This window comes from Rattus norvegicus, chromosome 3, assembly GCF_021556685.1.
Source record: "Rattus norvegicus strain SHRSP/BbbUtx chromosome 3, alternate assembly SHRSP_T2T, whole genome shotgun sequence".
NCBI classification, from domain to species: Eukaryota; Metazoa; Chordata; class Mammalia; order Rodentia; family Muridae; genus Rattus; species Rattus norvegicus.
The window spans coordinates 1,257,578-1,329,666 of record NC_141536.1 but is presented as its reverse complement, the minus strand read 5'-3'; the positions used below and the strand labels follow the sequence as shown (position 1 = coordinate 1,329,666).

Sequence of the window (72,089 nt, the reverse complement as noted above, 5' to 3'; positions counted from 1 at the left end):
ATAGAATTCACATCCAACAAACTGGCGAGACTGGGCTCAGAGCTGGAGAGGGGAGACTCAGTTGGAACTTGAGAACTGTCCAAAGCTACATCCCATTTCCCTTTGCAACTGCAAGAGTGGGAGAGACCGATTTCTGAGTTGCGCTGATTTGTGCTATAATAGGCTTGGTAATGAGAAAGCACAGTGCCTCCCTTTGTAGCCTCAAACTCCAGGCTCTCCTGTCTCAGTTCCCCAAGCATCAGGAGGGTAGGTGTGCACTGCCACAGCGCTAACAGGAACAGCAAGATTTCTGTGTTCTGTTATCTTCTTCATGGGCTGAGGCTGAGCCTGGAGTCTCCATGTCAGTAGCATCTTTCAAGGCTGTTCCTCTGCAGCTCTGAAACCTTTTTTTTAAAATATAAACCAAGTTTATTTTGCCTTTTAAGTAGTGTTCATATAGCACTACAGGTAGGTAAACAATGTGAATTAGTATACGTCTTCTCAAAAGCCAGAGTTTTGTTATCGTTGTTGTCATTTTTAAGGAGTTGTGAAAATGATGTAGCCTATTCTAACAGGATAAATATTTTTAACCATTTCACTTTGAGTTAATGAAGGCTCACAAATGAGCAACACTCCTCATGGAGGAAAACAGAAAGCTGTTCTCGACAAGGGACAACTCACACACACAAGCAAAAAGAACTGTGTAAAAATAACTAACTGTTCCCATATTAAACTTTGACCACTGGTGAGATGCCTGGGGAGGTTCACTGTCAGATTATTGAAGCACTTGGGCACCCTCTAGAGGAATAACTTGAAAACCTTCAAAACTTCATTTGGAGAGGTTCACTGTCAGAATATTCAAGCACTTGGGCACCCTCTAGAGGAACAACTTGAAAACCTTCAAAACTTCATTTGGAAATAAGAAAAATCTGATTTTATGTAAGCTATGAAATTTTAAGCTCAGAGGTACCACTTGGACATTTTTATTTGGAAACCTCTTCAGAAGATGTCTTGCTCTAAAGCACCCATGAAATGGGCGCAGCCACTGTCTTTGCTACTGTTCCAGTCCTTTCTGTACAGCAACACAGGGACAATCATCTCCAGTTTCTGAACTGCTGTAAACTGTAAGCACTGCTACAGTGTGGGACAGCTAGCTTTCCTCCTGTTCTTAGGGATAGCATTCTTAACATTTGAATGCCTGTAGTATCGCTCATCTTTGGCCCTTCTCCCTCCCTCCTTCCTGTCCTTCTATTTGTCTGTGCTGGACAAAGTTCTGCCATTAGACTGTCACCCCATATCTGAGTTTCTTTTCATAGGATTAAATCACCAAATCATATAAAGTGACATCCCCTGAGATGACAGCTTGTTTCCATGTCACTTCCTTATGGCTCTTCTTTTGAGAAAGGCTCTCAATGTACAGCCCAGACTTAACACAACCTAGAGATCCTCCTGCCTCTGACTCCCAGTCCACATTGCTTTCATCTGAAATGAGATTAAAAGCTCAAGTTTCAACTTTTGTCCCCAGTACTGGGAGCTTTCTCTCTTGAAGATGCTCTGATAATTTAGTGGGCCAGCGTTGATTTGAATCAGTTTGACTTTGGGTTGATAAAAATATTCACTGAGTTCACGGACTTCATTTCTTCTCTTCGAGAGTCTCTGAGAACCTGGTTCTTATTTTATTCTTCAGGGCCCAAGAGTCCAGAGAGTAGAAATATACCAAAGGTGAAGATTCTAGCAAGAAACCTTGTCCCATAAACTCAGGCCTTAAAGAGAAAACTAAGGATGACTTAGAAGTAAAGGCAATGTATTTTTACACTCTGTTCATGGGGAGAATAAAAATCAGTAAGATAGACGGAAAGAGGACAGTAAAGAAAACAGAGACCTCCCCATGAGACCTTACAGGTATCTGTTGGTTGGGGTTCTCTGTGACCTTGTAGCCCCAACATCATCTCACCTGGATGTTCTAGTAACATCATGCCTGGTTGAGTTTACAGTTGTTTAAGATCAAACATATTACCAGTGTCGTAGTCAATGTTCTATTGTTATGAACAGACATCATGACCATGACAACTCTTACAGAGGAAAATTTTTAATTGGGACTGGCTTAACATTTTCAGGGGTGTAGTCTATTATTGTCATGGGGGGGGGTGGGAACACAGGAAGCCATGGTACTAGAGAGATAGCTGAGACTTCTACATTCCAATCAGCAGGTAGCAGGAAGGGAGTAAAGACATTGGGCCTAGCTTGACCATTGTTAGATTCTCTTTTTGATCACCAAGAAACAAATAGATTTAGGTCTGTGGAGATTTCCAGGCAAATGTGGTGGTTAGGCCCTGTAATTCTAACAACCTGGAGACAGAGAATAAGTAATGGTGAAGACCAACTTCAGCCCAGAGTGAGACCCTGTGTCAAAAAAAATAAATAAAAAAAACAAACCCACAAAGAAAAACAAACAAACAAAAAAAAAAGAGCCTAAAGAAATGTACCACATCTTGATTACATAACCTTCTGGATACCCTGAGAGATTACTGGGGTCAGGCTAGTTGGACAATAAATCTTAAGAGTGAACAGCACTGATCAATCAATAGGCCTTGACTGTATATAAAGAGAAAGGGAGTGGAACATAAGTATTCATTGCTCTCTGCGTTCTCAGAGAGGATAATATATAGACAGCTGCTCAACCTGCCATGGTGGACTGTGGCCTCCAATTGTTGGCCAACATACACCCATTCATTAAGTTGATTCTTGGGCATGTGATTTAGTAATGGGGAAGGGACTCATGTGGTAGGACATGTACAAATCCGTGTGAACAGGCAGGCATGTTAAAAATAGGGAAAGGGTCCAGAGGAAGCTTCATAAACAAGAGAATATCCAAATTGCAGTCTTTAAGTATACTGTATGTATAACACCAACATTAACATGTAAAACATATCCAGATTTCAAGGAGAGACATTCTAGTCATGGTGGCACATGTTTGTAATCCTGGCACTGGGAAGATGAAGCAGGAGGATCTCTGTGAGTTTGGGTCAGCCAGGACTACAGAGTCAGTTCAAAACCACCTCATAGTTTGTCTAAAAAGAATTCTTTTTTTCAGTGAGATAACAAGTCCAGAATAGAGAAACAGAAAAGTCCAACAATAGAAGTGTTACTGAGGATGCAGACTGATAGGGGGCACTCAAAATCCTGGGATGTAGTGTAAGTTGGAAAACATTTTTATGCAAATAAAACTAGGTGTGCACACACCCTGTGATCGTGAAAGCACTTACCTGTGTACACTGTATTAGAGGATCTGCCTTCTCAGATCCAAATCCTCCATTTCAAGATGCAAGAAGCAGAGTCACACTGACTGCTGGGTGAGTCTACAGGGTGAGTCCGAAGTCATAAGTGCTGTGGACCCCCCTCAGTCCTGCAATTCTTGAGGGAACCAGCTACTACTGGTCCAGATTTGGCTCCTCAACACTTGGGTAAATTGTTAGTGAGAGCAGGGTATGTAGTCTCTGGGGCCTGAAAAACATTTGACTGTCATTCTTGGAATTAATCTACTGTGCATTTCTAAAGGAATCTGCACCCAGGAACTACTAGCCGGTAGCTTGGTGACATGTACTCTTTCCCTGGAGATGCCCCGGAGTGACCTTAGATTGGTCCCATTTCTAGCTGATAGAATTGGAGGTAGCACTTAGATTGGCTATGAGCTCCCTGCTTCTGTTCTTTTGGATTATCAGGGTTTAATGTCTTTCCTACAAAAAAAGACAACATAAGAAAAGTACAATTTATTGAGGTTGGAAGCCCACTGTCTGTGGCTGGCATCATTACCATGACATCATTCTGTGAATAGCATATGAAACTGGGCTCTAGCATTCATGTGGTAATTTGTGCCAAAACATGTTTGCTACGTGACCAAGACAAGAGAGATGAAGTAATAGAAAATATTTGGTAACTTAAGAACATAAGATTTTAAAGTTTTAAGCTTGGAAAGTTGTTATAATCATACAAATATTATTTTAAAATGTTTTATGTGTTCAAACATGTATGGCTTAATTAAACGATTAATGAAACATATAAATCTAAAGAAAATGAGAAAACTATCATTATAAGAATTGTGTCTGTTTTATCTTTAGTGCGTTAGAGACTCTGGTGATGACCTATATTCTGTATCCCTGTTTAGCAGGGTGTGGTGACACTGGGTGCTGAGGACCACAATGTATGGGTTTTCACCATTGGTTCCAAGCTCTGTGGCAGGATCCTCTCTGTCCACATAAGATTTCCAGTCTGGAACTTTTGGTCAAGCTCAGACATGAGCAAGGACTCAGCCTTGTGAATATTCCTCTGGGTCTGTTGCAGGGTCTTTAAGAATGTGACAGGGGAATGGCTAGTAACTTTTGCCTAGTGAACATCTCAATATGGGTGGCATCTGACCCTTAGGGCAAAAAGTAGGAGGTTAGTCCAATTTTCATAGCTTTAATTGACACATTTATTTTACCCTTCCTGATTTTTGCAGCCTCTATGCACAATGTAATTTTAGATGAACATTTAGGGCCTTTGCCAGATTTAGGGGAAAGTTTGATCATGAAGGTGAGGGCATTGTCAAATCTCAGAGGTAGAGGCAACCCATATACAGAATTTTTTGTCTTCTGATAACAGCAGAGAGTATGGGTCTCTTGTTCAACAAGAACTGCCATCCATTTGCCTCCTGTTTCTTTTTGTCACTTGGTTTCTTCCTGTGTTCTTTCTGTCAAGGTGAGGAGTCCCCTCTCTCTAAAGAGGCCCTATGGACACTGGCATTGGCAAATTGCAGTATGCATGTCTTTGCCCTTCTCCCAGAAAAATGAATGGGATAAAGCCAGAAGGTCAGCCCTTTGTGTTGAAGTCCATTGGCTGAGGGACTGGGCCTATAACATCCTGGGTAGGTGACCACTGCAACCTAGTATACCTGATTTCATGTTGAGCAAAGCTGCTCCATATAAAACCTCTTCATGCCTGTAGGAAGTGCAGAGTGCAGCAGCAGTGGAGCCCAGAGTGGAAGCCAGAGGCTTCCAGCCAGCCCCAGAGCAGAGCAGGATGCAGCAGCCACAACTCCAGAGGTAGCAGCAATCAGGCCTGGGTTCCTGCTTAAGACGGGAGATGAAGCTGATCACATCCACCTTCTACCACAGCTATGGTTGTTTCTGTATTGTCAGACCCTGCCTGCAGGATCTGAGCTTTGAGCTCCTGTTGATCAGAACTGGAGGAGCCAGAGCCTGGGAAGTTCCTGGAGTACATTTCCCCTTATGAGGGTTGTTATGGGACCTCTCCACATCCACGGCTATGTCCCTCCTCTGTTCGGGGGAGTCTGATGACCTGAACTTGGCTGCTGTCTTGGAGTGGCTCCTTTGGGTTATCATCTGGTAGTGGGCTGGGTGGGCTGACGGCTATTGTTTTATTAAGTCAGATATGGGTCTGGCCCAGAAGACGTGCCTCATAATGGGTTATTTCAGTCTTATGCATCCACTTACTGCAGTTCCCCTCAGGAGGTCCATTACAATGTTGGAGATGTAAGTTAATAACAGTTGCTGGCACAAAGTCAATGTATTTATTAGTATGGTTGTAGCACCAACTGATCACAAAAAAGCAGGCCAAACAAGATCAACTCTTTTGGATAGATAGGCGACTAGCCTCCTCCAGGGTCACAGTACCTGAGACATCCATCATAGCTATCCTACTCCACAAAATTCCTTCTGGGCCTGTGTCCACCACCCACAATACTACTCAGGAGCCCCTACTGCTAGCATCACCATAGCAACAGTAGCACCGACTTGGAGCCACAGTTGCTGCCAGAAGAGGGGTGCAGCATGGATGGGCCAGCATGACCTATGAGCCTATTGGAAGTTGTGTATCATCCCAGGGGCAGCAGTAGCTGTTGTCCCAGGCGGGCTCACTTCCCTTCTCTTTTAGATCTTTGACTCCAATCAATAGAAGTGACAGAAATATACAGAGAGATAAATACATAGAGAAAATTATCAGGGTCCCAACCATACATTCATGCACCTGAAGAGACCATATGGACCCCAGTCATAGATCCTCACCACCTGCAACTCATTGACATCCTAAACAGAAGGTGCCTTAACCAAACTTAACTCTAGAGGTGACAAACCAGGCAACTTTCAATTTTGATCCAATTTTGGGCTGGAGGTATCAGATTCTTTAAAAGCATTGGCCATCAAAGAGATTTCATGAGGAACATCTCAGGTTGTACAACTCTCAGAGTTCTTGACCATTACATTCTTTCCATCTCCAGGAAACTCCAAGACCACCAGTGTTTCAAGGTCTGGACCCGAGATGGAGGTATGTTACTGGGAGTGGATTTTGAGGTTGCAAAGGCCCCCACCATTCCCAGTTAGCATTTGTTTTCTTCTACTTCTTCATCAACATCGGAGCTCTCAGCTGTCCATGCCACATGTTCTTGCTCTAAAACTCTGAAATTGCAAGTCCCCAGTTAAATATGCTGTTCTATATGTCGCCTGGGTCACCTGTTTAGTCCTTCTTAGTTCTAGCATTCTGTAAATAGAAATAACAACAAAAATCAAGCTTTCTGATTTTGTAGATTCTTTGCCAGGGCATGGTAAGATCTACCTACCTTCATTGTGATGATTTTCAAGACTATACTGATTTCTAAATCTTGCTTTTCTCAAAGACTGGAATGGTCCCCTTGTCAATAACAGATGGGGCCTGCTGATTCTGTTTACTAAGTCAGGTAATAGTGAAGGGCAGGAAAAGGAAGCTCCAAACACCCAACTGCAATTCGCTGTGAACTTAGCTTTGCTGCACATGGAGGCCATTATGGGAAGAGAAAGCCATCCATTCCAGGCAGTCCAATGAGAGGAAGTGATTGGCTTCATCCAGAGAATAGGTTGAGTAGAGTTAAAATTTGCATTTCTGATAATTCCCAAGGAAGTGAAGTTACTGGTGCTTGTCCAGGTTACAGTTTCAGAAGTGTTGGTCTAGTATGCCTGACTGGTAAGTGAGGAGGTTGTTCAGGTTTTGATATTTATGGGACTTCTTCTTTTCAGAACTTCTAGGAATACATGGCAAGTAGGCTTCAGTCTAAATGAATAACTTGTCTTCACAGTTTGCATGGTGGGTAATGTTTGTTGATCATCAACTTGACAGCACCTGGAATCTCACTGGAGACACACCTCTAGGCACCCAAGTGGAAGATCATTTGATTATTAGCTCTACTATATAAGGCATTGCTAGATTTAGGTTAGCCTCTGGACATGCCTGTGCAGAACTATTTTGATTAGACTAATTGAAGTGGGAAGACCCACCCTCTATGGTTGACTGGGATAGTGGACTGGATATGGTCGATGAAGTGATTTGAATACCAGCATCTCCCTCTGATCTCTGCTTGCAGTCAGTACAAGAGCTCTCAAGCGCCTGCTGTCTTGACTTTCTACTATGGTGCATCTTGCAACTATAAAACAAAGTAAACTTCTCTCCCTTAACTGTTGCTTTTGTACACATGTTTAATCAGAGTAACAGAGAAGTGACAAAGCCAATCAACTTTCACTTAAGCTCGTGAAAATCCACAGGAATCTCAGCCAGGAGTCATATCCTATTCTCCAGGAAAACTGGAAATTCAGGAGGAAGAGACACTCTTTCACAGTGCTTCTCCATTCACAAGCATTTTATGGGAACACAGACACTCAAGAGACAGAAAGTGGTCAACTGCAATGGAACTGAAAGGACACAGACCCCAGTCACATGGTGGATCCATGAGTCAGAGGGTAGATTCCATTAGCTCTGCTTCCTAAGCCACCGTGTACTTATCTCCTTTTTCCCTGCTACCTGACTCCAGCTCCATCTTGCCTGCATCTTTCTGCCATGTGTCATGGTATTGCTAGTTTGATTTCCCATGATTCTGTGCTTTTCCTTTTGTATTCTGATGGCCATGGTGCCTGTTCAAAAAACACCATGCTGTGATGGATTTACTCCTGGTAATATCCTATAGCCACAAAGTTGAATTCAATCATTAACCTTAGTTGTTTGAATTCTGCTGTGCCTAACACTAGTTTTTGTTCACATTTAGAGGACAGAACCTTTGACTCCTTTTTATCTTTGAGGGGAGTCTTTCGACTAGGCTTCTCTGCCCCTGCACATAGAGTCTCTGTGTCCCCTTTCAAGTACATAAATCATAAAATACCCCTCCCTCTGATTTGGTTGGTTTCATAGCATGAAAAACCAGGGCCAGGATCTTTACAGATTCATTGCTTCCTTACCTTGTCCAGTACAAAGACTGCAGCACTGTATTAGGTGTGACACATACCCTCATGCTCCTGGTGCCCCTGCTCTCCCTGGTCAGAGTCCACTTCCAAGGGTGAGCCCCCAACTCCATCCTGTCCCTAGCCTGAGCCCAAGTCGTAGCCTGAGACCAAGCCCATGCCTTAGCCTGAGCCTGAGACCGAGCCCATGCCTTAGCCTGAGCCCAAGCCCTAGCTGTGACCCAAGCAAGAACCCAAGCCCCAGCTTGAGTCCTAGCCCAAGACCTAGCCCTAGACTTGGCCCTAGAACTAACCCTAGTCTGAGCACGAGCCCGAGCTCCGGAACTGATCCGAGTAGGAGACCAAGCCCTATCCTGAGCCAGAGCACAAACCCTAGCCCTATCCCTGGCCCAAGACCTCGCCCAAGCCTGAACCCTAGCCCTAGCCTGAGCCTGAGCCCGAGTCTGAGCCTGAGCCCGAGTTCGAGCCCGAGCCCATGCCCTAGCTGTAGAGTCAACTAAAATACAATTTTATTAGTCTGGGCTCTTAGTCTGCAGCACATCTATCTAGGCTCTTATGGCTCTTAGAGTCTCTAGGGAGAAGTAGTGTGTAATTCTTATAGGAGGACTGCATTTATATGTTACTAGTCCTTTTCCCCTTGCAGCTTTTATTACCCTTTATTTGTTCTCCAGGCTTACTGGCTTAGGTAATATATGCCCAGGGGTATTCTTTTTCAACTCCAGGCAATTTCATACTCTGTTTGCTCCTTTCACTTTGATAAGTCTCTTATTTAAGTTAAGGACATTTTCTTCTGTATTTTTGTTGAGAATGTATTTTTCTTTGTTTTGTTTTTTGGGTTTTTTGCTTTTGACCCGAGTTTCTTTTCCTCCTTCTTATATACTTTATTGTCTTTATCATTTTATTATTATCTTTGTTATTTTGTAGAAAAGCCCTATCTATTTCTTGGATGTTTTCTTACAGGATTGACTTTCTTTATTTATTTTTTCTTCCTTCCTTCCTTCCTTCCTTCCTTCTTTCTTTCTTTTTTTTTCTTTTTTTCGGAGCGGGGGACTGAACCCAGGGCCTTGCATTTGCTAGGCAAAGGCTCTACCACTGAGCTAAATCCCCAACCCCTCTTTCTTTCTTTCTTTCTTTCTTTCTTTCTTTCTTTCTTTCTTCCTTTCTTTCTTTCTTCCTTCCCTCCTACCTTCCTTCCTTCCTTCCTTCCTTTCTTTCTTTCTTTCTTTCTTCTTTCTTTCCATTTCCTTTCTTCCTTTTCCCCCTCCACTCTTTTCCTCCTTTTGGATTTAACATATTCCTCTATATATGCATCTATTCCTCCTAACATCTCTTCAGTGCCTGAGATTCTCTATTCTATCTGTTGTAGTCTGTTATTAAAATCTGCCTCTGAGAGACTATTTGAGTTCCTACATTTTTCTCATCGACATCTCCCTGTTTAGGTTTTCTTTATTCATTTCCTTCCACAGTTAGGGTTTTCACAGGTTTCTTTATTTTTCTCTTTAAAGACCTCTATCATATGTGCAAATGCTGTTTTACACTCTTTTTTATTCTCGTTCTTCAGTCATGTTGACATATTCAGGGCCTTCTGTGATAGTGTTGATGGTCTCTAATAGACATTTGAATGCCCTGGCTGTTACTGGTTGTGTTTTTATACTAGACTGTAGGTATCTGGTATTGGGAAGATTGTAATTCTAGGTGCTGGAGTCTGGTTTTGTGTGATAGAAAGTATTTAATCTCAACCATGAATTTCTACCCATCCTTTGTCCAATTAGTTTCTGGATAAAAGATGCATACAAGCTTTGTATTTATGATAATCCTTAATTAGCACATGAACTGTGCAGATAGCTCTCCTGTACACTATTATGTATATTTCTCAGCCAATAATTTCATTACATAATTTGCCATGGTTTTGTCTGGACTGCTTTTAACCCCAATTAGCCAATTCACATGGCCATTATCTAAAGATTCTTACCTCATGGTGGGTTCTCCTCTGCTCTGTTTACCTTCTTCTATCTGCCCCAATCATGGTCTCCTCCCACCCCCAAGCTGGGAACACCTGGGAACACCGATTTCAATTCTGCACAGCTTTTGAGTGTAGGCATTTTTATTTACAATTCAGAAATAACTTGGGGGTGAGTTCACTTAAGAGTATGGATTAGTGTTTTCTTTCTTTTGTTTTGTTGTTGTTGTTTTTCATTTGTCTTTGTCTGTCTGTTTGGTTGGTTAGTTGGTTTTTGAGACAGTGTTTCTCTATTAGTATTTTCAAAAGCCGATTGTTTGATTAAGATATCTGGGGTCAGAGAAAGGACCACCCATTTCCTTAAATCTTGTGTATGGTAATCAAGAAATTCTACTAAAACTTCTGAAGGGCCCTGTTACCCTTCAGCCCCAGGGTATATAGGTACCTCTGGATATTCTCTAATTTACTTTATTGATCAGGATGATCTTAAACTCAGAGATCTGCCTGCCTTTGTCTCCCAAATGGTGGAATTAGAGGCGTGTGCGAGCATGCCAGGCTAGTGCCCTGAATAATTGCAAGAACTGAGTAGTCTCTCCCTGCTAAGAAAGATTTTGATATGCATGCTGTGCAGACATTTTCAGGGAGTCATGAAATCAGTATGTCTTGCTGACTCATGCCTGCTGAGGCCTGCCTGGCTCTGCCAGGTAGTCCCAAAGCTGTTTACTATCCAGAGTCTACCCAACTGGATCGCTGATTTGTCTGTGAAGGGTTTGTGAGTAGATCAAGCTGCTGCTGCTGACCTGTGAACTGAACTGCCGATTTTCCATCTGAAAAAACAGATGGGAGTTGCTCTAAAGAACCATTTCTAAACAAGTCCACTCCCCCATATCCTTTCTTTCCCACTACCTCTGGTAAAAATGGCTAAAAGGAAAGTTAAAATACGTAAGAACCATCATTAAAAATAGGTTTTAAAAAGTTGCAGTTATACTCCTGCGTTTTAGTCCCTGAGAAACATCCCTGGCTCTTCTGCAACTTGGTGTGTAGACCAGGGCGGCTTAAAACTTACAGAAATATGTCTGTCTTTGCCTCCTGAGTGCTGGGATTAAAGGCATGTACCACCACCCCATCCAGTCAACAGCTCTTGGAAAGTTTCACTCACACATGTCATGGTGCTGTTTCTACCACATGAGTCACTAAGAGATAAGGACACTCTTACCTTCCCACTCCAGTGGTTCTGTTCAGTACCTCTATTCCAACGCACATGATCCAAATTATTCTTCTGCTCCTAATGTTGTTTTACTTTTCTTCTGTTGCCATTTGGAAGTTAATGTTGAAATTAAAAGCTTTAAAAGTCAATAAATAAATCGCAAAAGTTAAAACATGCACATGAACGATAATCAATACTTTACATGGCACAATGGTCAAGATATTTCTAAATTTAGAAAAATATGAGGGACATCTATCATGTTAAAGAAACATAAGAGTTATCTCTGATACCTCTTCAGTTACCTACTCTAATAGGAACTAAGGTTGAAAGAACCATTAGGAAATCTGTACTTTCCTGACAAAGACCAGCTTTGGCATCCATCTGGTGTGCAAACTGAGGCAGCCATTGGGGGTCAGTGCTTAGAGCTTCTGATGGTTGGATCCAGATACCTAAAGATGCTGCTGCCAAAGGAAACCAGAAATCAGAGAAGTTACTCAGCAGACCTTTTTTTTTTTTTTTTATTTTATTTTTTTATTATCTTGAGTATTTCTTATATACATTTCAAGTGTTATTCCCTTTCCCGGTTTCCGGACAGACATCACCCTCCCCCCTCCCCTTCCTTGTGGGTGTTCCCCTCCCAAACCTCCCCCCATTGCCACCCTCCCCGCATAGTCTAGTTCACTGGGGGTTCAGTCTTAGCAGGACCCAGGGCTTCCCCTTCCACTGGTGCTCTTACTAGGATATTCATTGCTACCTATGGGGACAGAGTCCAGGGTCAGTCCATGTATAGTCTTTAGGTAGTGGCTTAGTCCCTGGAAGCTCTGGTTGCTTGACATTGTTGTACTTTTGGGGTCTCGAGCACCTTCAAGCTCTTCCAGTTCTTTCTCTGATTCCTTCAACGGGGGACCTATTCTCAGTTCAGTGGTTTGCTGCTGGCATTCGCCTCTGTATTTGCTGTATTCTGGCTGTGTCTCTCAGGAGCGATCTACATCCGGCTCCTGTCGGTCTGCACTTCTTTGCTTCATCCATCTTGTCTAATTGGGTGGCTGTATATGTATGGGCCACCTGTGGGGCAGGCTCTGAATGGGTGTTCCTTCAGTCTCTGTTTTAATCTTTGCCTCTCCCTTCCCTGCCAAGGGTATTCTTTTTCCTCATTTAAAGAAGGAGTGAAGCATTCACATTTTGATCATCCGTCTTGAGTTTCCTTTGTTCTAGGGATCTAGGGTAATTCAAGCATTTGGGCTAATAGCCACTTATCAATGAGTTCAGCAGACCTTTTTATGAGGGAACAACGCTTAAATTACTGGGGCTGGAACTTCCTGAGGGTACTGGAAAAAGTACGAACTTTTTCTAACTCCTTGGGGCCAGCAAGAAAGAAAAGGAAAGAGAGACACTTCTCTCTCTCTCTCTCTCTCTCTCTCTCTCTCTCTCTCTCTCCACACACACACACAAACACACACACACACATACAAACACAAATACACACATGAACACACAGAGGCAGGAACACACGCACTGAGTGGATGAAACAAAAGACAAAGTCCAATAATTTCATATACACAAATATATGCGTACAAACACACAGACGTATATGCATAGAGACCTATAGACAGACATATGTACATTCACACATAGATTAGTTAATGCAGACCTCCAGCAAGCAGGCTTCAAATATTTCATACCTGGATGCATAAGTACACGCAATAGGTGGCCTGAGAAAGCAACACACACCCAGAAAGGCAACAACCTTTACACATATACCTACATACATACACATTGTTGATGGGTGAAAGGAACAATATTCCAAACTACCATAGACACAAACATTGCACATACACATATGTGGTGAATGAGGGTGGAAGCTCCAACCCTCATTCATGCAAACTCTGCACATATACATACATACATACATACATACATGCATACATGCATACATGCAAGCATACAAGCATACACAATTGATAGATAAAAGAACAATGCTCTAACCATCACACACACAACCCTTACACATATTCACACATACCCATAGTTTATGCTAGAAGAAATAATGCTGCAGCCCACCACACATAAACCTCAACAGAGACACATAGTTGGTGGATGCTCCAATCCCCACAATTTATTCTTCATTTCATCCAATATATATCCCAGCAAAATCTTTCATGCAGTATTAAATTACAACGTGTTTCTGTTTTAGTTTTATTGTACTGAATGGTTAGTGAATGATGTGTTTTTCAATACCTTATAAGAAATAACATTACAAGTACAAGTAAAGGACAAATATTAGTACCAAAAACTCATGAACCTTCATAACAAAGCAACTTATCATAGATTAACAAAATGCAAGCAAGCAAGATAGTTTTCTCAGCCAGTTTCTCTTACTGGCAGGCAGCAATTAGCAATTACAAAGAAATGAGTAATTAATTTCTTATTTTTCTTAAAAGTAATCTTTTAAGAATCTTAAAAGAATTACACTAAAGTTTTATATAAAAATCAGTCATATCTTCCTTAAGTCCTCAGAATGCATATTGACTTATCAGAAATTCGTAGTAAGTCTTATCAGGATGCTGAGGGGAAAATGGGTGTAAGAAATCAATTATCACCAGTCCAGCCTGAGTGACAGTTATGTCAGCTACTTGTGCCATTGTACTTATTTCCTGATCATAAAGATCCTAGCTTAACCCATACGAGTGTGCCTTTCTGAACTTCAAATTATTTCCTAAGATTTTCTACATCATAGCCAATAGTAGAAAACATCTCAGCCTAGCTTCACTAACAACTTTTATTCCCAATATTTTGTAAAGGTGGAGGTCATTGCTGACAATCTAAGTATCTAAGTTCTTCACAGGTCCAAAGGCTTTTCCTCCTATTGATGATGGACACTGCCATCCTATGCCACATATGTGACTAGAGTCATGGGTCTCTCCTTATGTACTCATTGGTTGGGGGTTTAGTGCCTGGGAGGTCTAGTGGGGTTCAATTGGTTTATATTGTTGTTCTACCTATGGTGTTGCAAACCTTTTCTGCTCTTTCAGTCTTTTCTCTATCCTCTCCATTGGGGTCCCCATGTTCAGTCCAATGGTTATCTGCAACCATCCTAATCTGTATAGTAGGGCTCTGGCAGAGCTTCTCAGGAGACACCCTTTATCTGGCTCCTGTCAGAAAGCACTTCTTTTTTTTTCTATTCTTTTTTTTTTTTTCGGAGCTAGGGACCAAACCCAGGGCCTTGCGCTTGCTAGGCAAGCGCTCTACCACTGAGCCAAATCCCCAACCCCCAGCAAGCACTTCTTGGCATCAGCAATAGTGACTGGTTTAGTTGCTGTTTATGGAATAGATCCCGAGGTGGGCCAGTCTCTGGATGACTTTTTCTTCAGTCTATGCTCCATTCTTTGTCCCTGTATTTCCTCCCATGAGTATTTTGTTCTACCTTCTAAGAAGAAATGGCACATCCACATTTTGGTCATCCTTCTTCTTGGGCTTTTGGTCTGAATGCTCTCTGAGTCCAGGGAAACCAAGGATGGGGATTGGGGCTAACTTCAGAGAGTTCTCTATTGTAGGTTTAGAGTGGCTCTTGCACCTTACCACCACCCTAGACCCTTAGCTCATCCCCTGACTCACATGATAATGACTGCGAAACCAAGTGGACAGGTGCTTGAGAACAGCTATCTCAATTCCTGAAAGATCACCCTGTGGCATCTCTCCTTGGGTGCTGATAACAGGGTCCAGGGACTTTGGCCTCAGCCCAAAAGTAATGGGAAACTAAAAAAGAACAACCAGGGAACTTTCCTACCTCAGGAAGGGTAGGAAGGAAGCCTGGTGCACGTGCAGAGGCCTGCAAGGACCTGTCCTACCCAGTCTTTGTGCCCTTCCCCTTTTCAGCTTGTCAGCGGGGTTGCCAATGTCCAAGTGACCTAGCCAGGTACCTCTTTTTTTTCTTAAATTTCTTTTTTTTACTTTACATTTCAAATGCTAGCCCCTTTCCTGCTTTCCCCTCCATACACCCCCTATCTCATCTCCCCTCTCCCTGCTTCTTTGAGGGTGTCCCCCAACCATCCACTCAACACTTTCTCCCTCCCCGCCCTGATATTCCCCAGCACTGCAGGGGCCCATCCTTGGCAGGACCTAGGGCTTCTCCCATTGGTGCTCAAAAGGCTATCCTCTCCTAATATGCAGCTGAAGCCATGGGTCTGTCCATGGATACTTTTTGGATGGTGGTTTAGTCCCTGGGAGATCTGGTTGGTTGGTATTGTTGTTCTTATGGGGTTGCAAACCCCTAGAGCTCCTTGAGTCCTTTTTCTAAATCCTCCAATGGGGACCCTATTCTCTGTTCAAGTTGGCAGCCTCTGTTATTTGTCATGCTGCGCAAGAGCCTTTCAGGAGACAGCTATATCAGGCTCCTATCAGCTTGCCCTTCTTGGCACAGCAGTATTGTCTGGCCTTGGTAGCTGTATATGGGCTGAATCCCCAGGTGGGGCAGTCTCTGGATGGTCTTTCCTTCAGTCTTTGCTCTAAACTTTGCCTCTGTATTTCCTCCTGTGAGTATTTTTGTTCCTCCTTCTAAGAAGGACTGAGGCATCCACACTTTAGTCGTTCTTCTTCTCGAGCTTTATGTGTTCTGTGGATTCAATTTTGGGTAATCCAAGCTTTTGGACTAAACTCTTAAGGGCTCTCTCTCTCTCTCCTCAGATTTACCCTCAGTCTGTGTCATCGCTGGGATGTCCCACTTCAATTGTAGCTGCTCTTCTGCACATATTGGAAACTAGTGCTTATTCCTTGTGAAGATGAATTTCTTTCTTTTTGTGTGTGGAGGGGTCTGTGCTTATGTGTAAGGAACTGCTGACTGGCTATGCACATGAATGGATAGCTAGTGCCCATAGACTGCAGCCTGCTCCATCTTCCCCACCCTTGCCTGAGGGAGCTTGCTAGGGATCCTGGCTTCTGAGGGAACACGTCTTTCCCGTCCATTCACTCTACACTATTTCCTGTTCTTTCAAATTTTTTTAGTGAAGCTGAAAGTGCAGTTCAGTAATAGATTCCTACCTATGTAATAGATTCCTAATGCTGTAGGAGTCTGCAGAGTTAGAACCTGTTTATTCTTGGCAGGAAGGCTGCTCCTGTGGCCTGGGAAAGAGCAAGGCCTTTCTAAAAGAATACAATGTAACATTCTTTTGGAAGTTACTCAGAACCTGCTTAGCTACTGCAAAAACACCCTAGAAAAACTGATAGGTGTAAATGTAAAGTGGATCTAAAACTTCATAATGAAAATTTCCTTAATTTTACCAGAGTTTGGGGTTAAAGGACAAAATTAAACATAGGGAAAATACACTTGAGTGCTGGGAGCTCTGCAGCAGCCTGGGAGGGAAATAGGAGGGAGGGGCCACAGTGGGTGGGGTTCGGGTATAGGTGTGAGGCCATGTGCTTTCCCATTGCTTACCCGCCATTGTTCACCCCACCGCTCACTTTGGACAGACTTCCAAAGAGGTGACACAGGTCAGAAAGAGTCATATTAACCAAGACAAGTAAGTGTCACTACAACAATACAGAAAAAATAATTCAAAGAAGGCATTCTTAACTCTCATTCTTAACTCTTGATCTGGAATAAAATAAGAAGCAAATTGAAATGTTTATTGGAGACAAATATTTGACACTTTTGCAAATAATTAATAGGTGATGCCTAAATGTTGGGTATGGAATTTAGTGAAAATGCTTCTGTTGATATCATATATAATAGCAGAAATCAATTGGCAATAGTATGAGATTAACAGGCAGGCGAATTTTAGCAGGGTTGTTGAGGATGCTTCTAAAACATGTCATATTTGCCAGTGACACAATCCTGGTGGAAACCACTTAGGCAGGACATGTGTGAGCATCAAGTCTCAAGGCCCTCTGAATACTCAGATGGATTTTATACTGGTGTTCCTTCAACTCTACATGTTCTGCAGAAGACAAAGGCAACATATTACTAAAAAATATTTAATGGCCTCCTCTCCTCTCTTTTTCAGGCCCTTCTTGTTAGTTTGCACCTCTGAGTGCAAACATTAAATTAGCTATAAGGCATATCGTCTGGAGACATTATTGAAGATTTGTGCCTCTGTAAAAAGTTGATTTTCAAACGGGGGTTTCCCAAACAGCACAAACTAGGACAGAGACATTAAATCATCACCGCAATACTTAGTTTAAAAAATAGAATGATGGCAACGCAAACCTGATGGATTCTGTTGTAATGTGGGAGATGTAAACATAGAGTGAGCAGTCAGAGAGCAAGAGAAGCCCATGGTGTTTGAGATGTCTGAAGGAATACACCACGGAAGGTCTACAGAGTTCTTAGTTCTTGGAGTATTCATTCTGTATGATACTAAAAAATAGACAAGTATTGTGCTGGGTATTTTGGCACCTAATCCTTCTAAATTCCTTACAGACTAATAATATTCTGGCACAGGAGTACATTTAATGACATTACTCAATTGGTACAAATAATGAGCACATTTTAAATACTGTCCAGCAAATCTTTTGCTAAGTATCCAAACATGTTGATCATAGCCCAAATATAGAGGTTGGAATTCTGTCAAGCTTGTGGCCTGGTAAAACTTTTTCAATATTCCCGTGAAGCTTCAGTAGACTTACTCAGTAAGCCGACACATTGGGTAAATACATATGACAAATCAGCTCCTATTTGAAGTTCCACTTCCTTGGCAATGGCAACAGGTACCCCAGATTTATTGATTACAACCATTGTTTCTATGACTGTTGGAATCCTTAAAGGGGAGCCACATTTTTAGGACGGAACTTCTCCAGAATGCCTTCTTTGTCCACAAGAGCAGTGTTGTAGGTTGCTTCACATACTCTTCCTATTAGGGTAACGCCATAACTGTTAACTTCCTCTATACAGTTGTTTAAGGTTGCATTGGTTGTATTGTGCGTAATAAGACATCTCATGTTCTTGTATGTGACTTCTACAAGAGCAAGGCGTTTCATTCAAGCCATATGAATTTAGTTTTTTAAAGAAACATGGAATAGGGTTATGAAAGAATTAAAAAATTGAATACAGAAATGATTCCAAGCAAAAATCAAAACCAGCAGCAGGGGGGGGGGAATGAAATCTGCTTCAATATTTATATACTCCACTTAAAAGTTTAAATGGTTGAGGACAGGAAATCAATGTATTTGTCCATTGGCACAAAAGATGTGGTATAGTGAGGGGTGAACAGAATGCATTCTATGACTAACTATTGGGTTACAATGACTTTGGGAACTGCGTTGTAACGTGTGTATTTTTCCGTCTCACAAATAATGTTTTGTCATTTGTCTTAGTGAAAATAACTGCTGTGGAAATAGATTTAAAAAAAAAACATTTCCCCAAACTTCAGTTCCTTTTCCCCCCCACTGTGGCATTTCAGGACAGGGCCTGCTGGGGATGCAGCTAGCAAGAAGCTCTGTCTGTAGCTCCTGAAATAAAGCTGTATCTATCTTTTCATCTTTTCAGATGTGTGTCCAGAGAAACATGCAACTTTCTAGGGGTAGGAATGGAATGATGAAGTTGAATTCATAAAGGAGAGTGAGAAAGAGGGAGAGAGAGGGCGATTTTTATTTGAATATCTGTCTTTCTGGGGGGAAAGAACAGGTTTGCAAAGTCAGTTTTGAAGAGTACTGATTGATTCTTGTGTTTGCAAACTCTTTTCAAATGTGTAAGGTGGGGGAACGAAAGTGTTGAACTTCAGGAGAGGAGTTGTTTGGCTTCATGTTTGAGTATTTTGACAATAAGGACTATTGTAATAGTTTGTAATATTCATTCAGTTTGCCAGGTCACAGGTAGGCTGAAGGGTGGGGAATGGTGCTAAGCTGAGCTGATTGGTGCATCCACTCTTCCACCTTTTGCAGATCATGGCAGGGGCACCCATGGCCCACACCAAGGTTCTCCAGTTTCCTCTCTCTGCTCATCCCCCATGTACCCGCTTCTCCCTCCATCTTGCTCTTAAGCATCCTGGAGTCAGTTTCTGGAGACAATGTTTAACAAACTCCCTTTTCCTTCTTACTATCTGTCCTGTTTCCTATGCAGGTCACCTGTCCCCTGTGATGCTACACATGCTCCATTCACACTTGTGTGTACTGTTAAAATAGCAGTCAGTCTGGGGAGACTGAGAGCAGAAGTTGTAGCTGTCTGGAAGCACATTCTTTTGTGTGTCTGGTTTGGAAAGCCGACCATCCTGTAGGAAGTTCCTTAATTGTTTACAAAACTGTACAGTTGATGCACGTCTAGGACTTTGCTGTTTTTCCTGGGCGAGTTGTAACCTAGAATTACCATTCTATGAGTCTGCTTTCTCACACCGACTGAGCTTTGCCCTGGGAAATCCTGCTACAATACCCTTTGTGCCCTTCCAGTGCTGCAGTTCAGACACTTGGAAACTTACCTGAAGCTCTCCATCCAGAAATTCAATTTACCTGAGTGAACTCAGCTTACTAATTAGCCTAGTTATTGGCCATTTTTCCTGAATTACTCTGTTTTCTTGTTTGTGTCACTATGTACAACATTGTGTTTCATTATGTGAAACTTTACTTCTTTTTATGATGAGTATCTGTTCATCTTTTAAAAGTTGGGATTCACTTTGAATTAATTGCTATGTTGTCTCAGGTAGAAAAATACTAATTTTCAAAGATAATGTATTTAAATATATACCTCCATTCCCTTATCCCCAATTGACAACTAATAAACTACATAGGAAAACAACCTCTTCTCGACAACCAATCACTGTTTTGTGTTTGTTTGTATGTTTGTTTGTTTTTTGACGTCTGACAGGGATCCTTTAATGACTGACAGTGGTGAGGAAGAACCACACTTGACAAAAGCTCACATGGATGGGACCATGCAAATGAACCTCATGAGTATTCATGACACACTAATGAGGGGAGAAACAGGGCTGTGATGAGGGCAAGGCTTGAGGTGGAAGTAATGAGTTCACTAGGCACATAGACAGTAACTATGATGTCTGAGGCCAGCCTGGGCAGCGAGTGATTGATAGGGGAGCCATGGTGGCACTGATCCACCTTCAATGACTGACAGTGGGGGCTGTGATACACTTGATGGACGGTTCCCATGGGCAGAGTCTCTGGGTGTGTGGAGGGTAATGATGACACCTGTAGCCATCCCTCAGCAGGGCTGGGACCTCACATAGTCAAGAAGTGTGTATGTGTGTGTGTGTGGGGGGGTGCGTATAACATCACCAGCAGCGGAGGCCGAGCCCCAGTGTGCGTTTGACGTCAGGATTGCCCCACAGTCATGCACGCACACCCGCCCAATGCTTTCACCATTTAGTGTGATGTTTTCTACCATTTTGTACAAGGAGTTTTCCTACATGTTGTATTCTGTTCTCAAGTTGGAGGGTGTTTTTACTTAGCATTTGTCCTTGGCAAATGGCGTTTTGTAATTCCTTCTATATATCAGTCTCAACCTTAAGTCATAGGATTTTAAGTCTTGTGCCTGATACTTAAAAATGAACATGAAACACTACTTGTTTTTTAACATTTGTTCCAAAATTTAATAATAATTGGTAAATTCCTGTGTATGGCCTATGCTATAAGACTCTTTGCTAAGTGGTTTCCCATTTAATATTCCAAAGGTCTATTTGAATTCAGCGTACTGAGAAAGGAACAGGTTTACAGAGATAACAATACTTGGTTGGCTCACGTGGTATTAAAGGAACCAAGATTTTTACTTTCTTTTGATTCATGACCCAGGTGCTAACTCTTTTGTGAGCTACATTTTAAAAGGACAAAATTTTGCATTTTTCCATATATTTGTAAGTGTGTTTTACTCCAAATTACTGGCAGTATTTTGTTATTTCTGCCCAAGAGGATGTTGTCTGATTCCTGGCAGCTGTAGTGACTGGTGTTTGCAGGATGCTGGGACTCGGATTGTAGGCCTCATGGTCGCACCGCAAGTTCTTTTAACGTGGGAACCATCTGTCTAGTAACCAGAGCTGTAGTTTATAAGAAGGTGAATGCAGATTTAAGTATGGACACTAAGGGAGGATAAACACACATGCAAGCATGACAGGCATGAGAGAAAGAAAGGCAGATGTGGGGAAGCGAGCTGTGTAATCCAAAGACAGAAGTAAGCCGAGGCCAAGAACAGATTATTTGAAACACCTATAATTAATTAATTAATTAATACATTAGTGTATTCTGTGTGAAAATGTCTATAAGTGTCAGTGCGAATATATGGAGGTCGGAGGACAATGAGTGGGGAGGTCATCCTCCTACCACATGGGATAGAACTTGGATCCTCATGATTGATGACAAGTTGCTTAACCCCCTTTTGAAAATTACATTTTTTAATATTTTTTTATTAGATACATTTCTTTGTTTCTCCATCTTTATTAAATTGGGTATTTCTTATTTACATTTCAATTGTTATTTCCTTTCCCAGTTTCCAGCCAACATCCCCCTAACCCCTCACACTCCCCTTCTATCTGGGCTTCCCCTCCCCATCCTCCCCCCATTAAAACCCTCCCCCCCAAAATCACATTCACTGGGGGTTCAGTCTTGGCAGGGCCAAGGGCTTCCCCTTCCACTGGTGCACTTAATAGGCTATTGATTGCTACCTATGAGGTTGGAGCCCAGGGTCAGTCCATGTATAGCCTTTGGGTAATGGCTAAGTCCCTGAAAGCTCTGGTTGGTTGGCATTGTTGTTCATATGGGGTCTCAAGCCCCTTCAAGTTCTTCCAGTCCTTTTTCTGATTCCTTCAACGGGGGTCCGTTTCTCAGTTTAGTGGTTTGCTGCTGGCATTCGCCTATGTATTTGCTGTATTCTGGGTGTGTCTCTCAGGAGAGATCTACATCCGGTTCCTGTCAGCCAGAACTTCTTTGCTTCATCCATCTTATCTAGTTTGCTGGCTATATATGTATGGGCCACATGTGGGGCAGGGTCTAAATGGGTGTTCCTTCTGCATCTGTTCTAAACATTGCCTCCCTATTCCCTCCCAAGTATATTCTTGTTCCCCTTTTAAAGGAGTGAAGAATTTGCATTTTAGTCATCCTTCTTGAGTTTCATATGTTCTGTGCATCTAGGGCAATTCGAGCATTTGGGCTAATATCCACTTATCAGTGAGTGCATAACATGTATGTTTTTCTGTGATTGGCTTACCTCACTCAGGATGATATTTTCCAGTTCCATCCATTTGCCTATGAATTTCATGAAGTCATTGTTTTTGATAGCTGAGTAGTATTCCATTGTTTAGATGTACCACATTTTCTCTATCCATTCCTCTGTTGAAGGGCATCTGGGTTCTTTCCAGCTTCTGGCTATTATAAACAAGGCTGCTATGAACATAGTGGAGCACATGTCTTTGTTATATGTAGGGACATTTTTGGGTATATGCCCAAGAGAGGTATAGCTGGGTCCTCAGGTAGTTCAATGTCCAATTATCTAAGGAATCTCCAGACTGCTTTCCAGAATGGTTGTACCAGTCTGCAAACCCACCAACAATGGAGGGTTTTGCCAGCATTTGCTGTAACCTGAGTTTTTATCTTAGCCATTCTCACTGATGTGAGGTGAAAATCTCAGGGTTGTTTTGATTTGCATTTCCCTCATGACTAAAGATGTTGAACATTTCTTTAGGTATTTCTCAGCCATTCGGCATTCCTCAGCTGTGAATTCTTGTTTAGCTCTCAACCCCATTTTTTAATAGGGTTATTTGTCTCCCTGGGGTCTAACTTCTTGAGTTCTTTGTATATTTTGGATATAAGACCTCTATCAGTTGTAGTATTGGTAAACATCTTTTCCCAATCTGTTGGTTATCTCTTTGTCCTAACAACAGTGTCCTTTGCCTTACAGAAGCTTTGCACTTTTATGAGATCAAATTTTTCGATTCTTGATCTTAAAGCATAAGCCATTGGTGTTTTGTTCAGGAAATTTTCTCCGGTGCCCACATGTTCGAGATGCTTCCCCAATTTTTCTTCTATTAATTTGAGTGTATCTGGTTTGAAGTGGAGGTCCTTGATCCACTTGGACTTAAGCTTTGTACAGGGTGATAAGCATGGATCGATCTACATTCTTCTACATGCTGACCTCCAGTTGAAGCAGCACCATTTGCTGAAAATGTTATCTTTTCTCCATTGGATGGTTTTGGCTCATTTGTCAAAAATCAAGTGACCATTGCTGTGTGGGTTCATTTCTCGGTCTTCAATTCTACTCCACTGGTCTCTCTGTCTGTCTCTGTACCAATACCATGCAGTTTTTATCACTATTGCTCTGTAATACTGCTTGAGTTCAGGGATAGAGATTCCCCCTGAAGTCCTTTTATGGTTGAGGATATTTTTAGCTTTCGTGGGTTTTTTGTTATTCCAAATGAATTTGCAATTTTTTTCTGTCTAACTCTCTGAAGAATTGGATTAGTATTTTGATGGGAATTGCATTGAATCTGTAGATTGCTTTTGGTAAAATGGCCATTTTTACTATATTAATCCTGCCAATCCATGAGCACGGGATATCTTTCCATCTTCTGTGGTCTTCCTCAATTTCTTTCTTCAGAGGCTTGAAGTTCTTATCATATAGATCTTTCACTTGCTTGGTTAAAGTCACACTGAGGTATTTTATATTATTTGGGACTATTATGAAGGGTGTCATTTCCCTAATTTCTTTCTCGGGTTGTTTCTCTTTTGTGTAGATGAAGGCTACTGATTTATTTGAGTTAATTTTATACCAAGCCACTTTGCTGAAGGTGTTTATCAGGTTTAGTAGTTCTCTGGTGAAACTTTTGGGATCACTTAAATATACTATCATATTAATTGGCTATCCTCCCAAGTTGGGCACCACATTGCCCTGGCACATCTTTCAGGGAGGACAAATTGTGGTTCAAAGGATTTTTGGCTGCGTTGGTGCTCTCGTGTCAGTTTCGGTACCCTGCAGAGTACCTCCCTGTACCAAAGAGGCTAGAATGTAGGAATTTAGAATGAAGGAAAAGATGCACGACTTGACCTTTATGAACTTTGTAGATGCTGTCCTTGGCAACGAGGTCATGCTGTCAGTTTGTGGAGGGCATCCCTTTGTTCTGTCATGATCATGGGTTGTTTGCAGATCCCTGTAGCCAAGTTTAGCCACTGTAAGTCTTCTTTGGCTATAAGAGATGGCCAAGTCAGAGTTTGTACTCTACAAAACTTGAAGCCTTCACTAGAATCACCTTCAATGAAGTTTCCTCTGAATGAGATTTCCACACCACAACTGTATATGCATCCAATTCCAATTATCTTAATCCTATCTCTTACTTCATCACTCCCCATGAACTCGACCCCACCTATTCCCATCCCACACTCCCTTAATTCACCCCAAAAAACTGTCCTTTTTCCCCTGCCCAAGGAGATCCATGATTCCTATAGACTATTTCTTTATCTAACCTTTCTAGGTCTATGAATTGTAACTTATTATTTACTTAGCAGTTAATATGCATGTATGGTTGAATACATATTATATTGTTCTTCTAAGTCTAGATTACCTGCCTCAAGATTTTTTTTCTGGTTACATACATTTTTCCGCAAATTTCATAATGCCATTGTTTATATCAGTTGAGTCATACTCCATTATACAAATCTACCACACTTTATTAATTTTTGGTTGAGAAATATCCACATGGTTTCAAGTTTATGGATATTATGAGTAAAGCCACGATGAATATAATTTAACAGGTGTCCTTGTGGTAGAATGGAGCATCCTATGGGTATATGCCCAAGAATAGTATGGTTGGGTCTTTTAGAAGATTGGTTCCTAACTTTCTGAGAAACTGCTATATTCAGTTCCATTGGAGCTGTAGAAGTTTGCACTCCAACCAACAAGAAGTTTCCCCTTGCACCACATTCTCACTAGCATGAACTGTCACTTTTACTATTACTCTTAGTCATTCTGATAGTTATAAAATAGTATTTCATGGTAGTTTTCATTTCATTTCTTTGTTGGCTAAGGAGGTTGAACTTTTCTTTATGTGTTTCTCAGCAACTCAGGATTGCTTTGTTGTAAAGTCTCTTTAGATGTGCACCCCGTTTTGTAATTGGAACATCTAGTTTCTTAAGTTCTTTATATATTAGGGATATTAGCCCTCTGTCAGATAGGGAGTTGGTCAAAATCTTTTCCAATTCTATAAACGTCCATTTCCTCCTACTGACAGTGTTCTTTCTTTGCCTTGCGGAAGTTTCTCAGTTTCATGAGGTAACATTTTTTTCAATTATTGATCATATTGCTGGTCTTATTAGTATTCTGTTGAGGAAATTCTCTCCTGTGCTAATGCATTCAAGACTATTTCCCACTTTTTCTTCTATAAAGTTCAGTATATTGGGTTTTATGTTGAGCTCTTTCATCAACTGGGACTTGAGTTTCGCACAGTATGATAGATACAGTTCTATTTCTTCTTCTACATGTAAAAATCCAGTTAGGGGTTGGGGATTTAGCTTAGTGGTAGAGCACTTGCCTAGGAAGCCCAAGGCCCTGGGTTCGATCCCCAGCTCCGAAAAAAAAAAAAAGAACCAAAAAGAAAATCCAGTTAGAACATAAATATTGTTGAAGATGCTTTCTTTTTCCACTGTGTATTTCTAGCTTCTTCATCAAAAATAATGTGTTCATAAGTATGTAGATTTATGTCTGGGTCTTAGACTGGATTTCATTGATCAAACTGTATGCTTTAATGCCCATAACCTGTGTCTTTTTAAAATTTATATTTATTTTTACACTCCAGATTTTATTCAGCTTCCGGTCCACCCTCTTGACTGTACCACATCCCATACCTCCTCCCTGCTCTCCCTGCCTCCAGGAAGATGTCCCCACACCACCCATCCCACCAGATCTCTAATGTTCCTGAGTCCTCCAGTCTCTTGAGGGTTAGGTGCATCTTCTCTGATTGAACCCAGACCTGGTATTTCTGTGCTGTATATGTGTTGGTGGTCTCATATCAGCTGGTGTATACTGCCTATTTGGTCATCCATTGTGTGAGAGATCTCGGGGATACAGCTTAATTGGGACTGCTGGTCTTCCTACAGGGTCACCTTCTTCCTCAACTTCTAGCTTTTCCCTAATTCAACCAGAGGGGTCAGAAGATTTTGTTCATTGGTTGGGTACACATATCTGCATCTGACTCTTATTATTACAGCTCTGTAATAGATCTTGAAATCAGGGATTGTAATAGGGTTGGATTTTCTTTTATTTTACTGAATCATTTTAGCTATCTGGACATAATGCTTTTAGATATGAAATTACATATTGTTCTTTTAAGGTCTGTAAAGAATTATGTTGCAATTTTTATGGAGATTTCATTAAATCTGTAGATTCTTTTAAGTAAGATGGCTATTTTTGCTATATTAATCTTACTGGTAGTATAAGCCTAGGGCATCTTTCCATCTTCTAATATTTTCTTTAGTTTCTTTCTTCAAAGATTTGAAGTTTTATTATTTTATATTATTTGTCTTCGTTAGGGTTCTATTGCTGTGAAGAGATACAGGGCCCATAGCAACTCTTTTAATGGAAAACATTTATTTAGGGCTGGCTTACAGTTCAGAAGTTTAATCCATTATCATCGAGGCTAAAAACTTGGTAGTGAGCTGGCAGGAGAGATAGCTTAGAATTCTATATCCAGATCCAAAGGCAGCAAAACATAAAAGTGACATTTGGCATGGCTTGTGCTTCTTAAACTTCAAAGCTCCTCACCCCTCTCTGCCAGAATAAAACACTTCTTCAAAAGAGAGAGCCACACTTGCTCTAGCAAAACCAGACTTCCTCATATTGACACTCTAGAGTAGCCTACAAGGATCATTTTCATTCACACTCACACATTTTATTCTGTGGCCCCCATAGTCCAACTTCAAGGGTCTATCATAGTGTCTGCACTGTTCGAAAGTTCCAGGTCTCTTCTGAGGCTCATGCAATCTCCTTACTGTAATCCTCTGTGAAATCAACATGAAAATGCGGATCGCTTACTTTCAACACACAGTGACACAAAATATACATTACCATTCCAAATGGGAGAAAAAGGGACATAATATGGAAATACTAGATGAAAGTAAGACTAAAACCCAGCTAGAAAAACTCTAAATTCTGAATCTCCATGTTTAATTTCAAAGCATTCTTTGGATCTCCAACTCTTTTCAAATTTATTGACTACAAAACTCATCTTTCTTTTGAGCTGTGTTTATACCCAATTAGCAGCATGCTTTGGCAAGCATACAAGACTACTTTGACATTATCAGCATCTTAGAGTCTCCAAGGCAATCTAGGCTTCATCCTCGCAGCTTAATACAATGACCTCTATAGATCTTCGTTCAGGGTTACCTCTGCCATAACCTAGGGGTTATTTACTTGTTTAAGTCATAGAGGGAGATTCCATAACCCTATTCTTGCATATATATCTCTAAAGTTATAAGCATATACCCAATGTTGTCAAGGTTTGTTGGTTTCCAGTATTGGGACATGGATTATTGTTCAAGTACAGTTTACCAGCCTTTTGCTTCTGATGGTTTCCTTCAATGTTTAATCTTGGCTGTACTTGAGTTGGCTCTGTAGACCAGGCTGGCCTTAAAATCACTCTGCTACCTCCTCAACTCAAGGGCTGGTATAAAATGCATGTAGCAATACAGCTATTTTAAAGTTTTTAAAAATTCTTTTTCAAAAATTGGAAGATGAACTGGGTGGGGTGTTGCCCTGAGGTTACCACACCCTTTCCATGAAATTTTTCAATTTTTCTCCTCCTTCTTCTCTTCTTCCTCTTCTTCCTCCTCCAATTCTTCCTCTTCCTCCTTCTCATTATTATTATTTACTATTATTGTTGTTGTTGTTGATTTAGGCTTGTTTTATATACAGTCCAGTCATTATCCTCCTCCCGGTCCACTCTCCAATGGTTCCTCATCCAATTCCTCCTACTGTCTCCAAAAGAAGGCTTACATACCCCTATCCACTAGAGCTTTTCTAGGGAACCTCCAGACTGATTTCCAGAGTGGGTGTACCATCTTACAATCCCACAAACAATGGAAGAGTGTTCTAATATCTCTACATCCTCGCCACCATCTCCTTTTAACTGAAATTTTTATCTTAGCCATTCTACCTGGTGTTAGGTGGAATCTCAGGATTGTTTTGATTTGCATTTCCCGGATAACTTGGGATGTTGACCACTTCTTTAGGTAATTCTTTGCTATTCCATATTCCTCAGCTGAGAATTCTTTGTTTAGCTCTGTATCCCATTTTTAATAGGGTTATTTGATTTTTCTAGAGTCTAACTTCTTGAGTTATTTGTATGTATTGGGCATTAGTCTTCTATCAGATGTAGGATTGGTAAATATCTTCTCCCAATCTGTTGGTGGACATTTTGTCTTAAGGACAGTGTCCATTGCCTTACAGAAGCTTTGCAATTTTACGAGGTCCCATTTGTCGACTCTTGATCTTAGAACAGTCTTAAGAATTGATCTTGAAATTAGTCTGTCATTTCCTCAGAAAATTAGATACAGTTCTATCTGAGGACCCAGCTATACAACTCCTTGGCATATACCCAAAAGATGCTCCAACATATAACAAGGAAACATGCTCCACTATGCTCATATCAGCCTTATTCATAATATCCAGAAGCTGGGAAAAAACCTACATGTCACCGAGCAAAGGAATGGATACAGAAACTGTGGTATATTTGGACAATGAATAATTACTCAGCTATTGAAAACAATGACTTCATGAAAGTTTTAGGAAAATGAATGGAAGTAAAAAATATCATCCTGAATGAGGTAACCCAATCAGAAAAGAACACACACGATATGTACTCACTGAGAAGTGGATATTAATTTTAAAACTTGGCATACCCAAGATACAATTTACAGACCACATGAAGCTCAAGAAGAAAGACAAAAGTGTGGATGTTTCAGATCTTCTTAGAAGAGGGAACAAAATAATCACAGAAGAAAATACGGACACAAAGTGTGGAGCAGAGACTGAAGGGAAGGCCATCCAGAGACTGCCACACATGGTGATCCATCCTACATGCAGTCATCAAAACCTAATCACTATTGGGAATGCCAAGAGTTGCATGCTGACAGAAGCTGTCTCCAGATAGGCTCTGTCAGAGCCTGAGAAATTCAGAGGCAAGTCCTTGCAGCCAAACACTGGAGTGAGAATGGGGTACCCATTGGAGGAGTTAGAGAAAGGACTGAGGTATGTGAGGGGATTTGCAACCTCATAGGAAGAATAGGATCAACCTACTAGATACCCCAAAGCTCCCAGGGACTAAACCACCAACCAAAGAATACACATGGAGTGACCCAAGTCTCCAGTAGCATATGTAACAGAGGACAGCCTTGTTGGGCAGTAATAGGAGGAGAGGTCCTTACTCCTATGAAGGCTTGATGCTTCATTATAGTAGAATGCCGGTTTGGGGAGGTAGGAGGGAGTGGGTAGGTAGGTTACGGGAGCACCCTCACGGAGGCAGGGGTGTGGGGATGGAATAGGGTTTTTTTGGGGAGGAGAAACCAGGAAAGGGTATAATATTTGAAATGTAGATAAAGAGAATGTCCAAGAAAAAAAAAGAAATGGTCATTCTACCAAAAGTATTCATTAGATTCAGTGTGAGCCCCATCAAAATTCCAGTAGATCCACAGATCTTGAATGGACTAATCTCAACTTCAAATGAAAGTAAACACACACACACACACACACACACACAGAGAGAGAGAGAGACAGAGACAGAGACAGAGAAAGAGAGAGAGGTAGATATCTAAAACACTGTGTATAATAAAAGTATGGTATTGGCACAAAACAGACACAGTGATAAAATGAATTGACCTGATAAGCCAGACACACATTTACATACCTATGGTAGAGTTCATCAAATGTCTGCATGCAGGAGAATTAAAATAGGTTTATACTTATCACCCTGTACAAAACTCAACTACAAATGCAAGAAAACTACAACAATAAGCCAGAAATACTCAATATGATAGGAGAGTATGTAATGAATAACCTTGAACTCACTGACAGAAGACAATACTTTCTGAACAAGACTCTATTAGTGAAAGTTCTAACACCAAAATTTAATAAAAATGGGACCACCTTAAACCAAGAAGCTATACATGCCAAAAGACAATGTCATTAGGCAAATCAAGAGCCTACAGAATGGGAAAAGATATTTAACCAACAATACATTCTATAGAGGACAAATATAATAAGTACATAAAAATAAAAATAATTGGTTTTCAATAAAAATATGCAAACTTTTTCATTTTCTATGAAAATCAGTATGGAGGTTCCTCAGAAAGTTAGAAATCAATTTATCTCAAGATCTAGCTATACCACACTTCAGCATAAACGCAAAGCATATTTCATCATATCAGAGAGAGACTTTCCCTACTATATTTAATGCTGCTCTATTCCCAATTACCAGAAAGTGCAAATGAGCTAGACGCCTCTCTAAAGAAGAATGGATGAATAAAATTTGATAGTTTACATATTCCAATATTACACAGTTGTTAAAGAAAATGGCATCATGTAACTTGCAGGCAAATGATGGAACTGGAAAATTAACATCGCAAGTGAGGTATCCTCGACCCAGAAAGACAAGTATGTCCTACATCACCTACACATGGATATTAGCTGTTAAGCAAATGAGAACCAAGCTTCATTGAATGTATAGAATAGAAACAATTAGACTTTTAAAACATGGAGATAATTTCTATATGGGAAAATATGATTTATCTTTTGCAGGGCAGAGATTTTCCTACTTACTGAAAAATTAGGTTAAATCTGGACTTTAATTAATGTTGTTTTGAAAGGGATTGATCTGTAAGAAGTAATCCAAAGCTTGATAGAAAAGAAAATATAGAATTAAACATAGGTTCTTACATTTAACCAGAAGCAGCATATCATGGAAGACATATTCCATTGAACTTCTCATACAAAATCAGATTAATATAAACTGACTATATCATCACTTAACTGTTTTTTCTCTTGATATAATCATTATCAACTCCATTCTCCAGAATGTCCTTCTATATGCCTGATGTGCCGGTTATGGCAGGATTACTGAATTTATGAAACTTTATAGTATTTTATAAAGTGAAGCTTCAGTTAATTACAAAAGTACAAAATTATAATTCATTTAAATTACTTTTAAGATGTGTTACCATATTCTATGACTAAGGGAGTGCTAATATTTTTATAAATTATTTTAATTTTTATATAAAAGAATGGCACACATGGAGCTCTCTATGAAGACCAAAAGAGGATGCAGGGTGAGTTGAAGATAGGGGTATAAGATGTGTGAGCCACCAAAAGTCAACAATAGGAACCAAATCTAAGTCCTTTGGACAGGCAGAAAATGCCTAGACAAGATAACCTGTGGATGTTAATCTTTGGACACAAACTAGGAAAATCAAGTTTCCTGAGAATTTCAAAAGAGTATGCTGGTCTTGTATTTCTTCTGCGTTTTTTTTTTTTACTGTGTTTTGTTTTAAAAAAAACTTGACTGATTAAGACCAAACAAATTGGGTATAAGTTCAAATACTTTGAGTTATTTAGTAATAATAATTTAACTAATTTAATAGGTTATAATTTTAATTTACAAATTTATTAGATTAATCTAGGCTTTACTGTATAAAACTTACTATATATTGATAGCTGTGTGTCCTCCTTTGTATCCTTCAAAGATGTCTGGCTTCACAGAAGTGTGTGAAGGTTTCTGATTCTATGTTGGGAAAGCACATTACAATTTAAAGTTTCTTGTGATTTTGTGTCTATTCAGTTCTAAGGTTCTCAGTGTTAAAGAAGTCTCCATGCTACCTTTTTCATAAGGAACCTTATGTTGAAAAAATAAAAATTGACAATTTTTGAAGATTCATATGCATTTCACAATATTTTCAACCAATATCTTCTTATACACATGTCTATCTATCCATCTATCTGCCTGTCCATCTGTCCATCCATCCGTCCATCCATCCCTCTCTATCTATCTATCCATCCATCCATGTGTCTGTCTTCTATCTCATCTATATCATAGGGTATATCTACATCTATATGTATATTTATAGTTGTGAAAATGTTATTCAATACAAACACTTGTGGTTCCACCTGTGTACAAAAATTATGTTTTAAAGCCACAAGGAGAGTAAATGAAATGCACGTGTCACTTTGCCAGATGACATGTGCCTTAGAATATTCACATCACAATAGTCCTTCAGCCTGACAACTACAGAATCCTCAGACTTCAGTAGTTTTCTAGCCACTGTAGTCACCAGTTTGGTGTCTAGAGGCAGGAAGGCAAACGAAAATTTCACATTGTTTGATAAGTTCTTCACCGCAGGCTCTACTAAAAAGATATATATTTATATAATTTGATTCTCATGATAGACTTATGGTATCATGAAGTGTTTTGTCTTGATTATTCAAGATCATATGAGATAACTCAACTCATCAGTGGTTTCTTGATAGGGTAATCATTGTAGCAATATTCAGTACCAATCTTCTACAGAAACAAAGTTATCACATGGAGAGGGGTATATTTTGTGCTACACAGGAGAATAATTTCTGTAAAGTTTTAAAAACTGTACAAGTTAGAAGTGAGGATTATTTTATGCTCAATCCAATTACTTTCCCCCCCTGGCTGTAGATTTTTATTTTAAGAAACTGGTAAATCTAACGCACAATCTAAGAATTCTCTGGTTTTTAAGAAATTGTTATTGTTTCCAACACACATTGTGCCCTTTGGAATCTAATGCTCAGAATTTAACACTGACTCAGATGAGACATGCACAACTTTCATGACATGGTCATTAACTTAAAATTTTGTTCATGAAGCTGAGGTATTACTATTTTTTAAACATATCTTTACAATACTGCTTGATGTGTGTGATGGCAACTATTGTCTGTTCTCCTTTTGATTCATGAGAGTCTTAAGTCCTTTCTAAGTGAAAGCTATGACATTTCTGTACATATTCTTTGAAAGATGTAACATATATTGTGGGATGAATTATAGTCACTTGAGTAACTATATATTTTAAATATCCAAACAGAAAGAGCAGGGCACAATAAAGAAACCACCAAAACAGAAGCCACTCCCTTATTATAGGGAACAATTTTATTATGAATAAGAGAGAAAAATGTTCAGAGGCACACGAAAAACCAGAATATAGAAAACAGAAACAGGCTTGACCAAGTCTGGGAAAAGACAAGGAAGACTATCAGAAGAGAGAATGGAGATAGCTTGGTCACGGAAAAGGACTCACAAAGAGAGGAAGGGGATTATAGCACATGTTAGGAGTTAGTATAGTGAAGAAGGGGATGAGGTGTTGGAAAATGTCTGTAACCTAGATGTGGGATTTTAAATTTATACCAAGTATGATTACCCCCTTCAAGAATAAAGAAGGTCAGAATGGAAATTGATATCCTAATATGAACAAGTCAATGGAGAGCCATATGTCCCTTTTGCCAAAGTCAGGGGAAATGTCCACCTTTGCTAGACAAGACCAATTTCACAAATTTTTTGATGAATGCTTGTATTTTTCATTTTTCCTTTTATTGTTCTTGCTGGTTTTTTTGTTTGTAACTATCAGGAATCTTTCTTTCTTGTATCTTGAACTGGATTGAGATGGCAATTGAGATAACCTGATTATTTTCAACACATCTACTGTTGGGAGCGGCTAAAGATGGCACTGACATCTAGTGGTCGTTTGTGGTATACAACCATTATAGCCGTGTCCCTGGCCTTCCTCTGGCATTTACAAGGCCAGGGTGATATGCATGCTAATAAGGTATCTCATACTGCACCAATCCCCAGAGGACAAGTTTACAGCCACTGTCTGTCTTGTATTTAAGGCAAGTGCCTTTGTTCCTCGGGGCCCCCATATCAGCAATTAGGTGTTCCTACAATAAAGGCTGTTGAGAAAAATCCGGCGGTGTTGCGTCTTCCTTGCTGGTCAGGGTGGGCGAAACAATCTACAATGTTAGCTCACAAAGGTTTAGTTATAGCATTTTCTCAGAGTATCATATCTGATATGTGACATAATATATATCTACATTAGGATTTATAAAAGTTTCAAAAAATCAATTATAAAGTAGCAATGCAATAATTTTATTGGAGGGTATCACTGCAAGTTTAGGAACTGCATTAAAGTGTTGTAGCATTTAGAGTTTGAGAACCATTGTTCTATATCCTACCAACTACACTTCTTCAAACTATTCCCATGACACTTCTGAAAAGGGTCCCACTTCTGAAAAGATCCTACTTCTTCAATACATTCCCAATAGTTCCCTTCATCCATGACATAGTTTCTGTTACATTTTAAAGCTGTCTATAGCTCAACAGAATCATGCTTGGAAAACTGAGTCTGCATTTTAACTCTGTTCGCCCTTTGAACTACAGTATGAACATTGGTTTTTAACTTATCCACTGAACACTTGTTCTCTAGGTGGAGCTCTGCATCAGGAGAATTTTTTTTTCTCCATATGGACACGACTAAGGAGGAAGATGTAGGAGAAGAAAATCGAACCATGGTTTGTCAAGGTGCTGCGGTTATCCGAAGAGGCTAGAAAAGAAAGAAACGATATCTGACCTTGTTCAATGACATTTTGGTGGTATCCAGTAAACTGTAAGTATATGCATCATGCTTTCCTTACTATAAGAGGCTACTCAGTGGAAAGACCTTAAGGTACAAAACTGTGTATAACTTCCTTTATTTTTGAGATTATAATTACTTTACATTCTCCTTCTTTTTCCTCTTCCATGTCCTTCCACATCCTTCCATATACCCCTCCTTGTTCTCTTTTGAAATCATGGCTTTCTGGGGTTTTTTTTATTACTCATTCTTACTCATTATTTTGTATGTAAGCTAACATAAGATACACATATATAATAGATATTCATGGTACAGTTTCTAAGTACTTAAATATAACCTACTCAGTCAGTATAATATTGCTTGTATTTGTGTTTTCAGGAATGTGTATTTGGTATTAGATAGGCAATCTAATTGACAATCCTAGGGGAGATTTCTCTTACTCTCAAGTTTCCTTAGTGGCATATACTTCTTTGAGTAGGGTTGATGCTTACTGGACTACTCCTATATATTTCTCAATTTGTTTTGACACATTCTTTAGGCACATTTAAAAAATTAATTAATTAAGGTACCACTCTGCTGTTTGAATCTGGTGAAAGATTAGCGACAAGCTACCAAGGAGACAGTTATGCAGGCATGTGCCCACATTTCTAGCATTTTTTAAAAACTAACTTAGGAGTATTACAACTGGTAATGAGAGCCCTGTGAACACATTTAGTGACACATTTCTCTAAATAAAATATTAAACTCCTGATAAGCAGGAGCCTTCTTGCTTGGTGTTTACAAATAGATTACAGAAGCAAGATTGTTGGTCATAAGGAGCTACACATGTAAACCTCCTGACCTCATAGCTTCCAGATTAGCATGAAGAGATAGGAAGCAGCTTCTATCTCTCCACTATCAAGGGAAACTGCTGGCACTAAGTCTTGCTTGGTGATTCTGCAGACACTAGAGAAAACTGTTGTGATTGAATGAAACTGTGTACTTGGTTATATTAGAATGTATGGCCATAGAGATGTTTTCTGGGACCACATCATGTATAATCTCCACTACTTATGATCACAGCCTTCTAGAATATGTGATGCTGGTATTGATACTATCAAGTAAATATCTTAAGTGGTGTTCTCATAAGTACATAAATTTATCAGACAGACATCAATAAAATAGTCTATTCCATTTTTTGGGGGGGCAGGGGTTAAATTTTCTGATCATCAGTGAATCATTTTCCAGAAGATCCATTTCACAGATTGTGAGAAAAATAAAATATTCAGGTGAGAGTTCTTCTATACATTATAAATACACCAACTGGGTATGTTTTTCTTGCAACCCTGATCAGTCATGTAAGCTCCTTCACAGAAAATGGTAATTAGTGTCTGAGGCAGGCTGAAAATAAAAGAATGGACTGGGTGTCTGTCAATCTGTCCATCTTTCTTGTTTTTTTTTTTTTTGTTTTTTTTTTGTTTTTTTTTTTTTTTTTTTTGTTTTTTTTTTTTTTTTGTTTTTTTTGGTACAGAGCTCCTTTTCTTTCCACAGTGGGAAATCTTCACATTTTATATTAAAAGATAGTAATCAACTCATCAGAAATGTAAAAAGAAATAAACTGATCATTTGCCATATAAGTGTAGTTGATGGAAGGAAGTAAACCTAAGTTTGTGCTGAGAATAAAGGAAACGGAAATGGTTGGTTTCTTAAAGGCAGTACATATGATCGCTTCTGTCATGTTGCAATTGTAATTAAAACTATTTTTAGATTCTCATTCACATTATGGAAAGAAGTTTATCAAGTTTATAAGGAGTGATTATTGTTATTTCCATTTTCAAGGAAGATTATCTCTTATCAGACATTGGAATTAGAAGTTTCAGGTTCAAACATTTCTTGGAAATTTTATATATATGTTTAAATGGTGAATATAAAATGTAAATATAAATATCTCATTATTGAGACATGTGTGTATGTATATCTTGAAGTACATGTTGCACGATGGCTTGTATTTTAACTATAGTATGTTACATTAGATTATATGAGGAATCTTTCTTTGTAGTGCAATTAGTCTTCCCATGTTTTAAATATTAAAGGTTTATATACAGGATTTTTGAACCATGATTTATTCTTGTGATATTCTGTCCCCTGAATTTGAGAGGGAGTCATTATCTTCAGTTATCTAGCCACATATTAGCACACGAGTATCAGAAGGAAAGTCCAATACCTAGGTTTACACAGCAAATGAACCATCCATCATTAAAAAATGCAAAAAAAATCATGAGTGTGGGGAGGAGATCTGTCAGGAGATAGAATGGAAGGAGAAAGTGACAAAAACAATCATCAAATGCATTGTATTTTAATGTAGAATTCTCAAAGAGCAAATTACTCAGAAAAAGAATGACAAAAGGATAAAATTTATGCTTCAAAGATTATTGTTTCTTAAAAACACTTCTAATAATACCAGAATGCTTGATAGGAAGACATTATTCTAATTATTTGGCTAAATTATTGGAAAAAATGATCGCCTTTTTGGTTACTTGTGTGATATATAATTTGCGGGTTTTCTACAGGAGCTACTAGAATGAGGTTATTGAATATTTTAGTACAGGGAGATAGACAACAGAAAATTTTACTAAGTCAAACAATATTTTTGTTTATATTCTGGAAAGATTTTTCCATGTAATTAATTAAAATAAAAAATCTTGAAATAATTTCCTTTGTGTATTATGGGAAAAAAAACAAAGCAAAATAGTTACTCGTTAACTAAATCCAGGTAAGAATTATTGATACAGGTGGCTTTCTGTAAGTGCCGCTGTGCTTAGATTTAGCAATGGATGTGTCCTTTTTTGCTCTGGGGCAGGAAGAACTTGGTTTTACCACAACACCAACTACAATGCAAATTAAACTAACAGATATTTGATTCTCTTTATAGAAATAAGAAATTTAAGATAAAACATGTCATTCCATTGGCTTACCTGTGGATTGGTGATGAACTGGACGCATTCAGATCAGACAACACTGCTGCTTCCAAGTCCATTTACCTATACTGGCCGATGGGATATGTTGTTGCCACCTTTCGGTAAGACCTAGAGTTTGGACCTGTGATCACAAGATGATAACTTCAGAAATTGTGGGTCAAATTAATGGAGTGTAATTCACTTCCCAGTGAATGAGTATACTCATTCTAATATTCTCCAATTAGAAAACAAAAATCAGGCTATGGTTATTGGTGACCATTGAAGAGTGTGTATCTATCTAGTAACTCCTTTCACCAAATGCTTTCATCATCCCAAAATGTTTGCAAAAATAGAGTCAATTTTAGTCTAATTGTATACAGGATGCCAACTCAACTTTCCGCCTTCTATCATGATCCTAGATTTTTCTATACTCTTCATTATATCCATTTCCACATGTATGTAGGTGCTTTACGGTTTTTTGTTTTGTTTTTGTTTTTTGTTTTGTTGTTTGTTTGGGTTTTTTCTTCTCCTTATATTTTTATTTGTTCAGGTTAGAGATTGCAGTTTAATTTCTGCTTGTCATTTCCTTAAGATCTACAAATTCTGCTCCCATATTAGTCCAGAACCTATCATCGTCTCCCACGAAGAAAGAGAGCATTCTTCTTCAAAAGGAGGGAGGGCAAGGCCAGGCAGTTCCCCAGAAAGCAAGAGCGGATAACTCCCCACAAGGGAGAGGGCATGAGGACTAGCTTGATGGTTCTACTCCAAGGGAAACCCAGATAAACACTGGCAAATGCAGGACACTGGGGTATTCTCAAGTTGTCCCCACTTCCTGTTTAGCATTCTAGGGTTTGGAACCCTGCAGGATATACAGAACCTGTACAGCACTGAACAGAATCTGATGGCAGCATGAAGAAGCCAAGAAAGGCGCTGCCTGGCAGTCCTCAGGCCTCCTTGACTCCCGCACAACAGGTTCTGTGTCCAGGTGTGCCTCCATGATCACACAGGTTATGCAGAAGGTTGCTAAGCATCAAAAGGAGAGCCATTTGCGTCACAGGACTGCAGAACAAGGTTCCCAAGAACAATATGACTAAAATACGAGGACCTGTTGTGCTCAAGCAGGTCCTAAGAGGCGGACCCCAAGGTCTGCAGGCTGTCTTGGACATCAGTGCTATCTTTGCCATTACTGCCACTGTCACCTCTAGCCAGGTTGTCCCGCTGATAGGCCTCTTCGGAACCAGGAAGTGTGCTACCCTGATTCTCCTTGGAACCAAAAACGACATATCCGCCTTTCTTCAGCTCCAGTTGCCTTCTCAGCTCATCTGCCATCTGTGAGAGATCTCGCTTCAGAGCATATGCATCTTCGCCATCTGCATAGTACTTGGGCTCCACCTCACTAACCTGGAAGTTCAGGGTGCTGGAACAGAGGTGCAAGGCTGCTCGGTTGCTCTTCCTGGCATGCAGGGAGACATACTTTGCACTGAAGTTCTCTATCATGGCCTGGGAAGCCTGGTCCATTAGCTTCTTAGCCAGGGCAAAGCGTAGGTGGCAGCGCTTCACAGCCAGTGGGGTGATGTGTCCATGAGGGACGTTATCAGGATCCTCTTCCATTTTGGCCAGAACATAACCCACAATCTTCCCAACCTCATCCTCAGCAATGTAGGAGAGCTGGGCCACGAGAGGCCATGATAGTAGTACTTCATCTGGTAGTTCTCGGGCAGGCAGAGCAGGTTGCAGTGTTGTATGTTTATCAGGTCATATGGCCGAGCCCAGCAGATGCTCATATTGGCGGCAGAAAAGCCTATCAGACTCGGGAGAATCAGAGAGGATGCCACAGAGCACAAGCGACACCAGCACCATTTGCTTTAAGACACCTGGGTTATCCAAACGGAACTCATACGAGATGAGGAAGATCTCTCACTATTTTCCATTTCGTTTCGGCGATGCTGTACAGAACTTTGTATATCTTCATGCAAGTGGGGTCCTAGTCGTGTCCAAAGTAAATGATGACCACACAGTCCTCCTCTGAAAGGATTGGCCGGTCTACCTACCAGCCATTGTGTAGATGCGGAAGCATGTACAACACTTTGGACGCGCTTGCACAGCATGACCTCGCGAGCTACCTCTAACCTCGTGTGAGCCCACAGGGCCGGACCAATGGGCAAAGCACCAGTGTGCTTTATGTTTTGATCTTCGATGTTCAAGACTCCACAAGATCCATGGGGCAGGACAGAGGTGCATTGTCCTAGAAGAATGTGAACAAGACAAGATCTTATTTATCCTAGACATTCTTCTTCCCAAAATGATCTGATTTTATCTGTGTCTTAAAAGTACACAGATCTATCTCTTCCCAATAATATTGTGTAGTATAATTAAATTTGAAAAATACTTTATATACTCCCACATTTTCTTAAAAATTAGTATTTAATTGAATGATGAAAAGTTACTCATGCAATACTCAAGTATTTGAATGTCTCTGCAGAAGAATATCACTGGTTTTTATAGTCAATTAAAAAGGACTGGTGTCATTAGACCATCAGAGTCAGGTATAATTTTCAGAGTTCAGGAAAATTTCAAATTTGCATTCTAATCTTTCATGAGAAGATGTGCTCATGGCATATTGATATTATATTGAGTGTAGTTGATGGAATCACAGGGATTGTGTAGCACGTGCCTTCTGCTCTAATCAAACATATACCAAAATTCAAATTTTTTTCCACATGAAAAGTTCATGCATACTCCATATTTGGGCTCTTTTCATTCTTCTATCCAAATTCTTAGTGTCATCACACAGTTGACTCAAATAACACAAAAACAAGTTTTATGAGCATTCTAGGCTCTGTGACTTTGCTCTTTACATGGAAAAGCATTTGTCATAGACTCTGACAAAAGAGAAGATCACCTTTTGTTCTCTGAATGTTTTCTATTCCTCTGGTAAAATCTCAAAATTTTGTTATTTAATACTTAGGGTTTCTCTCTTATCAAATATGAGAAATATTATATTTAGGGATGGTAAAGTGTCACATGACAGCACGGCAGTACAAAAATTAGGTCAGTTAGAGGTGGAATCGTGTAGAGACTGCCAAATATACCTATGCCATAATAGATGACCACAGACGTAAGATATTTTTATGCATAATAACCTTAAAAATCTTACCATTTATCATGACTCTAATATTTTTCAATTTCACAGTTCCATGGAACAGACCATTTGGTGGTATTTCTTTCTACAAAGATATTTTACTTTTGTTAATATTTTAATTCCTTGGTGATATAGGAATGGTAGTATGTGCTTCGAGAGATATATATATATATATATATATATACATATATATATATATATATATATATATATTTGATATTCTTTCTCGAAATCAGTTGTTAATTAGATGGTCAATGGAAAATGCTTTGCATTCTCCTGTCCATTCCTTATTTTATTTAATTTGGTGGAAGTTCTGCATTTATTATTTCCTCTTTGTATTAGAGTAAACAGTACTCTCAAGTCTTATTTTAAGTTCCACTAAGTAGATGTCACTCTATCATACACATTCCAACCATCTGCTGCTTCCTCCTTTGAGGTCAAGCAAATTTCTATTCTTCTGTTTGTTTCAGGCACATCATTTTGAGGACTGGCTATACTACTTAGGTCAATGTGTTATTACCTGACTATATCTGTTTCTGAAACATTTTTTGAGTATTCACCAGTCAAATAATGAATATTGCTGAACTTATTTTCTTATATTGAAAGCTAAGATGATTCTGAAAAAATATTGACAGGGATTAGCTTGAAATATGCTCCTAATTAATCTTGCTGTATTATATATTTTTGTTGCATTTCACAGATCCATTCATGAAGCCAAGAAACACAACAAAATGCAACTTCCCATGCAGATATTCACTGAGAACATTGCATGCTGTGACACTGTATGTGAATACAAAACCAAAACTAATATTCCATGTTCATGACTAGGAGAGAGACAGTTTGTAAAGTAATGGAAGATGGAGACATAAGAAGAGCATGGATGGGGAGAGCAGGACAGAGGGAGAGAGGGACAGAGGGACAGAGAGACTGAGGGAGAGAATTTAGACAGTATTGTGTGGAACTAATTAAATTATTTTACATTAAATTATATTAAATTATATCTGTAGTCAATGCAGACATAGGACTCTCATATGTGATGTGTAGAGAGCAACATGAAACAAGACTGATTCATGTACTAGAGATCCAAAAAGAGGAAATACTTTTTGTTATATCACTGAAAATTGAACCAAATATTTCCAACAGCATATATTTCCAAGTGGAGTATTATTAGTACAATTAAACTGCCCCCTCCTGAGTCCTTATTGCTTATATCTTAACTGTGTGTTGTTTCCTCTATTCCTTATTCATTTTAAAATATTTATGTCTAGTAAGCAATTTTTATTTTATATTATCATAAAGCATTATTGATATACCTAAGTGTTATAACCATAACACTCCATTCCTAAGTGTTCAATGATATATTAGCTCTTCATCTCCATTCTGTGCTCTTTCTCTAAGTCTCTTACTATGCATCCTTATACCTTCCTCTGAATTCCAGCTACAAAGTCATGGCTTTCATCCTCATGTTTATTAGCATAATCTAGTCATGAGGGTATCTTTGCATGTGTCTTCTGTTCAGAAATTACCTTTACAAATTTAACAGTGGTGTGTGTGTGTGTGTGTGTGTGTGTGTGTGTGTGTTCATCTTTGTGTATGGTGTTTAGGATAAAACTCACAACCTCACAATACTATACAGTAGTTCTATCATTGAGATAAACATAAATATCTATTGAATAATTGTCTATTTTTCTCAGGCTTATATTATTGTTCACTTTCCAGTATTGGGTTTAGTGCAGATCAAAAATTTAACTACTATGTAACATGTAGAGCATTGAAGACATTTCCTACTGTAAAGCAGAATAGACTGTGACTCAGGGATCACCACCTCTCTGCCTTTCATAAATGCTAATGGGTACACCTAGAGTCAGTGTTCTAACATGTCACTGTGGACACTGCACTAGACTTACAAAGGGCACTATAATGAAGATATTTTAGATCACCAAGCAATTTGTTACTCATACCAAGTCCACGTTACACAAAACAGTAACTAAAAATAGTATAAAATAGATTTTGAGTCAGTGACATAAATCAGGGAACACTCATTAGCTTGGCTGAACCATATGTGTCCTCAGGACAGAGAAGAGCAGAAGAGCAGAACGTCCCATAGGGAAATGTTCTCATGCCTCTGTTGTTTGACTTTAGCTGGGGCAAATGCTAAGCGTTGTACACTTTTGTGACTTAGATCCATTTGCTTTAACATGAACATTTTTACTAATTCTCTCCCATGACTCTAGTGCTTTAATATTTTATCCTACCATAATTATTAAAAACCTTTCATGTAGTTCAGAAGATTGGTAATAGACAATTGTAACTTTTATTCATGTTATATGTTTATATCCTTTTTGTCTTTGAAGAGATATTATCAGATCATCAAAACATTCTTCTACCTTTCTTAGATATCTTCCCTTATTTTCTTTCTTCATATTCTCTAGTCAGTATTCAGAAATAATTCTTCATATATATATTTTATATATATATATCAATTTTTAGTAGTTTTTATTGATTTTTTTGTTTATACTTTAGCCTTTTCTTTTATCGTTTGAAAATTCTTTGAATCATCAATGTATTTCATTACACTTAAGATAAACCTGTAAAGTTTTTCTATGGATAAATTAGGAAAATGTTTTAATCCTATTTTTATATTAGGATTTTTCCACCTAATTTTTGTTTTTTCTTTATTCTTAAGATTGAATGTAGATCTCTCAGACACTGCTTATATTTTAAAATAGATAGATGCAGATGATTTTAGAATTATCTTTATTTGATAATTTCATGTAAGTATAGAAATGCCAAATCACCTGCACAATCACAAGATATCCCGAAACCTTTCCCTTTATTCATGTTCTTTTCTTTTCTTGACTTTACTAATTACCAATGTATAAAATATTGACTTTTGGTCTTACCACTGTATAGAAAACAACTGCACTGTCCTCATGAGTCAATGCTTATGCCATGGCTGGGGGACAGCATTTGACTACATGCCTCCATGATTTTAGTAATCTGTTTTAAAATTTATACCTTGTTAGTGATAGTATCACCTCACTGTTGCACATTTAGTCTATTAGTATGTAATTTCAATATTTACAGTTATTATTTCTATCTGAAGATATAGGCAAATATATTTACGTTAAACATTTTTTTATTTGTCTTTGAAAAATTAAAACATTTTATTCCTCATAGAAGGAGCATGTGAACTATCCTAAGGTTGATATTCTCTCTTAAGAATTGTTTACCTTTCTGTGGTTCATCATGAGTCAAGAAATATTTTAGCATATATAATAAAACTACCAGTTCCATTTTAGTTTTCATGCTTTAAAAATGTTATTTGTAGAAATATTTTATTTAAAAAGTCTCTTTGTCTTGAAATCTGCTTTACAAACAAAATCACCATCAGAAAGAGATGTACACATCTTTGCAACTATTAATTAGACATTAATATGTTTCTAATGCTCTGAAAACAAAATGTTTACAGTAATGTGAATTAAAGTCCCATGTGAATTATTACTCTATCTCATGTGCAGAATTCTTTATAATAAAACTTTGTTGTCTTAATATTATACGAATGTTTTCAGACATTCATCAAAATATCAGAAGCTTTATTTTTCATTAAATGTTCTATGCTTACCGTGTGTGTGTCTGTCTCTGTGTGTGTGTGTGTCTGTCTCTCTCTCTGTGTGTGTGTGTGTGTGTGTGTGTGTATGTGTGTTCCTATGAGTATGTGGTTTATGAATATATGTACATATTTCAATGTGCCATATTGGTGTAATAAGGAAACTTGCAGGTGATTATTTCCTTCTGGCATGTATGATTTCTGAGCCCTGATCTATATTTTCACCCATAGGTAATTAATTTTGCATTCTGAACAAAACCTTAAATTTGTTCCTTTCTTGTTACATTCCAACCACAAGATCAGAGCTGTTTTTTTTTTCATATTCTAAGATGCTTTTGCATAATTGTTAGCCTCTGCATAAGAAGATACAAAGTCAGTTAGTGTAAGTTGTCCTTTTCATAAAATTCTACTAAGCTGACATGTAACATTGGGGTCTTGGATTGTGAGGAGCTGTCCGAGGAGCTGTCCTCACATATGTGAGGAGCTGTCCTCACAAACTCCATTACAAGATGGCACCGGCATCCGGCAGAACGTACCTAGTAAAAAGGGCAATACGCAGGCGCCTGGTAACTTCCCTACTCAAAGGGACACGTACGTTTTGGTACGTCATCTGGCATAATTGGCAGCGACCAGTCAGAGAGTGACACGTCCTAGGCGAGGATAGTTTCCTATATAAGGGACGGTTATTCCTCACTCGGCGTCTCCACATTGTAAGCTTATGCTCTCCCTCTCAAGACGCATTAAAGCTTTTCTGTAGTAGGATCCTGTGTGTGCCGCGTCGTTCCTGCTGGCGAAACGTAGCGCGGGACATTGGATGAATCATCAAAAGCACTCAAACATACACACAAACACACACACACGCACACATACACACACACACTCACACACACATGCAAACACACCACAGACACAGACACACTCACTCATATTATTTTCAAAGTAATAGATTATGCATAGCAGTTGATTAATAAAAAGTAAAAATTAAAAAATAATGAATGAAACCTTTGTAAAAGAGATGGCTTGTGAAGTGGTTTTCTTAGGTTTGGGTTCATGGTTGTTATGGATAGGGAGAGAGCACATGTGCTGTGTTTCTCATTTAAGGGACTGTTTCTTAGATACTTACAATCCTCATCAAAGATAACTGATAATATAGATACTAACTTCATAAAAATATACTTATGTACTCACTGTCTGGTTATTTATTAGATTTCCAGTACATCAGTGGTTTCTTGTCCGATTACTGTGCTTTGATTTCATGCTATATTCTTGCTGCTGTCTTCCTTGGTCTCTGGAGCAGATTCTAAATGTGAGAGGCAGTAGAGAGCTAATAGTACAAGTACCTTGTTTATTCCTGGGAGTGTTAAGAAATGGGGTCTTGTTTCTAATATATTCATTTTGGATACCTAGATCTATCACCATAAAAGAATTCAACACTCTATATCTGTATGCCATCTAAGTATTTACAAACCCTGATATGATAAGAGTGCTCACTAATTTTAATTTTTATAAAAATAATTGTGCTGCTTCCCAACCTCATTTTCCTAGAACTGTGCATATGAAGCACATGGAAGTAAGGCTGTAATGATGGAAGTCCAGTTGGAGAGGAAGCAAACGTCTCTGCTCTCTTTTTAAGTGACCTCCCTGACTACGTTCTGCCATAATGAAAGAGAAATCAGGATGCTGAGCTCTAGCACCCATGGCTTCTCAATCACCCTTTATCATACACAACCTGTTACAGTTATGTTTGATTTTTCAGTACCCAAGAACTAAATTCTAATATAAATATGTTAGACTGAGTGTCTTCCAGACTTAGCCTATGGGAAGAAAATGAGTTCTACATTAGAGGAGTTGTTACAGATTATAAATTGTAAATAATGATTAGATCATATTAATTTTGTATTCATGAGCTTTCAGGTTATTTTATAGCATTTTTCTCTCTGTGCATTCTGTAGCCTCTGTATGTAACAGCAACAAACTTTGATATGGTGAATGACATAATCAGCAAGTTACTACCAGTGATAAGAAAGCATGTAAGTTACTTTCAATCTATTTTGAGTTAAAATTGAATTTTGCTTTTGAGATTCACATATGTGGAAATGTGTAAATACAGATGAAATTTGATCATGATACATTTACAAATCATATTTTACAAATGGCTCCTTTTTTATTTTATTTGTTAGGTATAAATTTCTTCCTTTCTTTTTTTTTTATTAACTTGAGTATTTCTTATATACATTTCGAGTGTTATTCCCTTTCCCGGTTTCCAGACAAACATCCCCCTCCCCCTCCCCTTCCAATTGGTTGGTCCCCTCCCCACCCTCCCCCCATTGCTGCCCTCCCCCCAAAAGTCTAGTTCACTGGGGGTTCAGTCTTAGCAGGACCCAAGGCTTCCCCTTCCACTGGTGATCTTACTAGGATATTCATTGCTACCTATGAGGTCAGAGTCCAGGGTCAGTCCATGTATAGTCTTTAGGTAGTGGCTTAGTCCCTAGAAGCTCTGGTTGCTTGGCATTGTTGTTCATATGGGGTCTCGAGCCCCTTCAAGCTTTCCAGGTCTTTCTCTGATTCCTTCAACGGGGGCCCTGTTCTCAGTTCAGTGGTTTGCTGCTGGCATTCGCCTCTGTATTTGCTGTATTCTGGCAGTGTCTCTCAGGAGAGATCTACATCCGGATCCTGTCTGCCTGCATTTCTTTGCTTCATCCATCTTGTCTAATTGGGTGACTGAATATGTATAGGCCACATGTGGGGCAGGCTCTGAATGGGTGTTCCTTCTGCCTCTATTCTAAACTTTGCCTCCCTATACCCTCCCAAGGTTATTCTTGTTCCCCTTTTAAAGAAGAAGTGAAGCATTCACATTTTGATCATCCGTCTTGAGTTTCATGTGTTCTAGGCATCTAGGGTATTTCAAGCATTTGGGCTAATATCCACTTATCAGTGAGTGCATACGCTGTGTGTTTTACTGTGATTGGGTTATCTCACTCAGGATGATATTTTCCAGTTCCAACCATTTGCCTATGAATTTCATAAAGTCATTGTTTTGATAGCTGAGTAATATTCCATTGCGTAGATGTACCACATTTTCTCTATCCATTCCTCTGTTGAAGGGCATCTGGGTTCTTTCCAGCTTCTGGCTATTATAAACAAGGCTGCTATGAACATAGTGGAGCACATGTCTTTGTTATATGTAGGGACATTTTTGGGTATATGCCCAAGAGAGGTATAGCTGGGTCCTCAGGTAGTTCAATGTCCAATTATCTGAGGAATCTCCAGACTGATTTCCAGAATGGTTGTACCAGTCTGCAATCCCAACAACAATGGCAGAGTGTTCCTCTTTCTCCACATCCTCACCAGCATTTGCTGTCACATGAGTTTTTGATCTTAGCCATTCTCACTGGTTTGAGGTAAAATCTCAGGGTTGTTTTGATTTGCATTTCCCTTATGACTAAAGATGTTGAACATTTCTTTGGGTGTTTCTCAGCCATTCAACATTCCTCAGCTGTGAATTCTTTGTTTACCTCTGAACCCCATTTTTAATAGGGTTATTTGTCTCCCTGTGGTCTAACTTCTTGAGTTCTTCATCTATTTTGGATATAAGGCCTCTATCTGTTGTAGGATTGGTAAAGATCTTTTCCCAATCTGTTGGTTGCCGTTTTGTCCTAACCACAGTGTCCTTTGCCTTACAGAAACTTTGCAGTTTTATGAGATCCCTTTTTTCAATTCTTGATCTTAGAGCATAAGCCATTGGTGTTTTGTTCAGGACATTTTTTCCAGTGCCCATTTGTTCGAGATGCTGCCCTAGTTTTTCTTCTATTAGTTTGAGTGTATCTGGTTTGATGTGGAGGTCCTTGATCCACTTGGACTTAAACTTTGTACAGGATGATAAGCATGGATCGATGTGCATTCTTCTACATGTTGACCTCCAGTTGAACCAGCACCATTTGCTGAAAATGCTATCTTTTTTCCATTGGATGGTTTTGGCTTCTTTGTCAAAAATCAAGTGACCATAGGTGTGTGGGTTCATTTCTGGTTCTTCAATTCTGTTCCATTGGTCTTTCTGTCTGTCTCTGTACCAAAACCATGCAGTTTTTATCACTATTGCTCTGTAATACTGCTTGAGTTCAGGGATAGTGATTCCCCCTGAAGTCCTTTTATGGTTGAGGATATTTTTAGCTTTCGTGGGTTTTTTGTTATTCCAGATGAATGTGCAAATTGTTCTGTCTAACCCTTTGAAGAAATGGATTGGTATTTTGATGGGGATTGCATTGAATCTGTAGAGTGCTTTTGGTAAAATGGCCATTTTTACTATATTAATCCTGCCAATCCATGAGCATGGGAGATCTTTCCATCTTCTGAGGTCTTCTTCAATTTCTTTCTTCAGAGTCTTGAAGTTCTTATTGTACAGATCTTTTACTTGCTTGGTTAAAGTCACACCGAGGTACTTTATATTATTTGGGTCTATTATGAAGAGTGTCGTTTCCCTAATTTCTTTCTTGGCTTGTTTCTTGTTTGTGTAGAGGAATGCTACTGATCCATTTGAGTTAATTTATACCCAGCCACTTTGCTGAAGTTGTTCATCAGCTTTTGTAGTTCTCTGGTGGAACTTTCGGATCACTTAAATATACTATCATCTGCAAATAGTGATATTTTGACTTCTTCTTTTCCGATCTGTATTCCCTTGACCTCCTTTTGTTGTCTGATTGCTCTGGCTAGAACTTCAAGAACTATATTGAATAAGTAGGGAGAGAGTGGGCAGCCTAGTCTAGTCCCTGATTTTAGTGGGATTGCTTCAAGTTTCTCTCCATTTAGTTTAATGTTAGCAACTGGTTTGCTGTATATGGCCTTTACTATGTTTAGGTATGGGCCTTGAATTCCTATTCTTTCCAGGACTTTTATCATGAAGGGGTGTTGAATTTTGTCAAATGCTTTCTCAGCATCAAAGAAATGATCATGTGGTTTTGTTCTTTCAGTTTGTTTATATAATGGATCATGTTGATGGTTTTCCATATATTAACCCATCCCTGCATGCCTGGGATGAAGCCTACTTGATCATGGTGGATGATTGTTTTGATGTGCTCTTGGATTCAGTTTGCCAGAATTTTATTGAGTATTTTTGCATCGATATTTATATGGGAAATTGGTCTGAAGTTCTCTTTCTTTGTTGGGTCTTTGTGTGGTTTAGGTATAAGAGTAATTGTGAATTCATAGAAGGAATTCGGTAGTGCTCCATCTGTTTCAATTTTGTGGAATAGTTTGGATAGTATTGGTATGAGGTCTTCTATGAAGGTCTGATAGAATTCTGCACTGAACCCGTCTGGACCTTGACTCTTTTTGGTTGGAAGACCTTTAATGACTGCTTCTATTTCCTTAGGAGTTATGGAGTTCTTTAACTGGTTTATCTATTCCTGATTTAACTTCGGTACCTGGTATCTGTCTAGGAAATTGTCCATTTCCTGCAGATTTTCAAGTTTTGTTGATTATAGGCTTTTATACTAAGATCTGATGATTTTTTGAATTTCCTCTGAATCTGTAGTTATGTCTCCCTTTACATTTCTGATTTTGTTAATTTGGACATACTCTCTGTGTCCTCTCGTTAGTCTAGCTAAGGGTTTATCTATCTTGTTGATTTTCTCAAAGAACCATCTTTTGGTTCTGTTGAATCTTTATATGGTCCTTTTTGTTTCTACTTGGTTGATTTCAGCTCTGAGTTTGATTATTTCTTGCCTTCTACTCCTCCTGGGTGTATTTGCTTCTTTTTGTTTTAGAGCTTTAAGGTGTGCTGTCAAGCTGGTGACATATGTTCTTTCCTGTTTCTTTCTGCAGGTCCTCAGAGCTATGAGTTTTCCTCTTAGCACAGCTTTCATTGTGTCCCATAAGTTTGGGTATGTTGTACCTTCATTTTCATTAAATTCTAAGAAGTCTTTAATTTCTTTCTTTCTTTCTTTCTTCCTTGATCAGGTTATCATTGAGTAGAACATTGTTCAATTTCCACCTATATGTGGGCATTCTTCCCTTATTGTTATTGAAGACCAGCTTTAGGCTGTGGTGGTCTGATAGCATGCATGGGATTATTTCCATCTTTCTGTACCTGTTGAGGCCCGTTTTTTGACCAATTATATGGTCAGTTTTGGAGAAAGTACCATGAGGAGCTGAGAAGAAGGTATATCCTTTTGCTTTAGGATAGAATATACTATAAATATGTGTTAAGTCCATTTGGTTCATGACTTCTCTTAGTCTGTCTACGTCTCTGTTTAATTACTGTTTCCATGATCTGTCCATTGATGAGAGTGGGGTGTTGAAATCTCCTATTATTATTGTGTGAGGTGCAATGTGTGTTTTGAGCTTTAATAAGGTTTCTTTCACGTATGTAGGTGCCCTTGATTTTGGGGCATAAATATTTCAGATTGAGAGTTCATCTTGTTGGATTTTTCCTTTGATGAATATGAAGTGTCCTTCCTTATCTTTTTTGATGACTTTTAGTTGAAAATTGATTTTATTTGATATTAGAATGGCTGCTCCAGCTTGCTTCATCTGACCATTTGCTTGGAAAGTTGTTTTCCAGTCTTTCACTCTGAGGTAGTGTCTGTCTTTGACTCTGAGGTGTGTTTCCTGTAGGCAGCAGAATGCAGGGTCCTTGTTGCGTATCCAGTTTGTTAATCTATGTCTTTTTATTGGGGAGTTGAGGCCATTAAGGAATAGTGATTATTGCTTCCTGTTATATTCATATTTGGATGTGAGGTTATGTTTGTGTCCTTTTCTTCTCTTTGTTTTGTTGCCAAGACGATTAATTTCTTGCTTCTTCTAGGGTGTAGCTTGACTCCTTATGTTGGGCTTTGCCATTTATTATCCTTTGTAGTGCTGGATTTGTAGAAAGATATTGTGTAAATTTGGTTTTGTCATGGAATATCTTGGTTTCTCCATCTATGTTAATTGAGAGTTTTGCAGGATATAGTAACCTGGGCTGGCTTTTGTGTTCTCTTAGCGTCTGTATGACACCTGTCCAGGATCTTCTGGCTTTCATAGTCTCTGGCAAAAAGTCTGGTTTGATTCTGATAGGTCTGCCTTTAATATGTTACTTGACCTTTTTCCCTTACTGCTTTTAATATTCTTTCTTTATTTTGTGCATTTGGTGTTTTGACTATTATGTGACAGGAGGAGTTTCTTTTCTGGTCCAATCTATTTGGAGTTCTGTATGCTTCTTGTATGCTTATGGGTATCTCTTTCTTTAGGTTAGGGACGTTTTCTTCTATGATTTTGTTGAAGATATTTACTGGTCCTTTGAGCTGGGAGTCTTCACTCTCTTCTATACCTATTATCCTTAAGTTTGATCTTCTCATTGAGTCCTGGATTTCCTTTATGTTTTGGACCCGTAGCTTTTTCCCCTTTACATTATCTTTGACAGTTGAGTCGATGATTTCTATGGAATCTTCTGCTCTTGAGATTCTCTCTTCTATCTCTTGCATTCTGTTGGTGAAGCTTGTATCTACGGCTCCTTGTCTCTTCTTTTGGTTTTCTGTATCCAGGGTTGTTTCCATGTGTTCTTTCTTGATTGCTTCTATTTGCATTTTTAATTCCTTCAACTGTTTGATTGTGTTTTCCTGGAATTCTTTCAGGGATTTTTGTGATTCCTCTCTGTAGGCTTCTACTTGTTTATTTAAGTTTTCCTGTGTTTCTCTAAGGGAGTTCTTCACTTCTTTCTTGAAGTCCTCCAGCATCATGATCAAGTATGATTTTGAAACTAGATCTTGCTTTTCTGATGTGTTTGGATATTCCGTGTTTGCTTTGGTGGGAGAATTGGGCTCCGATGATGCCATGTAGTCTTGGTTTCTGTTGCTTGGATTCCTGCATTTGCCTCTCACTGTCAGATTATCTCTAGTGTTACTTTGTTCTTCTATTTCTGACAGTGGCTAGACTGTCCTATAAGCCTATGTGTCAGGGGTGCTGTAGACCTGTTTTCCTGTTTTCTTTCAGCCAGTTATGGGAACAGAGTGTTCTGCTTTCGAGCGTGTAGTTTTTCCTATCTACAGGTCTTCAGCTGTTCCTGTGGGCCTGTGTCCTGAGTTCACTAGTCAGGTCGCTTGGAGTAGGAAGGTTTGTCTTTCCTGTGGTCCCGAGGCTCAAGTTTGCTTGTGGGGTGTTGCTTATGAGGTCTCCGTGGGGGCAGCAACAAGGAAGATCTGCGCTGCCCTTTCCGGGACCTTCAGTGCAACAGGGTTCCAGATGGCGTTTGTTGTTTTCCTCTGGAATCAGTAATGTGGGCAGCGTGTAGTCTCTTCTGGTTTCCCAGGCGTGTCTGCCTCTCTGAAGGTTTAGCTCTCCCTCCCACGGGATTTGGGTGCAGAGAACTGTTTATCTGGTCGGTCCCTTCAGGTTCTGGCGGTGTCTGAGACACAGGGGACCTGCTCCTGGTGTGCCCTTATCCAAGGGAACCCAGAGGACATCTACAGTTTCCTCTTGGGCCAGGGATGTGGCAGGGGTGAGCAGCGTTGGTGGTATCTTCCACTCTGCAGTCTCAGGAGTGCCCACCTGTCCAGGCGGTGAGGTCTCTCTTCCATGGTGTTTGGGAGCAGCGAGCTGCTGTGGGCAGGAATCCGCGAGTTTGGGAATCTTGCTAAAACCAAATGGCTCCTTTTTAATCAGAAGTTATTGAAGACATAATAATAGTCCTTTGAGTGACATTTTTTCTTGAATTCGTGTCTAGTTTTATGTGAAATGAAAGTCATAGCCCAATGGTTTGAGCTGTATGTGTGGTTTCACTAGATAATACATATGCACTGTAATAAATTGTGATTAATTTGTCATATGCTCACACCTAATTTAAAGGATGCCAATGTTAGAGGGAATATTTTTCTTTCTTTCTTTTTTTTTTTTAAATTAGACTATACTGCCTATTTGGTATGTAATTCTGTAGTCTTTCCCATTTCTTCTTGTTTTTATTTCTCTTGTGTGGATGTGTAAGTGTACATGTTCTAGTGTATTTATTTTTAACTTTTATTAAATCTTTAATGAATGAGTCTACATTTCTATGTCTTTTCTGCATAAATATCTGTGTATATATTTTCTTTCTATTTTTAAATGTGCATGTGTATCTCTTTGTAACTGTGTGTGTGTGTGTGTGTGTGTGTGTGTGTGTGTTTCTCTGTGTTTATGCATCCCTGTCTATCGCTTTCTGTGAGTTTGTACAATGAGAATCCACATGTCAGTCTGCCTCTCTAACTTTATGCCCCTACCTCTGTCTGCCTCTCTCTCTCACTCTCTTTCTCTTTCTGTTCATTATCACCTCTCCATGTATGTTTGGGTGTAAATGGGTATTTGGTGGTGTGTCTGCTTGAGTGCTTTTTGTCTGCTAGTTTAACACTTAAAAACTCTATGGGCCAATGACATTGGTTTTAAATAGGAGTCTACAAGAAAATAAAATTAATAATAATTCCAGTTAGAGCCACTCCTGGAGGGTGCTCAATATTTCAACAGAATGTTCTATTTAGATGATCATTTCAAATGGATCCATAACACTGTGTGCAGTAATTATGTTCTAGAACTTCTTTTCAGCATCAGGCCTATTTTCCAGGATAGACACAGTCCTTCATCTCCACAGACTGGACATCTCTGAATGAAAGCCAAAGGCTGTTTTCACTTCTAGGCACCCTCAAAGACTCTCTGTTTTTGACTCTTGTGTTCACTTTGTCGAAGTTATCATATCTTTTGAATGTTAACTTTGCTAAACTCATCATAGCCACCATGAGTATATGCCTCTGTGGACACTAGGTTCTGTGCTCATGTTAAGTCGAAATTCAATATACCACACACAGTCTGCACAGATGTAAGAAATTTCATAATACTATTTGTCTTGGTTAGTGGTAATGGCTGAATGCAACTTCTTATTTTATTGTGGATCAGTAGATCAAGGTTCCCTCCAAGAGGAAAGGCAAGTACCCATAGATTTTCTCCTGAAATCAGTCCTGTTTACTCAAACCTGTGGTCAGAAGAAATATCATTAATACTGATTTAAATAATTTCCCTGCTAAAGAGCTAGAAATGGTAAGTAAAGGAAATTGCTAGACTGTTCAAGACTCTGATGTCAGTTTATTTGTGATGGTTGGTTCTTTTTGCCTCCCAGAACTTTGAAGATTACCAACTGTGGTTCTGTACTGGCCCTGGGAAAGCTCCAAGAGTACTCCAAAGTAATAACAGGGAAATCTAAGGAGGGACGAGCTGAGTTTGATGAATTCTCACTATTTTCATTATTTAGTCTTTTTTTTTTTTTTTGGTTCTTTTTTTTCGGAGCTGGGGACTGAACCCAGGGCCTTGCGCATCCTAGGCAAGCACTCTACCACTGAGCTAAATCCGCAACCCACTCATTATTTAGTCTTAAACTTGAATAAAACTAAAGCAAAATGACTTAAGTATAATTTCATTCATTTAAATCATAATTAATTACTAATATAGCATTCAGAAACAATTTATTACCTCATAAGCAACAGCCTTAGAATGACAGGAATTTTTCTGTGCTTTCTGTTTCAGAAACAGAATTTTCCTGATAAGGCAAACAAAATAAAACTCTAGACATATTGTTTATGGAGAAAACAATTTAAAAAAGTCATTTGGTGATCATTACAGAAACTCTTCCTAGCTATATATCTCAAGGGATTCCATCACTCACATGGTAGCTCACAACCATCTATAACTCCAGTTTCAGGGGATCTAATTCCCACATCTGACCTGCACAGACACCAAGTCTAACATGGTGATCAGGTATATATGTGAGTGGATGACTTACACAGATTTATACAAGTTTAAATCTAAAATTTAAAATCTTCAGTTTTTTATTTATTCCAAATTATGTAGATTGTTTTGTAATGAATATTAGAAATATAGCCCTTTTCCAAATCCATGCAAAATATTCAGTTCACATCTCCTATGACCAATAATTCTGCAACTGAATATGAAATCATATTCTGATTTCTGGAGACAATCTGACTTAATTACAGCTATACTGTTTGTTGCCTTCTTTTATTTCTCACTGGATTATTAACAAATAAATAATTGTAATAAAATTATCAGAAAAGTTTGAATAAGAAATAAAATTTGAGATCACCAAGGATTCTTGCAAAGCTGATCTTTTAAAAGCTACTGAAAATTTGAAGCTCTAACCCATAAAGTTGACCTTCATACTAGTGACATAAGTCTCTGCAGATTTAAGGGCACTAATGCCAGATAAGAAAACATTCTTGTGCATAGGTGCCTGTGGCCTCTGAACAGCCCATGTAATGCTCTTCAGTTGGTGACTCAGTCTCTGATAGCTCCCAGGGGTCCAGGTTGATATTGCTGGTCTTTCTATGATGTTTCCAATTCTTCCAGTTCTTTCAATTCTCCCAACTTTTTCATAGGGCTTGTTGACCTCAGTCCAATGGTTAGATGTAATATCTATATCTGTTTTAGTCAGCTGCTTGCAGGGCCTCTCAGAGGACAGCCATGCTAGGCTACTGGCTGCAAGTACAACATTGCATCAGTAATAATATTTGGGATTGGTGCCTAATAATGGGATGGATCCCAAGTTGAGCCTGTCACTTACTGGTCACTGCTTCAGACTCTATTCCATTTTTGTCCTGAATTTCTTTTAGACAAGAGCAATTTGAGGTTGAAAGTTTTGTAGGTGTGTTAGTGTCCCTATCTATCTACAGGTGTCCTGTCTGATTTAAAAAGGTGGTCTCTTCAAATTTTACATCTGTGTGATTTTGTGTTTGGGCAAAATTTTCTACCTTGACTCTTTTTTTGGGGGGGGTGTTTTTTTTTATTTTTTTTATTAACTTGAGTATTTCTTATTTACATTTCGAATGTTATTCCCTTTCCTGGTTTCCGGGCAAATATCCCCCTCCCCTTCTTTATGGGTGTTCCCCTCCCCACCCTCCCCCCATTGCCGCCCTCCCCCCAACAATCATGTTCACTCCTACCTTGACTCTTGGGAACCCCCCTATCCCATGACTCTGGGATATTATAGAGGTTCCCACCAACCCCGAGAGCTGTATATTTCCAATCATTCTCTTGGGTCCCTTGTCCTCTCTCATGTCTCTCCCATACCTGATCCTGACCGGTTCTCTTCCCATTCCAATCTCACACATGTCTCTCCTTCCCTCTGCCTCCCATGGTTATTTATTTCCCTTTGCTAAGCATCCTTACTTAGGCTTTCCTTATGGTTTAACTTTTAGTGTCATGGATATTCTGTATATTTTGTGTAGTGTCACTGATTAATGAATATATACTATTCATGTCCTTTGGAGTCTGGGTTAGCTCACTCAGAATATTTTCTAGATCCATGCAATTGCCTGCAAATTTCACAATGTCCTTTGTTTTTAGTAGCTGAATAGTATTCCGTTGTGTAAATAAACCATATTTTCTGTATCCATTCTTTGGTTGAAGAACATCAGGGTTGCTTATTACAAATAAGGCTGCTATTAACATAGTGGAGCTTGCGTCTTTGTGGTACTGTGGAGCATCTTTTGGCTATATGCCCAGGACCAGTATATCAACATCTTCAGGTACAACTATCTCCTGTTTGCTGAGGAACAGCCAGAATGATTTCCAGAGTGGTGGTAGTTTGCCATCCCACCAGCAATGGAGGAGCATTCCCGTTTCTCTACAATCTCACCAGCAAGTTCTGTAGTTCTGTTTCTCTTTTGAGAATAGTTTAAGGAGTTTTGGTATTAGCTCTTATTTGAAAGTCTGGTAGAATTATGCACTGGATTATGCATTGTGCCCTAGTCTTTTTGTTACTGTTATTGTTGTTGGTTGTTTTTAGTGAATTCTTCTAGTTCCTTAGGGGTTATGGGACTGATTAGTTTATCTGATCTTGATTTAAATTTGGTATGTGGTATCTGTCTAGAAAATCATTCATTTCATATAGATTTTCAAGCTTTGTCAAGTTAGTCTTTTGTAGTAAAACCTGATGATTTTTTTAATTTCTTCAATTTCCATTATGTCTCTCTTTTCATTTCTGATTTTGTTAATTTGCATACTATTTCTGAGACTTTTAGTTAGTTTAGGTTTATGTGTCTTGTTGATTTTCTCAAAGAACAGGATCTTGGTTTTATGGATTCTGTTTCTAATTGATTTCAGACTTAATATTATTTCCTGTTGTCTGCTTCTCTTTAGTGTATTTTCTTATTTTTATCTGGGTTTTTCATTGTGCTTTTAAGTTGCTAGTATAGGATATCACAATTATCTTTGTGAAGACAATTAGTGCTCATATTTTATTTTATGTATGCAGTGTGAAATATTTAAATTGCTTAATATGAAGCTAGAGGAGTGAAGTAGGATTCTTTTTTTTTTTTTTTTTTTTTTTTTTTTTGGAGCTGGGGACCAAACCCAGGGCCTTGTGCTTGCTAGGCAAGCATTCTACCACTAAGCTAAATTCCCAACCCTGGTGAAGTAGGATTCTTATGATGTAAAAATATTATTGGTATTAATACTCCAGCAGGTCTGTCTTAAAAGGGTTAGAGAAGAATACAGCAAAAGTCCCCCTACACAGTGCATTCTTAGGTCTATATTCTCTAAACAAAGTGATACACTGAAAAATTTCTCCTCATTATTTTTAGAGTTCTCAGCTTAATTTATTATAGTATCCCTGTAAGGGTTCTAATGTTCTAGTATGTACAGTCTACATTATCCTGAAAAAGGAGAAGGAGGAGGAGGAGGAGGGAAGGGGGAGGGGAAGGTGGAGAAAGAGGTGGAGTGGGAGGGGGAGGACAAGGAGAAGAAATGCAGCAAAGCATTCTAAATTGTATCAGAAGGGTTGCCTATATTCAGTTACAGTAGTTACAATTCATGTTTTTTTTCTCATAAGGCATGAGTATCCGCATGACTTTAGAATGATAAATATTCAAAAGAACTTCAGTTCACGGTACTTAAGAAATTCTACAGCTTTTCCTTCCCTATCTGGGGTAATCATGAAATATCTAAATGCTGATGTACATGGGAAATTCATCTTGAAGCCCAGAAACTCAGCAAGAAGCCAGCAGCAAAAGAGTGAGTCTGCCATCTTCCTTCAGGCGGCTTTTTTTTAGTTCCCATTTTAATTTGTCATAAAATATCGTAGCATACTATCATTTTCTTGCTTAGGAATGGGGCACTGTAAAAAAAAAAAACCCAACCAACCAACCAACCAAACAACAACAAAAAAACAAACCACACTAAAGCAGTATGTTTCACGTCCATATTAAGAGAACTCTAAGTTCCGATGTAAAGACTAATCTTGGTTATAGGGAGAACATTTCATTTTTGCCAGGCAGATATTTGCCATAAACTGGTATGTCAAAACGCTGTGTACACACATTTTTGTCCCATTAGAATAAGCAGATCCAAGACATGGATCGTGATATGTTCCTATTAAGTGGTTTCGTGATTAGAGCACAAAATTACTCATGAACTATATTTTGACAATCTATTGCAATGAAATCTACATAGAAAAACAAGATTTATGGTATTGCAGATAATCTGTTGCAGGCTTGACTAGAAATCACCTTAGGCTTGTAGCCCAGTCTCTAATCTCATTTCAAATCATACAACAAATATCTTTTAGACCTATATTATAGATTCGAAATGGCCCTAACAGTGATAGACTGGGGCTTTTTAATTATTTTTTCAAATGATAGAATACTATTATTATTTCTCCTTATTCTCCTTTTTGAAAACCTCCCACTTATACCCCTGATTTCTTTTAAACTTTGTTTTTTATTTTTATTACTTTTATTTACATTTGAAATGTCCCATTCCTGGTCCCCCTACCAAGAATACCCCACCACATCCCTCTCCCCCTTTGCCTGTAAGAGGGTGCTCCCCCACCAACCTACCTACTCCCACCTTACCCCTCTAGCATCCCGCTTCTTTGTGGCATCAAGCCTCCACAGGAACAAGAATATCCGCTCCCACTGAGGCTAGACAAGACAGCCATTTCTTTACATATGTAGCAGGGACTGTAGACTGGCAATGTATGCTCTTGGGGTGTTGGCTAAGACCCTGAGAGCTCTGAGGGGTCAAGTTAATTAATATTATTGTTCTTCCTATGGGGTTGCTATCCCTCTCTCCTCCTTCATTTCTTCCCCTAACTTTTTCATTGGGTCCCAGGATTCAGTCATGTGGTTGGTTGAGAGTATCTGCGTCTGTCTCAGTCAGAAGCTGGTAGACCCTCTCAGAGGACAACCCTGTCAGGTTCCTGTCTGCAAGCATATCATTTCATCATCAACACTGTCATGGTTTGGTGTCTATGGATGGGATAGATCAGATGTTGAGGCAATCTCTGGATGGCCTTTCCTTCAGTCTCTGCTCCAGTTTTTGTCCCTGCATTTTCTTTAGACAGAAACAATTCCAAATCAAAAATTTTGATAGGTGTTTTGGTATACCTATATATAAACACGCACACACACACACAGACACACAGACACACACACACACACACACGCACACACACACGCATGCACACACACCCACGCGCGCGCGCACACACGCACACACACACACACACACACACACACTCAAACATCTTTGTCCATCTATCTAATATTACTTGTGATTTCAGCCCTCATAATTTTGCATTAGATAGCCAGGCAGACAATATGTTTTTCAGTGAAGAAGACTATTTTATATTGTGTTATATGACTCATTTGTTTACTTTTAATTTATTTGTTTTAAGTAACATGTTTAAAATTGTATTATAGTCCAATATTCTAAAAGAAAACTCAGAAGCGAAAAAGAAACTTAATTTCAGCTCTGACCTGAAACTATAGTGTATAGTCATGTATATTTTCTCATGAGGGGGACATGCTGCTGCTGAAATAAACTTAACAATGGTTCTTCAAAATGCTGAACAAGAAAAGCAAGGATGAAAAGAGCTTCCCTATGACATTTGAAAAAATAGAAAATTTTTAAATGAGAATAAAAGTAAGGGTGGCTATGAAAATGCGTGTAATTATGGAAGCAACAGCCTATACATAGTTCAGGGAGCTCGTTCAACCAATGTATCTAGTATTTCATGATACAGTATGGAGTTAGACATCATCATGTTGTGAGAATTCCCACTACAGAACACAAGACCATGTCTTAGAGACATCACTAAGATTAATAACAGTGTAAGGCATATGAGAAGAAGGCTACATAAGCACAACAGGATGATTAATCCATTATAATAGGGACATTTTGCAATTGAAATTTGGTTTTGTAAAAGATCTTTATAAATTATACTATCCCATGTAATGATCTCAACTCCTGCTCAGATATGAAGGAAAAAACTTTTAAGAAACAAAGAACTTCTATAACATCGCAGTTGGACAGGGGCTCTGTGCCCCACCAGGACCAAGTATGCACCACCCCACCATTTAAAAAGGGAAGAAAACTGTTTGGAAGAGAACTCAGTTCCATTTGTCAGGATGGCATCCTGCCTGCAGCAATTCTGGTATGTCTCATATGGTGTTTCTCTGGCTATCCTAAGACAAAATCCTGCTTCTTAAATACCTGACCCCTTCACTTCTATCACCATGTGGAGCAAGAATTGTTTCTCAATCATTGGCTTTCCAGTAGGAAGATGAGAGAGGACTATTCAGAAACCATCTATAGGAAAAGTTGGATTTAATTCCTTAACTATTTTGGAAAATCTGATATAAAGAAATGTTGCCTGATCCTTAATGGATAATATTAGGGTTGGAAGTGTACAACAAATATTGAGGCACAAAACCAGCGTGAGGTCATCTGTGTCCATGCCAGCACGTGCACTGCACCTGTGCACACCATTGGTCTGGTTCTCAAGGAACAAATAAAGTCTGTGGTGTGTGAAGCCTGACAGGTATTTCTCTATCTTCTTCTCAGGACTTGCTGTACATACTAAAACAGAAAGGGCTCACAACCACGGTGTCTTTTTAGAACCTCTGAGTACAACTTTGTGCCAAACAGTAAAGGACAAATTGGATTCGGAAGAGGAGGTGGATATAAACAAGCAATCAGTTAATGTAATGGCGTAGATATTTAAGGAAGGGAATGTCCTTCCATCATCCACCTCAGGACTCCTCTGAGTCTATGAGAGTAGTTGTCTTCTTTTTCCATTCCCCTGAGTGACAGTAGATATGTATGAGAGAAATCTTATATGCTCAAAGTCTCATATGTTAGTGTTAATAACATGGATGATGTTTTGTTCAGAAATTGTTTAAGCAATGTGATTGTGGAACTATCAAAAGTGAACCCTCCCCTCATTTCTAGGAGAACAAATCTCAAAGCAAATGTCCCTATCCTCTGGTGTACAATTTTTCTGACTGTCTCAACCTATGCTCAGAGCCAACAGTTCAGGAGTTATTATGTATATATATATAAACTGGCACTCAGAGTCACAGGATAGTTTGTTCTTTGTACCTTGACTAGCTGTGGTTTTCAGTAATGGTCTCCATCCACTTCAAAGAGAACCTTTTTTGATGGGTAAGGGTATATTATCTGTGAACATTAAATTAAATATTTATAATAGAGTTCGGAGTTACACTTGTTTAGTGAAATAGGGGCAGGGCATTCTCTAAGAACTATGACCACATGTGCCTCCATGCTTCCAGTACCAGACGTGGCTTTCTGCTCCTGAGAAATCTGACAATAACTTCCTATGGTTGTCTTTATTGTGGGTACCATAATTGTATGTTTCTATCATTTAAAAATAGTATTCGAACTGTAGTATTAATCGCTTATATGTGCTAGTTTGCTCAGCTGTCCCCTAGAGGCATGCTGAGCTAAGGAAAGATTTTTCTATAGTCCAAGTAAATCTGAAAATTTACTCTTTGGTCTCTAGCTTAAATAGATGAAACTTACTGGGCCCACATATCATGGAACGTTCTAACTAGGGGAAATTTGGGGAACTGTGAAGAAAGTTGGAACTAAACTGAAATTTACAGGTGAATGTACTTTGAATAATTTCCATGTTTAATTTTTTCCAAAAAATATTTTTCCTCTCTTTATAAGGACTTCCTCCAAAACCACAAGGGAAGTCTAATGACATCAATGCTATATGATGAGTGGATTGCTACCTGAAACGGTCAATGATGAAGAGAAATTAGCTGCAGTGCAGAGGTAGTTGTTGGAAACTGTGAACAACCTCAACAAAATAGAAGTAACATTTGCTTCCACACATTAGAGATTATATATCACAGAAACATTTACTAAGAACACTGACAGACAGCAAAAGCTTTCAATTGTTCACAAACATGGAGGACACTTTTAAAAGAGTATGAGTTACAGTGGGAAATACAGTAGCCCAGGCTTATAATCTTACTTTCATATTCCAATTAGATTTGTCTTTTTTCTGAATTGGGTAAATATTTCAAGCAATAATTTGAGTACAAACTCTTTCATTTTATTTACAGTGCATCCTGCATACGATATGATTACTCCGTTCCCTTCCTTCATATTTACAAATTGAGTATACTTGTTTTAAAATAACTGTCTCTGTGTTCAGTCTTTTAGATAAAATGCCACCTGAAAATGCAGCTCTTCTGAGGCAACTTTTTTGTACATTATATGAAATTAAAAGTAACTGTTCTGTTAATGAAATGTCTTCTTACAACCTATCTGTTGGGTTAGCCCCATGTCTCTTATTTGTGCCCAGCTCCTGCAATAATGGAGTGACAAATGATATTGGCAGAAGGGTAATTAGATAAGAACTTTATGCCTAGCATTGATAAGCCTTTTCAATGAGACAGGAAAACAGGATTACCCTGAGAATCTTGGTTATTTTGTTGTTGTTGTTATTGTTGTTGATTGTTTTGGTTTTTGTTTTGTTTCATTTTGTAAAGTAAGTACAGCTTTGAAAGGTGTTCTTCTGGAGGGAAGGAATCATTGGTGAATTTTAAGTAAAATATAAATGGGTATTTGAGCTCAGAGACTCAGTCTTTTGTCTTTGTCATTGAGAATATCCTAACACTAACCCAGTGAGAACAAATGCTGTGAAATGATACAAAATCCTACGTACTGGATTCAGCAGACAAGACTTAATTCTGACATATTCCGTGTAAAATGTGTGAAATTCTACTTGTTTTCAAGGTGGTTTCCCCAACCAAAAAAGGCAATGCAATTTGGATTTTTTTATATCAGATATGATCCTTAAGAATTCCTGATTAATGTGAGTAAATTACCATTGGCCTCAGGATGCTGGTTTTGATTGGTTTAGAGAAATTATTGTGTATAATTTTCTATGTTAGCCATCTTTCAAGTAGTATAATAAACTACCTAACTTTATGCAGTATAGTGATCAAATGGTTATTTTGACTCTAAGTATTTGAGTTTCTGATCCATTATTAATTGACCAACTGTCCTTGGACCTGTAGGGAACATACTGTAAAACAACTCAACTGAGAAACAATTATATTCCTCATATTGTGTAGAAGAATCAAAGATCAGGAGAAGACAGGGTTCCAAATTACCTGCCATTGAAGATACATAATTATCCCATTTCCTCCCAGTAGATCTTATTTCAAAGACTTCCCAATATAATGAATCATAAAATCAAGATGTTACCATTGCATCTGCACTGAGTCATCACTGTATTAAGATTAAGTAATTAACTAAATATGTGAAGAAATGGCACCTACAGTGATATATTGATGCAGCTGTTACCATTGCACTGCACTGAGACACATGAATTACACTGCTCAGATGGGTTTGCCTGTCTCTTACTTTTTAGACAGCCCATGTGAATTTTCAATAGGATGATAACCACATTCAGAGGCCATCTTCCCTCCTTAGCTCTGCCTTTCTATAAGCATCCTTAAAATCATGCTCACACATATATTATAAAATGTAACCAAAGCTATTTCAGTGTACAGTATGTATCACATACTGGCCATCACAATGTAAAAACTGGAAATCATTCTCTTATGTAACATTGCACTGTGATGATCACACTTGAACATCTGATCTCACAATCTTTTAAATTTCTGACAAAAGCCTGCCCCTATTTAGAACAGCTAAATTTTTCTCAGAATTTTGAATGGCATATTTTTAGCCTCCAAGACTCAGAAGTAAAATGTGATTTTGCAACCATGCAAAATGACAGAGACCCTCTGTGTTTGCCCTGTTTTTTCATAGATTTCTCTAGTAGAATTTATGATCGAAAATTCTCCAAGAGATTTTGGAGAGGCCTTGGCTGCAGTGCGGCATGGAAAATCACTATACCATCCTCCTGGAGGAAAGTCCTCATGTTCCCAGAATAATGCAACAAATATTGGAAACATTAAGGAAACCGAACATGGACTCAGCAGCTGCCCCACTGGGAGGACATGCACTCCTGGCTATAATACACTGCCGAACAGTCCAGCTGCTCCTCTTCCCTATGAGGGCCTTCTAGGTTGTTCTACTCCCAGAACTTAAAGTTAAATCATTGAGCACTGAAAATATGATTTATAACAAACAGTAATGAAGGATTTACCATGTGAGGGAAAATTTCACCTGTGCATTATAGATATTATCCTATTGTTAGAATTTGCTTCCAAATTTTAGTACCTCTTTCCACTGGTCCTGAGTTTATGCTAGAGGTTAAACACAGAAAGGAGATTAAGAAATTAAGAATATGTAAAGAAATGATACTTACAATGATATATTGATTCTTAACATTTTGTCCATCTTTATTAACTTGAGTACTTCTTTTTACATTTCTCTTTTATTTTATTAAATTGAGTGTTTCTTATTTACAATTCGGATGTTATTCCCTTTCCCGGCTTCCGGGCCAACATCCCCCTAACCCTTCCCACTCCCCTTCTATATGGGTGTCCCTCTCCCCATCCTCACCCCATTGCCGCCCTCCCCCCAACAATCATGTTCACTGGGGGTTCAGTCTTAGCAGGACCCAGGGCTTCCCCTTCCACTGGTGCTCTTACTAGGATATTCATTGCTACCTATGAGGTCAGAGTCCAGGGTCAGTCCATGTATAGTCTTTAGGTAGTGGCTTAGGCCCTGGAAGCTCTGGTTGCTTGGCATTGTTGTTCATATGGGGTCTCGAGCCCCTTCAAGCTCTTCCAGTCCTTTTTCTGATTCCTTCAACGGGGGTCCCGTTCTCAGATCAGTGGTTTGCTGCTGGCATTCGCCTCTGTATTTGCTGTATTCTGGCTGTGTCTCTCAGGAGAGATCTACATCTGGTTCCTGTTGGCCTGCACTTCTTTGCTTCGTCCATTTTGTCTAATTGGGTGGCTGTATATGTATGGGCCACATGTGGGGCCGGCTCTGTGTATATGAGTCCACTGTAGCTGTCCTCAGACGCACCAGAATTGGGCATTGGATCCCATTACAGATGGTTGTGAGCCACCATGTGGATGCTGGGAATTGAACTCAGGACCTGTGGAAGAGCAGTCAGTGCTCTGAACCACTGAGCCATCTCTCCAGCCCCATGGAGCAGGCTCTGAATGGGTGTTCCTTCTGCCTCTGTTGTAATCGTTGCCTCCCTATTCCTTCCCAAGGGTATTCTTGTTCCCCTTTAAAGAAGAAGTGAACCATTCGCAATTTGGTCATCCATCTTGAGTTTCATGTGCTGTGTATCTAGGGTAATTCAAGCATTTGGGCTAATAGCCACTTATCAATGAGTTCATACCATGTGTGCTTTTCTGTGATTGGGTTACCTCACTCAGGATGATATTTTCCAGTTCCCTTCATTTGCCTATGTATTTCATAAAGTCATTGTTTTTGATAGCTGAGTAATATTCCATTGTGTAGATGTACCACATTTTCTGTATCCATTCCTCTGTTTAAGGGCATCTGGGTTTTTTCCCAGCTTCTGGCTACTATAAATAAGGCTGGTATGAACATAGTGGAGCACGTGTCTTTGTTGTATGTTGGAGCATCTTTTTGATATATGCCTAAGAGATGTATAGCTGGGTCCTTAGGGAGTTCAATGTCCAATTTTCTGAGGAACCTCGAGACTGATTTCCAGACTGGTTGTACCAGTCTGTAATCCCACCAACAATGGAGGAGCGTTCCTCTTTCTCCACATCCTCGCCAGCATTTGCTGTCACCATAGTTTTTGTTCTTAGCCATTCTGACTAGTGTGAGGTGGAATCTCATAAATTTATATAAGAAAATAGCAACTCAATAGCAAATTGGATTTTCTCTATGTAACAGCTCTGGCTGTCATGATCAGTGAACCAAACTGAAATCAAATTTACAGAGATCCTCTTGGCTCTGCTTTCTGAGATCTAGAAATAAAGGCATGTGCCACCATCCTAGTCTCTTACGAAAATCTGAAAATATATCATAATAAACCCATATGGTTGACATAGACACTACGATCTCAGATTTGAGCTCACAGATCAGTGGAGAAAGCCAAAGAATATAACAGAAGTGCAGTTAGACAAATTGTGTTGTGAAGTACAGATACTGCTGGTAATTTACTGTTGTCCACGGCAGTCAGAAAGTCACACAAGGGAATGAAAAGATTGGTACTATATGACTGTTTGATTCTAATTCCTATAAAGCATAGCTTTCAAGGCAAACACAATAACTTACTCTTTATACATGAAGAATGGACCATATAGAACTATATATCAAGTGCCTTATGAAGCAAGATCATTATAAATGTTATAATATTAATTAGTTATTTTCTGCGTGTTTGTGATATTGCATAAGGCATGCAGGTGATAAAAGGAAAAGGGTACACTAGGGCTAAATGAAGACTAAATGAGTTCAGTTACAGCAATGATTTCCCTTCTTTCTTAGATTCACAAAAAAACAAAGGCAATGTATATACTAACCCAAGAGTAACATCTATTAATCCACCACAAACAAAACAGAAATGTTTGTTTAGCAAATCTCTTTTGGGTCTTTTAGAAGACAAAAATTTGCCTACTCCAAAACTTGTATTATTTTGGGTTTCTACGGCACCTTCGTTTAACTAAACAGATTAATGTTTAGATAACCTATACATGAAGGTAAGATCCTTGTAAAATAGGAATAATTTGCACTGAAGTATGAGTCATGTAATTGAAAGAAATCAAAAATACAAAATAAAAAGAAATAGTATTCCCACGTTTTACACTGATTGCATCAAAGATCCTAACCCACCATCTTCTTGGAGGAAATGGGTCTAGGGAAGTACACCGCTGATAACCCGACTGTAAAGTCCTCCAGCTTCTTTATGACTCCATATTATTCTGGAGTCGATCCCTTTATAGCATGGCCTCTGAGATTACTCAATCTTTTATAATTAATATCTGTAGACTTTTACTTTACTTTATCAATGAATTAGATGTATACATTATTTTTTTTTGCTATATACTAACATCTTTTATTATAGTGGACTAGATTTGAATGCTGCCTAATATGGCTTAATCTATTTTAAACTACTTACTAAACTTCTTTGGAAATATATATTTACTGTCCACCTCTATTTTAGCACTATAGCTGAGCTAGGAATTTATTCTTTGTGTGAACCAATTTATCTTGTCAGACACATGAGCATTACTGCCCATTTCTTAGGTATTTTAGAGCAGAATTTTCTGGTAACCACGTTTTTAATCATGTAATCAATTGAAAATAGAGAAAATATGGAATAAATCTGTGTATGGTAGTTATTTTTACAGAATAAAATTATGGAAGAATAATTGACAAATACTTGGGTTCTTAAATGTGACTGCATCTTTAGATATAGGTAAAAATAAGAAGTCACAGAAAGGGTTGGGGATTTAGCTCAGTGGTAGAGCATTTGCCTAGCAAGTGCAAGGCCCTGGGTTCGGTTCCCAGCTCCAGAAAAAAGAAAAAAAAAAAAGAAGTCAGAGAAAACGAAATTAAAGTCTTAGAAGTAGGGAAATAATATTTATAAAAATAAAAAACTTAGGGTACATAATAGAGGCCAGGACAGACAGGAAGTAAAATACTGATTTGATCTCTAGAAGGGAAATATCCCAATATTTACTTAGAATGCCATGCTTGAGAAAGATATTCATAGAAGGAAACAGAAAGTAATAAAGGACCATTCACCAAAATGCTTTGGGGAACAGGAGTCCAAACAAAACTGTGATGTTACAAATTGGGGAAAAATGGATTAGGGGAGAAAATGTATTTGGAAGCTAAAACAGAAAAAAGTTCAATGACTTCTTTATTCCTCTCAGTTATTGCTGTGCACCCAAAAGTGTCCTTGCTCAGGATCACAATAAAAGACATATTTGTGCTTCAGATGTGGATCTTTATTAATACAAGCTTATCCTTATCCCACACAGGGTATGTTATCCATAATTGCAGAGAAAAGACAAGAATCAGATCACATATTAGAAATTCTACCTAAAGAATCACACTGGTCCCTGAGGTGTAGGCTTGACAGTGAACAACACAGTGGCTGGAATGAAGAATACATGCTTATAACAGCATCTGTCTTAAAGGTAAGGAAGGTTTTTACATCACCAACATTAACATCCCTGTAGAGATGCATATGTCATTTCTGTCCTTGAGATTACATGACAATGTCTGCTTCCTGGAGCTATGGACACAGGACGTCTTGATAAGAGGCATAACATTTAAAAGTCTGACAACCTCAAAGATTTATCACAAAGACACAGGTGAAGAGCTTCTGTTGGAAGTTAACATCCTCATATGTCAGATGGGCTTTAGTTTGGCGTTACAAAAGTTCCTACTGATTTCACCTCTGACAATACCATGTGAAGTAATAGTGGAACAAGTTACAATAGTGGTAAAAGTGTGTTTCACAAAACACATGTTTCAATAACACTTACCGAAAAATGTTCTTCAGAAATAACAGCTCAAAATGGCTAGTCCACCACTGATCAAGAAATAGTAAACAGGCAAAGGCTGGGCAGGGTGGGAATGGGATTTCTGCGGTCAGCCAGGGAGACAGCACAGGAGGCAGTGGCTTCAGCAGAGTAGATTGTCGCTGGGCTGCAGGCACTGATGGAATGGATAGGTACCAGAAGACCACTTCCCTTCCTCCTCAGGGCTTCAGCTCCTTCCTGCCCCCCACCAGCAGCCCTAGTGAACACCGCCGGGCTGAGCAAGGCAGCGGGTTGACCCGGACTCCCAGCTCCGAGGAGATCAGCCCTTCAAAATTTCCTGGATTGTACTGGACCGGTGAGCCTTCGCCTCCCCATGACATCGTCCACGAGCATCCTGATGATGAGAAAGACCATGGAAAGAAAAAAGGAAAATTTAAGGAAAAGGAGAAAAGGACTGAATGCTAAGCTGCCTTCTAGGAAGACAGCTCTGGAGATGAAGCTGAAAGTCCTTCCAAGATGAAGAGGTCCAAGGGAATCCATGTGTTCAAAAAGCCCAGCTTCTCTAAAAAGAAGGAAAAGGATTTTAAAATCAAAGAAAAGCCCAAAGAAGAAAAGCATAAAGAAAAGAAATGTAAAGACTTGACAGAAGCCAATGTTGTTAAAGAGTGGAAGGAGAAGAAGAAAAAGAAGAAGCCAACTCAGGAGTCAGAGGTGCCTCAGACGGACGTCTCAGACCCATTTCGGCGTTGCCTTGGCTGACGCAGTAGAGAGGACCATGATGTATGACGGCATCCGGCTGCCAGCTGTCTTCCGAGAGTGTGTGGACTACATGGAGAAGCATGGCATGAAGTGTGAAGGCATCTACCGAGGGTCAGGAGTCAAATCAAAGGTAGAGGAGCAGCCTGTGACCCAGAGGAGTCTCCAAACTTGGAAGAATATGAACCTAACACTGTAGCCAGCTTGCTGAAGCAATATTTGCGAGACCTTCCCGAGAATTTGCTTACCAGAGAGCTTATGCCCCGATTTGAAGAGGCTTCTCAGAGGATCACAGAGACGGAGAAAGTGCAGGAGTTCCCTAACTGCCGGAGTATAACCATCTTCTGCTTTCCTGGCTCATTGTGCACATGGACCACATCATTGCGAAGGAGATAGAAACCAAGATGAACGTCCAGAACATCTCTCTAGTGCTGAGCCCAACTGTCCAGACCAGCAATCGGGTCCTGTATGTGCTTTTCACACACGTGCAAGAGCTCTTTAGCACCGTGGTCCTGAAGCAAGTGACAAGACCTCTGCGTTGGTCCAACATGGCCACAATGCGTACACTGCCAGAGACCCAAGTAGGCATCAAGGAAGAGATCAGGAGACAGGAGTTCCTTTTGAACTGTTTACATCGAGATCTGCAGCACGGGATATAGGACTCATCTAAAGAATCCTCTGTACTATGGGAAGTACAGAGGATTCTGACTGCCCTCAAGAGAAAGCCGAAGGAAGCTAAAAGACAAGAGTGTGAGACCAAGATTTCCCAGGACATAACCAGCCTTTCAAAAGAGGATGTTTCCAAAGAAGAAATGGTTTTTTTGTTTTTTTATAAATAAGTTTGAGTTAGTCAATGTTGGAAAATGAGGAGGTCATAAATATCCTCCTTGCCCAGGAGAATGAGATCCTGACTGAGCAGGAGGAGCTCCTGGCCATGGAGCAGTTTCTGCGTAGTCAGATCGCCTCGGAGAAAGAAAAGGTCCACCGCCTCCGAGCTGAGATTGCGGAGATCCAGTCACCAGCATGGCCGCAGCGAGACAGAGGAGCACTCTTCTGACAGCGAATGTGAGAGCAAGGATGAGGAGGAGCTGCAGATCATTCTGGAAGACTTACAGAGTCAGAATGAAGAGTTAGAAATAAAGAACAATAAATCACTTGAACCAAGCGGTCGGTGAAGAACGGGAGGCCATCGTTGAGCTCTGAGTGCAGCTCCAGTTGCTCCAGATGCAGCGAGCCAAGTCTGAGCAACAGCTCCAGGAGGAGGAGGAGGAGCCTGAGAGGTGAGGGGCACAGGCCCACTGCCCTGTGAAGGTGTCCTTGAGGTGATAGCAGCCAAGGAGCAGGTGAAGCCCTCGCCCAGCAAAGACCGAAGGAGACGCATCTGAACTGCCCCGGCCCTGTGCATCATAGTGTAAGCGAGAGTCCACTGCCTGTCCTGCCCGGCAGCGTTCTGTAAAGGCTCTCAGAGACGCTCACTCTTGCACACGTCTGACTCCGTGTCAGGCTCAGGTCCTGGGAGGGTGAAGCGGTGGACACTCGGGGGTGGAGGGCTTGCAGGGAACACAGGCATTTCCAGATAGTGTCAGCTTATTTGAAAATTAATTGTCTTTGATAAAAATAACTATTTTCACCCTTGAGTGGCTTCTTTTTAAACCAAAAACCTTTTTGCTTTTTTTTGTTTTGTTTTGTCTTGTTTTTGTTGTTGTTGTTTAAATCACAGTAGAATCAGGATCTCTTTCTTATCAAAGGGTGGGAACCAAACCAGGTCACTTCTGCGCCTGCCTTGTGGACGCTCGTGGTGTCACCAGCCCTGCAGGGTCCCTGGCCACTCTTGCTCGTGCCTTCCACACCTTTTGGTGCAGATTGTTCAATGGGGAGCTGCCTCATATTCTCTGACTGGCCAAAAAGGCTCTCGCTGGCATTCCCTGTACCTGCCCTGTGTGTACCACTTTGCTTTTCCAGCTCG

The 72,089-nt window shown here is 39.3% G+C and overlaps 3 pseudogenes; 1 reads left to right on the top strand and 2 right to left on the bottom strand.

The window, feature by feature from the left end:
* Nucleotides 1-38,985: 38,985 nt before the first annotated feature.
* On the bottom strand, nt 38,986-39,677 carry Naa11-ps15 (N(alpha)-acetyltransferase 11, NatA catalytic subunit, pseudogene 15; annotated as a pseudogene).
* A 110-nt stretch (nt 39,678-39,787) lies between these two features.
* Nucleotides 39,788-39,973, bottom strand: Txnl4a-ps10 (thioredoxin-like 4A, pseudogene 10; annotated as a pseudogene).
* LOC134486033 (ralA-binding protein 1-like) lies at nt 39,969-71,702 on the top strand (annotated as a pseudogene).
* The last annotated feature ends 387 nt before the right edge of the window (nt 71,703-72,089 follow it).